This window comes from Balearica regulorum, chromosome 18, assembly GCF_011004875.1.
Source record: "Balearica regulorum gibbericeps isolate bBalReg1 chromosome 18, bBalReg1.pri, whole genome shotgun sequence".
NCBI lineage: Eukaryota > Metazoa > Chordata > Aves > Gruiformes > Gruidae > Balearica > Balearica regulorum.
Window position 1 is genome coordinate 2623126 of NC_046201.1, and position 71897 is coordinate 2695022.

At 43.8% G+C, this 71897-nt stretch overlaps 2 protein-coding genes across 5 annotated transcripts; both read right to left on the reverse strand.

Moving 5' to 3' along the window:
• Positions 1 to 600: 600 nt before the first annotated feature.
• On the reverse strand, positions 601 to 11376 carry KCNJ2 (potassium inwardly rectifying channel subfamily J member 2). Its single transcript, XM_075770491.1, has 2 exons — positions 11231 to 11376; positions 601 to 6218 (listed from the first exon to the last, which is right to left on the reverse strand). Exon 2 carries the CDS (start codon positions 6000 to 6002, stop codon positions 4719 to 4721), a length of 1284 nt encoding a protein of 427 aa, XP_075626606.1. The 5' UTR covers positions 6003 to 6218; positions 11231 to 11376; the 3' UTR covers positions 601 to 4718.
• Positions 11377 to 25701: 14325 nt separating this feature from the next.
• KCNJ16 (potassium inwardly rectifying channel subfamily J member 16) lies at positions 25702 to 60163 on the reverse strand. Of its 4 annotated transcripts, none has more exons than XM_075770585.1 (4): positions 60040 to 60163; positions 59889 to 59958; positions 47896 to 48001; positions 25702 to 30233 (listed from the first exon to the last, which is right to left on the reverse strand). In XM_075770585.1, the coding sequence occupies exon 4, from the start codon at positions 30155 to 30157 to the stop codon at positions 28868 to 28870; it is 1290 nt and encodes a 429-aa protein (XP_075626700.1). In that variant the 5' UTR covers positions 30158 to 30233; positions 47896 to 48001; positions 59889 to 59958; positions 60040 to 60163; the 3' UTR covers positions 25702 to 28867. The 4 variants fall into 4 exon arrangements, with proteins under 4 accessions (XP_075626700.1, XP_075626701.1, XP_075626702.1 ...); XM_075770586.1 differs by lacking the exon at positions 60040 to 60163 and adding an exon at positions 59386 to 59541; XM_075770587.1 differs by lacking the exon at positions 47896 to 48001.
• Positions 60164 to 71897: the final 11734 nt, after the last annotated feature.

Sequence of the window (71897 nt, forward strand, 5' to 3'; positions counted from 1 at the left end):
AAAAACCCAGCTCCGCGCTCGTGACTTCAGGCTCAGGACCCCAGACAAATGAGGGATGTATGGAGCTCACAGCGAGCGTGTTTGGAATTGAGCTGAGGAGCATCACTTCAATAAGGGGATGTTCCAGGCAGCCATGAAACAAGGGGATTTGAAGATGAGTTTCCTGCTTAATTTTTTAATCCCTTTCCAAATCTTTCAATGCGCTTGCTTACGCTCCGTGTTTTGATTCCCCCCAGCCCCCTTCCCCGGCTTTGTAGTTGAGGCAGACTTTGAGCTTTTTTTTCCCATTGCATGCAACTCGTAGTTAATGATCGGCAGCTCTGCGGTTCCAGGTATGACCGTAAAAAAGTCCCTCGGTCTCTCTGGGGCAGATCGTCTTTTGGTGCAAGTTGCCTTATACCGCATGGTGTTTATGTTCTCATCAGGGAAATAACGATGGTATCACCTTTCCTCCTGCCTTTTGTCAAAAAGGAGAGAACGACCTGTCTCTTCCTAAAGTGCTTCAGACAATGACTGTGCTCAGCCAGCCATAAACACAGCTATATAATAACCTCCAGACCCATCTCCCCACTTAATTTACATACATGCTGTACACATCAGTTCATTCTCATTTTTTTTTCTTTATTTAGAAATAATAAAATAAGACATAATATATAAAAATCTGTACAATCCACAATTTGTGCAGTACATTAGGAAGACTTTGATACAAAAAGGCTGCAAACAGGAAAATAGTAATGGACAACTGTCAGATGCCTCGATTGTTCACCTTACAATAGCTGCAGGCCAAAAGTCATTACAAAATCAGTTTTTCGTTGGCTGTGGGATGGCAACTATGCAGCACCCTTCTACTTTACAATGGTCGTGAGCAGCCATAATTTAAAGACATTACAGTACTTCTCAGTTTTACCTTGTAATCCATTAGGAAAAAGAAGACCGAAGAGAACAAATAAAACATCTGGACCCTTTGTCTTTTCCGAGAAGAGCGAGCGCTAAACTAACAACAACACAGAAGTTTGTCATGGCTGGGAGCGAGTATCCCTAGACACAGCTACCAAGTAATGATTTCTACCCTTGCTACTTAACCACGGACAACTCGCACGGAAGAGACAGAGGAAAGAGGAGATCCATCCCCACCTGCCTCGGAAATGCTTTTCGCCACTGTACGCAGTATTGTGTTTTAGACAATGTGTCTCATTCAAGTATTTTCAGGGAAGGGCAGAAATAACATATTCCCCCCCAGACCCTAAGCGAAATACAGTATAAACCTTCTGTGCGAGCCAGTTGAGCCAACTTTATCCTTGATAAAGAGGCCGAACCAACGCCCACGGGAGTCTGCGGGTAGAGCTCAGTCAGTTTAAGGGACCCCTAATTAAGCATCAGCTTGGCCCAGGATCATCGGGAACTGAAGAAACGCTGTCAGTCACTGTGTAGTCCTTAAAAATAACAACTTTTTTTTTTTTTTAAAATGACTAACCCAATTTGCTGCTGTAGAAGTGTGCTACAATAGTCTGTCGTGTACTGGGCTTACCCCGGCATGTTGAGAAATACAGAAATGATGGGCAAGGGGGAAGGGTACCATGGAGTGTACATTGCAGGTCTCTTTCTAGCAGCTTCCCGGAGCCAGAGGCTGAGTGCAATTCTGCAATGTGAGATTCAATCGGCAAAGACAAAGGGTTATTAAAAAAAAAAAAAAAAAAAAAAAAAAAGGAAAGAATGCGGCAGAGAGTGTAATGGATTACCTCAATGCACACCCTCGACAAGACTAGCACTCGGAAAGCTGGTAACTTTTAAAAATGCCAGTAACTAGAACATGTTTGCAAATTAAAAGTCCATGCTTAAAAATAAATAAAGAGAAGTTCATAGCATTAGGAATCCTATAAGGCTTGCAAGTATTTGCTAAAAATCATGCTAACCGGTAGCATCTAGGTACTAGCTAGCCGAGACTGCTGAGCAGAATTTATATTTTTTTGTGGCCTTTTCTTTTTCTTCTTCTCCTTGTCCTCCTTTACAGACTTCTATTTACATTTGGCTTTAAATATGAAAATACTTGATAAACTTTATAAAATGTACATTTTAAAAATATTTCTGAAAAACTGACTTGAAAAACAAAACAAAACAAAACAAAAAAAACCCCAAAACCTCTGCACCAGAAATGTTAAGGGGGAGGGGATTTTATTTTATTTTTTTTCTCCAAATTTCTTTTGCTTTAAAGAAACAAGCTGAATTCTGCATTTCCCCGTCCCCCGTCTCTCATCCCTCCCTCAAACATCTCAAGTATCATTTGGTGGGAGCACTGCGCACCTGGAGGATGCTGACCTGGAGAACAGGTCCCCTTTCTCCCAGTCAGCCTCCCTTTTCCATCCCTTCCCCATCGCATTGTCATGCACCCTCTGTTTCACTGAATACTCTTTGGTTTAGTTATTTTCCTTTTACAAGAACATCACAACAGCAGCACTAGCAGCACTCAGTTGTCTTCACTACTGTTGACCCAGAAACTGCACTCAAACCGCCTTTATATGCTCAGCCTTTCCTTTCTTTTACGTTCCCCCCACCCCAGTAACAGCCTTAGTACTTGCACTTAATCATCTGCCCTCTCTAGTAGTCAAATCCATGTTTACAACGTCGAATTTCCACAGTTTCGAACCCACCCACTGTAGATACCATCTTAGCAGAAACCGTTTCATTGCAGGCATTTCTTTCAGGCAGGGCTGGAAGGGGCCAGAGGCCTTCACAGATATTCATTTGCAGAAGACATTAGACCTAGAACAAGCTGTTTTTTAATGGCATACAGTGATCCAATACTGCAAGAGTTGACTAGGATTATCGTCCCCACCACCCCTCTCCACCTGCTCCTCGGGGAGCAGGCGTGAAGCGCAGCTTCGCCGTCTCCTTGATCTTAGAGGCACAGAGAATTTAAAGCCGCCTGGGTGAAGGAACCAAAATACCGCCAGAGCCAGAGCTTCACAGAAGGTGACAAGGTCTGCTCAGAGCTCGGTGACCTGTGTCTCATCCACTGACCACTCGGTTGGTGTTTGCCAGGGAGAGGAGGCAGGAGATGGACCTTGCTTTGCAGCCTCATCCTCCCCAAATAATCCCTCTCCAAATGAGCTGGGGAAAAAAAAAATACACTTTTTCTGACACCCTTGCCCTGCTGAAAAGAAGCATTTTTACCAAATGCTACAATTCCCTGTGCCGTTCCCAAGTGCTGTGTTACAAAAGTTGTTTTCTCTTTTCCTCTCCATTACCCTCTCCCTTCCTCTTCAAAAACCTCTTCCCGGGGATTTATCTATCGCTCGGCTCATCTGTGCCCCAACGCCCGGCTCCGGCAGCGTTATCTCTAGCACCGATCGGCAGCTTCGCGTGTCTCTGGCATGGTTTAACGGGTAAGACAACGGCGGCCAAGGGGCTCGGGTCAGTCGCCTGCAGCACATGGAGGATGGTGGCTCAGTTTTCCGGAGGCTGGGTCAGCGCCGAGGGCTAGCGCGGGTTTGGGAATGCGTGCACTAATACTTGACCTTCTGCTGCAGCCCGGCTGGGCGAGCGACCGGGGAAGGACAGACGTTTGCTTGTTTGCTTTCCCCCAACTGCGTTTCTCCTTACAAGAAAGGAAGGGAATTTATTTCCCTACAGAAGAGCAGGGGGGAAAGGGGAGGAGTCCTAGCTCGCTTTAGATCTGAGTCTTAAGCGTTTAGAATAAGGTGCAAAATAAAGGTCTTAAAAAGCAAAAAAAAAAAAAACAAAAAAAAAAAAAAAAAACCCAAAAAAAACAAACAAAAAAAAAAAAAGTGTCTGAGGTTTGAAATTTTTTTTGTTTAAAGCAGCCTGTTCCTTTTTTTTTCTTTTTTTTTTTTTTTTTTTTAAATAAACTCCACTGTGCAAAACTGTGCATTTTCTTTGGTATCCATTTAGGTAGTTTTAACTTAGTACTTTTTTCTATGTGTATATATATATTTTATTTCATTTTTCCTTTAGACAGAGAATTAAATTCTCCCCCCAAAAATCATAATTTTGCTGGAGGCTACTGATTGGCCTGATATTACATAATGCCCCTTATGTAATTGGAAAGAGAGAAATTGATTCTAGCTATCAAACTACTGGCCTCAAAAGGAGTTTAGACTTTCTGGCAACATCAGCCTCTCTGAAGTGATCACAAGCTTTTCAACCCAAAAAGTTCAACACTGACTTTTTTTTTTTTTTTTAAATTACACAAGAGAAAATAAAAACTACACTGCAACAAAAATAACCATTTGTGTTCATGTAGTTAGCAGCAGCTTTTTAAAAAATAATTATAATAATAATAATAAGGCAGATTCTTGCCTTTGTTATGCCATTAAAAACATTCTTGTTCCCTAGAGAGAAGCATTCTGGAAAAAGTTGAAAAAAAAATAATAATAACCCAACCAAAGCTTGCCTGCAAGTTCAAGTTTTGTAAAAAAATATATACATAATTTATTCTACAACATATGTGCCTTCTGTTCATACTTAGACATGTTTAGTGCTTTGTGTTTAGAGTTCATTTTCTGTCGTCCCTCCTCTGAGGACAGCCCTAAAACCAGCCCGGGTTTCTCAGGTCTGCTTGCCTTCACACCACTCTTCAACAGTACCGTTGTCTGAAAACTGTTCTGGGCCAACTTCTCAGGTCAACGTGCCTTTGACCGATAGATTTATTTTTATTTTTTTTTTCCTTTCAACCAAAAGAGAGAGGAAGAGTTTGTCAGTCATATTTCCGACTCCCGCCGTAGCGGCCGTGGCTCTAGAGGGACCCCTGCTTGGTTGTGGTGGTCCATGTCCGGGTGGGTGTCTGTGCTCATGCTCTCAGGCACCCCAGTGTCAATCTCGTCCTCCTCTTTGCTGGTGAGGGCCACTTCGTTCTCATAGCAAAAGGAGTTTGCGTTAGAGAGGATGTATTTCTTTTCTGCTAAGTCTCTGGCACTACAGATGGGTGTGTTGGGCACTTCGTATGTTTTGTGGAACCTCGAGTAGTCCACTTTGTAGTAGTTTTTCTCTTCAAATAGCACGGGCTCGTAGCGGTGGCCCCAGAGGATTTCATTTGCCAGATATGAGCTACGGCACTGGGTAGTCATGGCAGTAGCTTCCACCATGCCCTCTAATATTACTACAATTTCAAAGTCAGCATTGTCCATGTCTTGTTTGCTCAAGTCATACAAAGGACTGTCTTCATCTATTTCATGCACTATTGTAATTGGGGAGACCAGGAATATGCGGTCTATCCCGCTGTCAAACCCTACATTGATGTCTATTTGATCCAAAGGGATGTACTCCCCTTCCGATGTGATCCTGGATTTGAGGAGCTGTGCTCGCACGTGTGCCTCCACCAAGTGGCTTTTCCTCAGGTTTCCAACACGCCACATCAGGCACAGTTTTCCGTCTCTCATGGCCACCACGGCATTGTGGCTGAAGACTAGAGTTTCATTTCTCTTTTTTGGCTTAGCCATCTTTGCCATGACAGCACCAATGATGAAAGCATCAATGATGCAGCCTACTATAGACTGGAAAACCACCATGAAAACTGCGATGGGGCACTCGTCTGTGACACACCTGAAGCCGTAGCCGATCGTGGTCTGGGTCTCAATGGAGAACAGAAAGGCTGCGGTGAAGCTGCTCACTTGAGAGACACAAGGTTTGTTATTTTCTTGATTCTCCAGATCCCCATGCAACAGCGCAATCAACCAAAACACGCAGCCAAAAAAAAGCCAGGAGAGGATGAAAGTCAGGCAGAAGATAACTAGCATCCACCTCCAGCGGATGTCCACGCAAGTGGTGAAGATGTCTGCCAGGTATCGCTGTCCCTTCTCACCCACGTTAATAAACTGGACGTTGCAGTGGCCATCTTTTTTGACAAAGCGGCTCCTGCATTGCTGTCTGGTATGTACCTTACTCTTTCCATTCCCAAAGCCGTTGGCAACGGCCATGGTTGCCAGCTTCATGCCGTCCTCTTCCGAAGACACGATGCTGTAGCGGTTGGTTCGCACGCTGCCCATCACTACTGCTGTGGACTGAGGTGCTTCTGCTTTAGAAAACAGTCTAAGTTTCTGCAAAACCCTTTGGAGAAACAGTTTTGAAAGTTCTAGAGGAACACACACACACAGAAAAACTGGGGAGAGGCCGGAGTCCCCAAAAGCCCTTGGATCAACCAAGGACAGTCTTCTGGCATGCAGAGTTAGCTTAACAAGTAACCGTCATAGAGAGGGCATGGTCTGCAAGAGAAAGAGAAATGTCGTATTAGATCTCGGAGGAAAAGGATAAGGGATCAAACCTGAAAGAATCAAGCAAAATGACTCCTGTGGACCTGCAGAAAGTTTCTTTATTCTTAATGACAGCATCTTCTGGAATGCACAACGTGCGCAGCTGTGTATTGACAGAAGTGACATCATTACTACAAAGAGGCATCACTCTTCCCAAGTGAAAGCACTGAAGTGATCATGTCATGCAGTCTCTAAGCAATATCCACTTTAAAGTTGGATATGCAAAGAATCTATCTGCTATTTACAACTGTGCTTTCTGTTTCGTTTGAAACAAACAATTAGCGCTAACATCCATCTGTTCAAAGGGACATACGACGTGTGTCTCCTGGACTGTTTTACCTATGACAAACAAGGGAGCATACAAAAGGGAAGATGACGCATACTGAGAAAAGCAATAAACTTGGAAAATGCAAGTGTCGGTGATTTCCATGAAATTACATCGCATATAGCTCTTTTATTTAATTAAGCTAAAAAAAAAAGGAGTTGTGTATTCTCTGCAAATGGCAGGAATAAAGGCTGCATTAGTTCCTCTTTAACTCCATCAACTCGTTAGGATCTGTGCAGTTTTTACACTCACATTAGGCTTAAGTCATACAAAGTAAACTAAACCCTGTAACAACCTCCACCTGCTCCTGCTAATGCAAGTAGCACGAGGCTAAGATGGAGTAGGACCGGCTGAGTGTCTTCGTAACACCTTCGGTGGCAAGTACAGCACCTTCCCCTCGGGAGCCCGAGGCAGCCAGTTCCATCTCCAACGGGGTAACGGTTCTGAGCATCCCATGGGTCTTAAATGTCAGCAATTAAGACTCAGCAGAGAGGCTACAAAACCTTCTTCCTGAGGACAGAAGCCACCAAACTTGTTTCAGGGAGGTCTGGCTTAGACCCAGGTTTAGCTTTTAACAAATGCGTCATCCATTAAGTCATGTACTGTATATCAGGAAATGTAATTGAAGTACTGCAGAGGAGAAGAGATGCATTAATGCAACTGCTCCGTCTACACATGCACCCCATGGAGGAAATAAAACTAAAACCGAGTGATGAGCAATGTCTGCTGTCCATTTGTCATAGGACAGGAGACTTCAGTACCGTTTGCAGTAGTGGGAGGTTAAACCACGATGCTCTTCGTAAATCAGTATTATCAAAACTCATCTGAGTTTGTCCGAAACCCAACAAAACTGTAGCCACCGAGGAGCATGACCTCTGCCCACGAAGCGGCTTCAGTACTCTGTGGCTCTTCCTCTGATTCGTATCTGACAACAGCTGTAGATAAGAGTTTATCTCCCTTCCCAAAAGCAGCCCCTAAAGCCCTGCAGAGGTGTTCCAAAAACTTGAGGGATTTCAAACAGTTTCTCAGCCCTCCCACATCCTTCAACCACGTTACAAGGGCTTTAGGTCAGCACACACTTGTTAGGAAAAGAGCAGGTGACAAACAGCGAACAGCACTGTGCTTGCAGTTGCATGCAGGATGGTTTTCCCCCTAGAATCTCTTCAGGGTTTACTTTTACCTTCTCTTTTCCCCTCACTTCTGTTTGTTGTGCAAGAATGCGTCCCAACGCCCACTTGCCAAGAGCAGTCATCTGTGACTTCAGCTTGGCAGCTTTTGGTAGGTTCGGTAATACCTGGTTTTGAGTACGGCTCTCAGCAATGTAGGCTTATGGGATGTATAGCTGCCCTCTTATCTGACTATCTTGCCTGCGCTGTGTATGGATTCACACCTTTTTAATCATGGGCTTTCTGATTCCCATCAGGATATGATTCTCAAAAATACAAAGGAATTCTTTTAATGTTCACTTAAATTATTTTTTTTGGCTGAAAAATACCTTTACTAGAAACCTGAACACAGAGGGAAAGTGAAATTACTGTTAATACATTCCACACAAAATACTTCTTGAAAAACCGTTGCATTGGTCTGCAAATCACTCACTTCTATAAACCACATCCTATAATCACAGACATGTTTGACTTCCACATTCAAAATCTGTTTTGTTCCAAGCTGATGGAAAGACACAGCCTAGGAAACCCTTTATTTCGAAGAAGAGAAAAAAGAAAAGAGACTTTTCTTTTTCCTGCATTGTCTCTTGGATTTTAGAGGAAAACTTGTGGTGGAGGGAAAGATAAGCTGTAAAGTCTCAAGTATCTGAATATTCAGCTCCCCCCACAAAAGTCTTGACCCAAGGACATTTGTTTGAATTCCACAAATCACTGAAATCATCACTTCAGCTTCCTGCGGCAAGCTGGCTGCATCTAGAACTTTGGGACCCAAATTAGGTATCTTCCTACTCTGAATGGCTGAGCACCTTCTACCTACTGTACCCTGCACAGCATTTCTCCTCCATAGCTGCACGCTGTCGATGCTGTCAGCACTCTGCCCTTGGGAGCAAACCCGCACCAGTTTGGCTCTAAGGATCCTTAAACTCGGGGTGTGCCTGGGGGCACCCTGTGCTGCCTTTACGGACCGCTTGAAGTTTATACAGCAAAGGTCTGGCATGCTCCAGCGCAACATAGTTTTCTTTCTTTTACAGCACAAATTGCCTTTCTTCCTTCCGAGTGCTTGGAGTGGGGAGAATGCAGGATGGGAGCACGACCAGCACCGCGCGCAGGGACCGGCCAGGGCAGTGCGGCGGGGCTGATCTTGCTCCTGCTCGTGGCAGCACGAGCCCTGTAAGATGCCCGCTAGATCCACTGGCTGCCTGATCGGTGTTCACCCTGACTTTCACAATGAGTTTCAGTAGAGGTTCCCCCCCAAAAATCCCACAAATAACCAAACTGACATGAAAATCTAATGGTACTTATTTGGCTAATCCACCTGCTGTTCAAAGGTAAAACAAGTTTGGTCCCCCCATACACACTGCATTATCAATTGTTGGTGGCACCAAAGATGCCAAGCTAGTGCGGGACCAGCCCTGCAATCCTCCCCAGACAAAGAAGCCAACCCAGAACCCACAAACCAACCCAAATCTTTGTATAATGGGGCCCAACGCACTGCAGCCAGACACACGCACACACAGCTGTAAATTCAATCATCACTAGGTGTGTTATTATAATTAATTCAGGCTACCTTTCCTCCTGGAAGAGAATAAAAGACTAGGGCAACGCAGCTTGTAATTACCAGCACTGGCACGGACGCAGCATTACCGGGAAGAGATGAGTTGGGATGGGAGAGCCCCGGGCTTGCTCTGCTGCGAGGGGATGCTTGGAGGAGCAGAGAAAAACAGGGTTGTGCTGCATCCGCAGCATCTCTGAACTAACGTTTGTGCAAACGCCACGATGAGGAGCCCAAACCCCCACTTTCCCCTTAGCAAGCGTCCCCCTCAGGATCTCCCCCCTAGGAAAGACGTTCACATCGCACGTCTGAACTCCGCAACGAACAGCTCGAAGGGAATTTGTGCAGGAGGTTTGATACTGAGCAAGAACTCTGAAGTGCAAAAAGAGCCGGGCGGGGGGGTAGAGAGAGGAGCACTAATGAGCGCTTGGAGCAGTTATTCCCAGGCTGACGCCACACAGCCCTGCGGAGTGAGCCGGGCACATGTTGCTAAGAGAGCACCAGCACTACCTTCGCCAAGCGCCTTCCCCTGCTGCCCTCGGTAAACAGAACAAAGGAGCTGCTCGCACCAGCGAAGCCTGTTCCCACAGTCCCCGCTCCCTCGCTGCGGGGTACGGGTTATCCCCAGAACCTTTCTCCAGACCCCCGCGTTACTTAAAAGTCATTCCCCAGGGCTTCTCCACCGCTTTGGGTAGGACTCAAGTTACGCAAAGTGGTGAGCTGCCTTCGGGAGAAGGATCTGTCCTTCACCACCAGGCAGTGGAGGGGGGGAAATAAATAGTAAAAAAATAAAAGAACAGTTATGATGATGTGAAGAAATAGGAGAAAGGAAAGGACAAGTGGCGTTTGCATCTGCTGTCCTGCAAAGGAGACGGGTTCAGGATATTTCTAGCTGATGACAAAATAACTACAAGTGAAATAGTCATCACCAGGGGGTGTACTTGATGCACCGGCTGTGAGGATGGAAAAGCAAACAAGTGTAAAGGTAAGGCTGAAACCCAGAAACAAGTGCCGACTGCCTGCGGGCTGGAAAGGTGGCAGCGGGCTGGGGGAGGACGGAGATGCGGGTCCCGGCTCAGCCCAGCCACCGGCGCGGCCCCGGCCCCGCACCTGCGGGTCCCCGGCTGCCCCGGCCCCGGGAAGATGACAAAGCACTCGCTGAACCGCGCAAATAAATCTGCCATTTCTTATCAGTATTTTTTCCTCTGTCAGGAACTAAGTTGAAACAATACAGTCTCTTCACAGGCTTCCCAGATGCAATGCTTTTTTTTTTTTTCTTTCTTCCTTTTTTTTTTTTTTTTTTTTTTTTTTGGGTCAGGATGATTGAAAAATAAAGAAAATCCCCCGTTTCCATAATGCCAATGAATGAAGTTACAGGTTCATTTCACACCCCTCCAAAACATTTCGGACACTCCTTTCAAAAAACACCCATCTGATCTCTAAGACTTGATACTTTTGACCTCTCTCTTGTACAGGAAACAACAGGCGAGAAGAATGGAGAGGGATGGAGCGGTGCTACTTCTGCGACACGGGGTTGTCATGCAAACTTCCAGCCCTTCCCCGGAATAAAATATCTCGGGAGGGTGGGGGGTGAGCAGCTGGTGCATGGAAAGTTATGAACATAAACAGATGCTGCAAGCAGATGCTCGAGTGTTCCCAGCATACCTATCTAATTATTTTAGGCACTGAGAATAGCTCGTGGACGGTGCATGAGAAATGCAGGAGTTCCCCCTCCAAACGGCTACGCCGAAGCGTGCAACACGTTCACCGACCAGGAAAGCTTTATCTGGGGAATTTCGCGGCCCGGTGCGTGCACCGAGACAGCTACCGGCGCATCGCCCCTACCCCTGGCACCCGGGGCGGCACTCGGGGGCGGCGGGGCGGGCGTCTCGAATAGATGTAGAAAGAAGGCGCTCCTTACCTGCCGGTGGCCTTAAAGGAGGTGCTTAGAGAGTTAAAAGGGTGTAAGATCCAGCAGCTGGGGGGGAGGCAGCAAGCCAATCCCAGGGTGCCCGCCGGCCGCCGCCGCACCGCTTGCAACTGAGCCACTCAATGAGCCGCTGCCCCTTTTTTGCGGGCTGCCATGTGATGTTTAATAGCGGCTCCGCCGTCCCCGCCCTCGGCGCTGCCCCGCACCAATGGGAGGCGGGAGGCCGGGCCGAGCCGAGCCGAGCCGAGCCGGGCCGCCGGCGGGGCCGGGGCAGAGCGGCGGAGCGGCCGGGGCCGGGGCCGGGGGTCCCGGTGAAGCTGCGGGGCCGGGGCCGGCCGCGGCCCCTCGGTTCTGCGGGGAGGCAGAGCCGCTATTAAACCGCCCAAAGCGGCGTTCCCCGGGCCCCGCTTGCAGCCGCTCCGGCCGGTGCCCTCCGGTTGTGGCCGCGGGCACCCAGCACCTGCCAGGGGTGTCCGTCCCCCGCCGCCCCCCGCCCACAAAGGCTTTTGCACCACTTTAGTGGGACCTGGGGAAGGGGCCGTGTGGGATGTGTATGCCTACTCGGTCCGGCTTTCTTGGCTCTGGGTAGTGTCCGAGGCCCCGCGTAGTAAGGAAAAATACCGGAGAGGGAATAGTTTTGTTCCTTTTCTTCCTTTCTTTATTTCACTGAAGAGAAATGCTACGACGCAGGGTATCCCATCACAAACGCCCGACCCTAACGCACACTAGGAGCAGCAGTCAAGCCTACCGCAGCACAGCTATTAACTTAGCATCCTTCTCTTTGACTGAAATCGAACGTCACTTCCAAAACAAGAGCTTTGATCCCTGACCTGAGATCTTTTGGAGCAAGGCTGGAAGCAAGAGAAGTATTTGCCTGGCTGCAGCGTGTAGGATCCTTTTCTTTGTTTCATAGATCACCTGTGGCAGCTCGATCCGCAGGCTGGCTGGCCATTGTTGGAATACGCACAAATCAAAATGATTTTTAATAGCTTGTCCTCCCTACAGTGGACGTGGCCTAAGACAAAGAACACAAGGATGAAATGTCTGGCTGGGAGCCTTGCAGGAACAAAACCAGCCTTGTAAGCACACTCTGAAGTTTGCCAAACTCCAGCTCTGATGGACAGTGCAGGGGTGTTAGTTTCCGAGGCAGGTGTCCGCTGCGGCAGCGCTCTCCTGCTGCCCTCGGAAAGGCGAGTTCCCGAGTGCTAACAGCTGAAATGCATCAGGGAGCCCTGTGGGGAGGGCTGGGACAAGCAGAGCGAAGGTGACTGCCGAATCGGACCACACGAGGCTTTAGAAATTGGAGTGAATACCTTGAATTGCAACCCAGGACTGCAACGGTAACCTCTGCGACACCCAGAGAACGGGTGCTGGGGGTGCTTCTGGGACAAGACGGCGTTAATCAGCAGCCAGGTCTTCTGCCTGGAGCCACCGAGGGAGGGACTGGTCCAAGTGGGTCGGCCACTCTCCTCCGACGAGCTTCCATACAACGTCCAGAACAGGCTCTAAACATGATTCCCTGCTTTCCACAGCAATGCCAGTGCCTGCAGTCACTCGAAGTTGCTTAGGCTCTCCTCCTCCTCCTCCTCCTCATTTGTTTCCTAAGTTTACAACTCTGACATTAGCTGTCTTTAAATACTCAGTGCAAATGCTTTGCCCAAATGCTTTCTCATGGAGTAGAGGCTTTAAGAACACACTGCTCACACAGTTGCTGAACAGTTTCCACTGACTGCCATTACTGTCACTTACAGCGTTTGCCGAGTTCCCAATACTCCGAATGAGGAAGCACCGCATTATTGCAGCAACAAATACAATGGCCAAATGCAGCTGGTTTTAAAAGTTCCGGGTGTTATGCGTGCAGGATACGCAAAATTTACAGAGGAGAGGGAAAGAAAAGACAAGTGCTTGTGTATATTGAGCAATCTGTCATGTTGGGCAATCATATTGTTTATGAGTTATTCTTGAGTGATTCTGTTCATTTTGAAGTGGAAGAAAAGTCCCATAACACAGGTAGGTTTCTTATGAATGTCGAATCTGGAAAAAACCTCTCTAAGAGGGAATGACTGCAATTATTTTATTCATTCAGTAAGACAAAGATCATCAAATCCATACGATTTGAAAGCCATGGGTGGAAATACTACACAGTTCATATACCTATATCAGAGAAAAAAAAATCCCTTGTTCTTCTCAGAGTATGTGGGCTTCCTATGAACAGCTGAGACAGCAATAACTTGACCCACCTTGAAGAAGTATGTGCTCATCTATATGTAAGTGAAATAAAGCAGAACTGTGATCCGCTCTTGCTAAGGGATGCTCTGCTGAGAATACACACAGTTCGCTGCACAATAACCACAAGATATTACAGATTACAGCCTGACCTTGTAGACTCTTACTCACCCTTTACTCATGCAAACTGGCTGATAAACACAACAGACCTACTAGACCCAGAGATCCCAGATCCGCCGATGTGAGTAAGACTTACTCACAGCAGTAGAGATTTGCAGATCAAGCCATCTAGCATTTCATGCTGAGGAAGGGTGCAGCGTATACATCACGACTGTTTTACAGCTTTCTTAAAGTCGGAGCAGCTCTGCCCAGAAAGCTTCTTCTTAGAATGAAATATCGATTCTAATCTATTATACAGATAATGAGAACGGTAACAAAGCCGTCTCTGGTCTGCGTGGACTTCAGCAAGAGGAGTACTTCCAAACCCCCCAAACAGGGAAGTTGAAGTTACAAGAAAAGTTTCTAAAAAACCCTTTCCTGTTGCAACAAGCCAGGACAAAGAGAGTGAGAAACAGCCGAAAATTTAACCCTCAAGAGAGAGTGAGGGTTTGTTTTTCTTCTCTCAATGAATGGTTTTCTAATTTGAGGTAGTCTAGCTACAGAAGTCTCTTAGTGCCTCACTGCAGAGCCTCCTTACTGAAATATTAAAGAGCTATGTGAAATGGCCATAGTCTGAGGAGTTTTCAAGACAAGATCCACTATCTGCAGAAGAAATGGTATCAAGGGATAAGGAGGGCTCTGGGAAGGCAGAACATTTGTATTTCATACCGGTGTAGGAGGTGTAAGAAAAGGAGCCAGCAACAAAGCAGGATGCTTTTTCTCAGACAAATGTCAGTCGGGCCGTATCAGTGAAAGAAGGGGCTTTTTCTCCCCACATTTTCTGTTTTCCGGCATCGTTCTCACCTCTGCCCATCACAGCCACCCTGTCCCTCAGCCTTGCAGAGATCTGCAGATGCCCTGTGGAAGCAAATTTGAGAGTTATATTGCAGACATAGTCCTTGGCAGCTGGGACCAGAGGCTTTAGCCCCTGTCTTACTGCACGGGAGATGTTATTAAATTGCTTTTTCTGTCTTGGCGGTGAAATGACCTAATTATCAGATTGCATTAGTCTTCATCTCTTAAAGTGGCCAAATCTGCTTTGGTTCTCAAGGATTTTATTGCCAGCTGAAAATAGCTTAATTGTATTGTACTTGCAAAGAAAACACGGTCTGGTAGAATCAAAGCAGTCGGTTTCCACAAGATGAGAAGAAATGCCATAAATAACGCGTTGGGCTTTTTTTTTTTGTTTGTTTTGTCTCACCATTTCCATGCATGTAAACTGGCATAAGTTAGTCTTTCTTCTCTAACCATTAAGTCAACTGGAAAAAATTCATCAGGAAAAGGTGGTTTCCCCATTCACAGTAAACCCCTGGGGTTTAGACATTAACTGGTTCTTTATGGGTCTAATGCTGGGATCTCCAAGGAAAAATGAAGCCACATTTGTCATAGAAGGAATGGGGAAATCCAATGAAAATTCCATAGGGAGACAGTTACATGTTTGATAAGACTTGAGAGAGCAAATAAATATATTTTGTGCTTTGCAAGCAAATAGGATATACAGATGTGCAGCCGGTGACACAGTTATATTGGATAATAATGTGTTTGTTCATAGAAAGGGTGAAATACGACATAGGAAATATTGAATTGGTTTATATATCTGAGAATAGTGGAACTCACACACCATTCACGTTTTTTTCTGTCTTTCTTTCCCAGATACTTTGTGTTCAAACTCTTCGCTTAAGATTTCAGGCTGTCTTATTCAGTCTTATTCTAAAGTCAAATCACCAACCAGCGACTATACTTCGAAAAAAATTAAGCATATACTTTCAGTGTTTGCTACTGCAGATGGTGGGTGTGGGAAGCAAGGTGCAGAAATCGTGAAATAATGAATTACAAACCGTAATCCATAGCGAACAGTAACTGTATACAACTAGCAATCCAACAGCAGCCCAAGAAGTTCTGCCAAAGAAAACTTACTTCCAACACTGTATTCCATGTGGTTCAATTCTTAATAAATTAAGACACCTACTTTAAAGGATCTTTAATTTCCAGCTGAACTTTCAGACCCAACAAAATATGATAAATACCTGTTGGTAAAAAGTGAGGTCTCAACAGATGCTTACCTCTGTAGAGTTAAAGGCCTTAGAATGATTGGGAAATGTTAATCTGTTATTTAATGTACATCTTGCACATTCTTTCTTTTCTAGAAGCTTTACTGTAGCAAGATATTTGTATTACCATTTAGTGATCGATTTTCACAATTTAGGATTGTGGATAATCTTTTGGAAATCCGGTAAACATAAGGGGCATCTGGCATCCTTTACGACATGGCAATATTCTATATTTTTCCCTGTCCAACCATCAGTTAGCTGTGGCAATTTGTCCTCAAAGGCAGCAGTGGGGAATGTATGTTTGCATTAATGAGAAGAACCTTAGTACAAGTGATACAACTGACCAAGCAATTACATCTTAATAAGGCTAATATTTTCCTATTAATCTCAAAGTTATCTAATGATCTTCCATAGTTCCCATTCTTTGGGTATCTCAAGGGAAAGGGAGTTAATGGTTAATAAAACTTGCCAGAGTGGTGAGAACATGCCCGTGGAGCTGACATAGGGAACTTGACAATTCCTGGAAGGAAAAGGGTTAAGAGCCAGCAACTTACACATACAAAACTGTGTGACTACACTTTCATTCTCTTCCTTACAGCTTCAGTTGCTAGCGTTACTGGCCTGCCAGATTTTCTAAAATCAGGATAGGCTCACGCTCAGCTGAACAGGACAGGGTAAGAATATCTTTGTATTTCTCTGGCTTGCAAACTTTGGGTTATGTAAATATTGTATGTAAGCAGGAGGGCTCTCAAGGGAGGAGATACTCAAAGGTTTTCCAATGAGTACCCTACTCTGGGCTGTCACCAAAGTCACCTACTTGCTCAAAAGCCCACGTGGTGCTCAGCCAACTTTCAAATTTCCATCTGCAGAGTCCACTGTGCTCACGGAGCGTGGCTGGGTCCCTCCGCTGTGGGCAGCAATGAAACCTCAACCTCCTTCCTTGGGGGGCATCGGAGTTTGAGGAGCTGATCCTTAGAACCGGTGGTTAGCCACGGCGTGAGGGTGGGGAGAGCTGCAGGGGGTAAAGGTGTGTTTCTGGTCGCCGCTCTGCCCCCGCAGCACCGTACCACCAGCCTTTCTGGCACAACAGCATTCTGGTTAGCAAAAAAAAAAAAAAAATAAAACAAAAAGTGATAACCTACCTTCTGGTGTTCAGTGCAGGATGAGGAAGGGGCAATGATTACAGACTCGTGCTTCCTCTAATTTCACCGTGGCTGTAAGAGGAGGGATGAAGCAGAGATCTGCTTCGGCCTTTGTCACCACGTCTGTGCCACCATAGGCAGAAATGTGGAAAAGTTCCAGTGGGAAAGGGAGTGGCGAGAAAGAATAAAAAGTCAATTGCAATGGAAAGAGCGAGAAACCTTTTGTCTTTTCTAAGCAAAATTAATGCAAAGTACATGTCTTTTCTGCAACTCTCCTCCTGACCGACCCACTTGTATTATACAACTTGTTTCACCAAAGTGATTCAAGTCGGGCAGCTTCACTTTCTCAGGTGATGTTTGGCAGTTCCTGAGAGAAAGATGATGTGAAATATGTGGGTACATGATGAAATCTGCTTCCACCAGCAGAACACTACACCCAGAAGTGACTCAGAGAACTTCTGTTAAAACCCCACATGCTTTTCCTGCATTGCAATGTGCATGTTGCATTTCTGATGATGATCATTTATTATCACTGTATTTTATTACCTATCAGTGTATCCACTCTAGTGAAAACTGCATTTATAAACTCAGAAGCATCTGATTTATGTTAACATTGCATAAACTACTGCTCTCCTTACTTTCTCACACTTTTTATTTTAGTATATTAGCTTAGATGCAAATGTCCCCCGTGTTTTCTATCAGTTTGTACCAGAACCTAAGAATTTGCCTGGAGTCCACGGCCACAACGTAAATGACAATATCAGAGTTTATTTTCTCTCCTGGAAAGCAAATAAACTTTGCTAAAAACAGAGAGTTAGAACACTGGCCATTGTGGAAGGAAAAACACAGTAGAAAACAAGCTTAAGTTTCCTGAGGAGCCAGCACTGTGCCTATTTACATCAAATGCGAACTTCATCTTGATGGCGGTGGTGCAGACCACTCCCTGATAGGAGACTGGGTGACTCTCCGTGTGTTTGTGCTGGTTCTTTCGAAGCACTGCCAACTCTGATTGAACGCAGCAATTCCCGTTGTGGGTCTGCAGGTGCACCGCAGAGGGTCCGTGAGGTGCTGGAGCTGGTGTGGAGCAGTCCCACCTTGACTGGGAGAGCCTCGAGACCTTTCAGAGCCATCACGGCATCTCTTCTCCCCCGTTCCTGTACTTCCCCTGTCAGGAAGCCCAGCTGGGCATGGAGAGCCTGGCCAGGAGACACACCGCCCGGGCAATCAGAGGAGTAGATCGCTGGCACAAAATGGCAGTCCAGCCCCGCTCGTAACTCCTGCGTGGCTGGGAAGGAGGTAGACAAATTAAATTAGCTGGCACCTTTCTAAATTTCCCTCAAAACTAAAATTGAACAGATGAGTAAAACCAAACCAAGCTCAAATTGTTGGTTAAACTTCCTGATATTGTTTTTGACTGATTATTTGGACCAGCCCTCCAAGGCCCACCCACTAAAACACTTGGTATGATTTGAAAAATCTTTCGTCAGAGAGGAAATAATCTTCAGTAAGTCAATGCCACAGCTTCCTTTCTTCTGCTATCGTGATCTTGTGCTGCTTATTTGCTTTTCTGATGCCATTTTGTGTCTCCAGGCTAAATTCTGCTCTTTAGTTATATGCAGACGCATAGGGGAAGAAGGATTCCTCACCCACCCTTGGGCATCCTGCATTAAAATTTGGCCTAACCTGCACGTCCTGTGCACTCTTTTGGCCTGATCAGGATGCAGAGACAGAGGGAAAGGATGTTTTGCACTAGGAAATGTTGCTCCTCAGAAGGCATGAGCCATGTGTTCCTTTGTAATCTCCCTAATACTTCCAAAGTTGGCTTTGATCCTCTGATATTATTTGAGCTGATGCCCAAACCCTATTAAGCAACCTTGTGACAGAGACTGGAGGGGAAAGGACTGTGCCATTTCCCATCAAGTATTAAAAAATCAGTATGGAAAGTCGTGAAATGTCGAAGTTGCTGCAGCCCACGGTGACTGTGAGTTCTGGTGACATCATGGCCCGCCGATGACATCACAAGTCCCGGGACCCTGGAGGTTTCCCGGGGCTCTGCTCGCTCTTCAGGCAGGTGAATGGTGCTGCAGAGAGCAGGTTGCCTGGGAGGGGGCAGGGCTGGCTGCCGATCCCTTCACCGCCTGCGGACTGGGCTGGCACCAGTTAGCGCTTTCTGCAGTTTGTTGTTGGCGTGAAGCGATTTGCAGAACCACGCTGCCGGGCTGTAGCTCACGAAGAGGACGGGCTGATTACAAGAAGTCCACGTTCCTCCTCAGCAGCCTCAGACCAGAAACCTTTATTCAGAGCCGCACTTCGATACATATTTCACTTTAATCTAAGCACACACTTAACTCGGGAGCCAAACGCCTAGCGAGGCCATCGGTGGCGGGCACGGGCAGAGGGAACATTCAGCACCCAGGTTCTGACTATCTTGATTTGACAAAGGCCAGAGATCACATGTAGAGGCAATCAGTGGCAAAGAGTAAAGAGTGAGAGAGCAAGCGAGAGAGACAAAGAGCTAAAGAGAATGAACAGAGGCTCGTCATGTCGCTTGTTACAGTACTGGAAGGTGCTTGTGCTCTCTGACAGCAAAGGTGACATAAAAACCTTTGCAGAACAGACGAGACCAGAGCACAACGGGCCGGCTTTGTTCATCTTCCTGATGGGGTGGCTCCAGTGCTTAGGATCGAGTGCCAGCAATGTCAATCATTTCTAGGTGTTCTGTTAAAAAAAAGTTTACAGAAGTTCGAAATCACCAACCAGCTCATCCTTCCTTAATCGCCATCCGTGACGCTGTCACCAGAACCACCAGTGAAGTCAGGATGGGTGCACAATTAAGGCGAGCGTATTTTGAAAGCACAAGTGAATGCTGGAGAGAGCTGTTTGCTTTGCATTATTCACACTCTTCAAGCTCTGGCAAATTGCTTTTCCTCTGACCATACTTCACTATAATTTTTTCAAGCTGAACTGGTTTGGATGGAATAAATGTCTGTTCTGAATCTTCATTAGAAATGTCAATTGACTTTGAATCTTTTTGGAATGTCCAGAAAGAAATAGAAGTCTTTCAGGCATCTTTGTGCTTTTGGTGTCTGGAAGTGGCTTCCCTCACAGGAGAGAAAAGAAAAGAAGCAGATCTATTTGAGTAATTTAATCTGTATAAGGTAATTTACTACAAGGCAACACTTCAGTACTCAGTGCTTTCATTTTCCAACACACAAGTATCCTTGACCTCGCTGTTCTCTAGCCTCAATCGTGTTTCGGCTAACCCTTGCAAGACGAAGCCTCCCTAAGGAGCAAATCTACAAGTCAAAGCCATGACTTCCTTTGCTCAAAAAAGGACCCAGAAGACTGGATCAGCTGTATGTATCTCCTCCCTTTATATGGTTTGGCTGTTCCAGTGCTTTCATCATCTCAGGTAAAATTAGCACTATAGTAATTACCCTGGGCCAAATATACGGCTGGTGAAAGTGCACATATTTCAGAGGGATGAAACTGGAGATGGAATTGGCAGGCACCGTCCCCGTTTATTAAGGCTAACGTAAGAAAAGTGATGGGAGCTATTTCAGTCCCACATCCACACGTGCGGACATACACTCACATGCGACACATCCACTCTGCTGTGATTTTTCCCTGTTAGAACTTCGCACCCAACTTCCTCAGGATTGCTAATGCCAGCGCAAGGTTTTCCAACTCATCCCTCCACATCTTTGGGACAGACCAAGTGAAGGGCAGTCTGTGGTTTTGGTCTTCTGTACTGTCAGCCACAGTTTTGCTGGAGGGTGCTGGGAAACGGCTTGTGGCTGGTGGTGTGGAGAGTTGTGCAAGGTTGATGGTTTGTGGGGTATTCTGGGAACTACACTGTGATTGTGAAGGACTTGTCCATGAAGAAAGATAAAATGGGAGGAAAGAGGAAGAGGACCCAGTGAGGCAAAGCGTTATGGGCCCTGTAACAGAGTGGCTCCAACTGAGGAGTGGCACTCTGCTGTGCCCTCGCAGATGAAACCGGTGACAAAAGACAGATGGTTTTTTTGCCTATGGAAAAGTCATCACTGAAGAGAAGGGGTTTTAATCAGTATATATACAGTGAGTAATTCCAACAACTATCATAAAGTACTTACCAAATTTTGTTTCCCGACTCACATCCTACCATAGGTCAGTCTGGAAACTGTCCCATTGAAATTGGTGGGGTCACATTTACTTAACATGAGTAAGGCCCTTGACCTGGGCGGGCAAGGAAGGTTTCCCCTTGGGTACACTCACCAGGGTCTTTTTTCACTTCTACTTGGAGATCTGAAATGAGACCTACCCATTTATGTGTAATTCCTCTTTTTATGCCCTACTGAGGGCACGCCTGTTGCAATTAAACATTTATCAGTCAAAATTTGAAAATTTATGACACACCCAAAAGGCAACTCTACTTACTGCTAGAGACACCCGGCTCGGTCGTTCCACCGAGCCGCAGCACAGAGCAGGGGTATCGGGGAGGCTTTGGGACTGTCTCCTCTCTACTGCTGTTTTGTACAATGGTCACGTATAGGCCGTCAGCTCATTTTGGCACCTGGACTAAGCAGGAATCGTGCCGACCGAACATCAGACCAAAAATAGTCCCTCCCCTGTCAGGCAAGTTTGAGAGACACCCTGTGATCAAAGGTGGGGAAACGCGAGGAACAAATACAATGCCCAGTAGTCGCAGCAGACCAGCTGCCTGACAGTTGTGGAGCTTCCTACACATGCCGCTGCGAAGGAGAGTCTGAAGAAAGGATGTGAAGAAGGATGATGATATAGATGGTTCAGCAGATGTTTAATTGGAGCTACTCCCATGCGTGAGAGAACGCACGAAGCTGTTCAATGGAAAATGTGCGTTCAGAAGTGGACATGGCACTGAATATGAGATAATTATTAAGGCATTTCTATTTTGGAGCCCTTCTGTGTGTAGTTTTACATAATAAATGTTAGCGTTGCCTTTCTACACGCACACATGTTCCCTGGTCCTAACAAACAAGCAGCTTTTTGCTTCTTGTCACTGATACCTCTTGAAGTAAGAATCTTTGGCCACAAATAGATCATTGCCCTATTTGAAAAGTTCCTAGTGGAGTGTAGCCAGTTTTGACTGGCTATATATACCTAAGCTGGCAAATCAAGCACCCTCTCAGCTTTTGCTTCTATATATAAAGAGGAATGATATAGAATAAATCAGCTGGACGAAGCACATGTCAAATCAATTTTTATACCAAAAACCATTTTCTTTCTGAGTTTGGTTTATTCTACTGAGCCTGAGCTATAGAAAGCCCTAACCTCTGGTCCCAAGTTTGCCTAGGATGGTCAGGCAATACCAGGAATTTGCTGACAACAGGTTCTCTGCTTATGCTGTGCTTATAACACCGCCTTTCTACGTGCCCTTGAAGAACGGCCGGGGAATCCGTCGGCGGGGACAGCACGCCGTGCCTCCCAAGTCGTTATGATTCTCAGATGCTGTGCACCCCTCACTGCCAAGCTGCCCCCGAAGGAGTGCTGGAAACAGGGACACAGAGATGGGGGCTAAGCCTGAGGCGCTCATCTGAGTTTAAGGCGCCTGTCTCCTCACAGACGCTCTCGGGGAGCCACTCAGCACCCACCCAGCGGGAGCAGGACAGGCTCCGCCGGCCCCGCCGGGACAAGCGGGGAAGGAGCCGGGGGGGACCCGGCGCAGCGTGGGGCGATGGGGGGGGCCGGGGTGGGGGGGCGCGGCCGCTCCGCAGGCTGCCACCAGGTGGCGCCCAAGTGCCCGCGGCGGCGCGGCCCCGGCGGCAGGAGCGGGGCTGGGGCTGGGGCTGGGGCTGGGGCAGGGGCTGGGGCTGGGGCAGGGGCTGGGGCTGGGACAGGGGCAGGGGCTGGGGCTGGGGCAGGGGCTGGGGCTGGGGCTGGGGCTGGGGCAGGGGCTGGGGCTGGGGCAGGGGCTGGGGCTGGGGCTGGGGCAGGAGCGGGGCTGGGGCTGGGGCTGGGCTGGGGCTGGGACAGGGGCAGGGGCTGGGGCTGGGGCTGGGCTGGGGCAGGGGCTGGGGCTGGGGCTGGGACAGGGGCTGGGGCTGGGGCAGGGCTGGGGCAGGGGCAGGGGCTGGGGCTGGGGCAGGAGCTGGGGCTGGGGCTGGGACAGGGGCAGGGGCTGGGGCTGGGGCTGGGGCAGGGGCTGGGACAGGGGCAGGGGCTGGGGCTGGGGCTGGGGCAGGGGCAGGGGCTGGGGCTGGGGCAGGAGCGGGGCTAGGGCAGGGGCTGGGGCTGGGGCTGGGGCTGGGGCTGGGGCAGGAGCGGGGCTAGGGCAGGGGCTGGGGCTGGGGCTGGGGCAGGAGCGGGGCTGGGGCTGGGGCTGGGGCTGGGGCAGGAGCGGGGCTGGGGCAGGGGCTGGGGCAGGAGCGGGGCTGGGGCTGGGGCTGGGGCTGGGGCTGGGGCAGGGGCTGGGGCAGGAGCGGGGCTGGGGCAGGGGCTGGGGCAGGAGCGGGGCTGGGGCTGGGGCTGGGGCTGGGGCAGGAGCGGGGCTGGGGCAGGGGCTGGGGCAGGAGCGGGGCTGGGGCAGGGGCTGGGGCTGGGGCTGGGGCAGGAGCGGGGCTGGGGCTGGGGCTGGGGCAGGGGCTGGGGCAGGAGCGGGGCTAGGGCAGGGGCTGGGGCTGGGGCTGGGGCAGGAGCGGGGCTGGGGCAGGGGCTGGGGCTGGGACAGGGGCTGGGGCTGGGGCAGGAGCGGGGCTGGGGCAGGGGCTGGGGCTGGGGCTGGGACAGGGGCTGGGGCAGGGGCAGGAGCGGGGCTGGGACAGGGGCTGGGGCAGGAGCGGGGCTGGGGCAGGGGCAGGGGCAGGGCTGGGGCAGGAGCGGGGCTGGGGCTGGGGCAGGGGCAGGAGCGGAGCAGGGGCTGGGGCTGGGGCTGCGGGGGGGGCTAGGGCGAATGCCTGGGAAACAGGAGGCCCCGATGTGGTCTGTACGTGGCTGGTAGCATCCGAGGTCAGGTTCGGGCAGGGCCAGAAAGATAGGGAATTTTGGGGACGCGTCTGGGTGCAGGGAATTGTTGGGCATTTCTGAGAATCGTAGGTAACTTTGTGTTGTGGGGCACGAAGCAAACACCGACTGGCAGGTGGGAATGTCACAGCTTCACTAAATCTAGCTTTCTAGGGAGCAACGAGAGCCCAAAATGGAATTATCCAGCATCATACCATTTTTTGTCTGACATTTATCAGATTGCCCCATCATCTTCTCAGCTGTGGGGACTAACCCCAAGAAAAGCTTTAAATTCTGGAAGTAGCTGTGTGTTATTGTAACTGCTCCTTGTTTCATTCTAGTTTCATTTCTGTCACGCTTCCTTTTGTCTGCTTGGAAGTGAATTTGTTGTCGGATGCTTCCCAAAATGGGCCTCTTAGGCCCACCACAGACACCAACTCTGTTTGCAGGTTCCCAGCTCAAAACCAGCAAAGATTTAAGAGCTAAAAAAAGCTTACAAGCAATTTTTTCTTCCCACACAAACAGTTTGGATACCCTGAAAGGTACCTGTTGTTTCCTGAAGTGAGTGTAACTGTAACCATAATGCTTCAAGTTAGGTAGGCAGCTGAAGTCAGACCTCCTGTGCAGCGTGTAAGAAACACAGGATAAACAAAGGGATATATATCACATCCCACATCTAAAAATCAACTTCACAGAAAATATGCACTAAATGATACATGATAATGGGGAAAGAAATGCCAGCTGCCTTAATGAACGGTGGTAGGCAAATCTGGAAAAATAAATTCTATAATAATCTCTTCTATTCCCTTTGACATAAACTAATCTTGACCGAGAACAATAGTGCTACTTTCCAAGAGAAAATAACCGAGATGCAGCTATAATCATCATACAGGAGTCCAATGCAAAGTGGTTTGTGTATTTTCTCTTTGTTGTTAAAAGTTTGCTTCATCTGGTAAATTTTGTGGAAAAGATGGGAACAGGGTGAACAATTTCCAGCTGAGGCAGAAAGAAATGCCAGTTGCTGCCTCTGGGTGGCTGGGAAGAAGCTGCTGAACTTCAACCAGATGTATTGGCTTTCTGCTGAAGGCCCGAGGAGCGCGGGAGGTGCTCTAGGAGGGCGGGAGGTACTTGTGTTCTACTTCAGCTCCCAACTCACTGAGCAGCCCAGAATGCAGCCGGACACTTACTTTTGGACTGGTGACCACTTTGATCCATTCATTAGGGATGACTCAAGGGTTAGGTCTGCGATTCTGCTGTGAGGATGCATGTGTCATTACTTTTGTTGGGTTTCGGAGAGGCTTGCTTGCTTTTGCATTGCTCATCTCTGCAATGGGGATGAATAAAAAATAGCCAAATGGAAATCCTTGGGAAACATCCTCACCTAGAAAGAGCAGATGGGTGAGGAAGATTCTCCCTCCTACTTACCCAAAGCTGCTGTACTCCAGTGTACTGCAAGAGTCTTTCCTAGGTCCTCTCCTAGGCAAGGAGGATGTAAGAACCGGTGCAGTCAGGCGCCACCTAAATGATAGTTACGGAAGGAGCCTGCACATTTTGTGTGGCTGTGTATCCCTTCTACACCTCTGTCCACTCCTGTCTGACCCACCTGGTGCTACCAAAGGTCCTTCATCAGGCGAGGAGGCTGCAGGTTAAGTATGCAAGTCCTGGGTGCAACTGCCGTGCAGAAGTGCGTGTGCGTATGTCTGCGAGCGGGGCGTTGTTTGGCTCGTTCCTCCAAACAAATGGAGTTCACGCTAAGAAGTTTCCACAGGATGCATTTATAACTTTGTGGGTTTGCTTGTGATTTGGCACCTTTTAAAGTCAAAAAGATTACTCTGCACCTTTCCATGACCTCTTAGTGCATAAGATATGGAAGCTTAAAACTGTGGCTGAAGGGAAGTAAAGTAAAATGTGCTCTCACAAGGTGTGTGGTAGAGGCATGTTCTTTATTTCTGTGTCTTTATTCATAAAAATGCAATGCATGCTTTACTATACATTATTATACATAGTTTCTATACTGTGATAAATGAAATTAAAATATCAAACAGAGAAACCCAGAAAAAGCCAGACTGGTTGAGACCAGTGCTTCAACCAGTATCCTGTCTCCAGCACTGGCTGGTATCAGATGCTGTAGATAAAAGTAGAAGAAACTGTATAGTAGCCTGTTATGAATTAACATGCCCAGGAGAGAAGTTTCTTCCTGACCCTCATCAGTTAGTGGTTGACTTACATGCCAAAGCATACATTACTATACATGCTCACGTATTTATATCTATCTATACCCAGAAGCATGTGACAAAACACTAAATCAGACTCCTGGTACTTTCACTTACAGGAAAGTCATTCTGAGGAAAGAATTTTCTTCACCGCAAGAGGCTCACACAGTTCATAACTGGGAGAGGAAAAGGCAGGTGGGATTCGCAGCTTAATAGGGGAAACTACTTTTACAAACAGCACCTGAAATATGCACCTTTTGAAGATATTTTGGGGATTTTGATTACATATCTGAGTAGTATCTCATCTCTCTGAGTAGCTTTACCTATGTAATTAAGCAAACACACATGTGTAAGTACTTGTAAAGTGATCAGTTAGGCAGATTTCATGTCAGACATTCCCTTTTTCTGAAAACCATAGGATCACAGAAAAACGGGGTCGGAAAGTTGAAGGCAAGGTTGACCATTCTGTACCACTCCTGACAATTGTTTTCTCCAACAGGTTCCTGAGAGCCACCACCACAGAGGTTACACACCCCGCAGACCTGTTGGTGCTCCCCATTCTTTACAAGTGTTTCCAAATTAACGTCAATCTCTTTGGCTTCAGTTTAACCCCTTGTCTTCCTGTCCTACCCACCAGATATGGGCAACAGGTTACCCCTCTCTCTTGAACTGCAATTTTTGTGTTTGAGAACTGTTTCTTTGTTTCCTAACCCTTTTTTGGACTGAAACACCTTCAGCTATTTCCCTACTTCCTCACTGCCACGTTTTCTAGATCTCCGGATTCTCTTCAAATTGCTCCATGTCTTTCCGAACGTGCGGTGCCCAACATTGAATAGAGTAACCCAGCCAAGATCTTTCAAAGACAGAGGAGTGTGGAAGGATTACTTCGCATGTCTTGAAGGTTTGATTCTATTTTATACAATCCGGATGGTGTTTTTCCCACACCACATAAGTACTGGGACCCTTACACATTTTCCTACATTCCTTTCCATTTTTTTAGACTATTTCCCCAATGCCTGCCAGTGCTCAAATCCAGGACACAATAAGATGTTTTCTACTGCAGTTATAGATAGATGCTGATGATGATTCAACATATAAAATAGGCTCATTAATGAGTTTCAGAATAGCCACCTCCCCCCAGGCTTGTTAATACGCTTGGTTTTACCTAAAGGGATCACACAGATTCAAAGACAAGTGCTAGCAAAATAGAAATGCAAGATACATTAAAATAAATTTCAGGAAAAAATATTCAGCATGCCATTTTTCTTCATTAAACATGATGAGCTCATAAAAACTTTTAATTAATCAGGATGATGTAAATGACTCGTTGGACCTAATTTTAGCAGCTTAAAGTTAGCCAGCATTTCCACAACAGTCATCTCATCTCCTTCAACAATAAATGGAGAGAGATGAACATTTCCAGGATAAACACATCCCATTGCCTTCAGCTCCCTAAAAAGCCAGAATAAGATGGGATGAAGTCCCCTGTGAAGACAGCGAACAGTTCCAGTATGCACAGAGAGCCTCAACCAGTAGGCAAACAATGTCTTGATGGCTAAGGTCAGGCGAGATAAATCCCATTTTAGGCAACCACAAATTCAGAGATAATTATTTTTGCGTTAGCATGATAATTAAGCACAATGCAAATTAACTGTAATCATCAGGGGAAAAAAAACATGATGAGATATTGCTTATTGAATAATTACAGAGATGTGCAGAGCATGGAACTTCCATATCACAGACAACTTCAAAACGTTAACATTTTCCTTTTTTCCAAATTGAGCTGACAGCTGAGTATGTTGAATTTCTCCATGAAGGATCATTTTTACACAGTCATTTCAGATGAATAAAAACATTTCATTTTGACAAAATCACACTATTTGGTCTCCAGATTGATCTTTGTCTTAAAGAAGCATAACATACTAAAAAGAAAAGCAAGGCTGACATTCTGAAATGAAAGACTTTTTGATTGAAAATACTGCACAGCTCACTCTAAAAACATGATCTTCTCTCTGAGGCTCAACCTGATTTTGCTGATTTTGATTTCAAACTTGAGGTCTCATTTTGATTTCTGAACAGTGCAAATGAACCAGTCTGGCCAGCCCTCCTAGCCGTCAGAGCCACGTAACAAAATCTTCACGCAGCCCCGAGCCAGCTGACATACCGCATACCTCAAACTGCCGAGGGAGTGGCAGTTCTGGGAATGGCTCACGACTAGGAAATGAGAAAAGCTCTCCAGGATCCCACTGTGGATCCCACAGGACTAGGCAGGGTGTAAGCAGGTTTCCAAAGCTACCCAGTAATACTGGGTTCAGTTATTCTTGCCAGTTCACTCCCTCCTACAAAGAGCAGCCCCATAGATTCACCAGGTTAACCCTGGGATGAGGGCTTCGTTTCAACTGCTAGAGAGGTGCAATGAAAGAGTAATTGTTTGTTGTGATGGTGGGGGAGTTCCAGAGTTTCCCTCCTAGAGGGACTGGGAACTGGCTTTCCAAATAAATTAGGCAGCTTTAAAAAATCTGACCTAGAGGGCACACTACATTGTTTTTTGTTGCCTGCCTAGATCATTATCTGTCTCTGGGTATGGCCAACATTGGTCCCTGCAGGGTAATAAAGTTTACAATAAGTTTGCTCAAGTACAGTAGCTGTCTAGTCAACCCAAATGTAAGCTGTTTCCTTGTGCCAATGCTAATCTGTTACTGATACCCAAGCTAACCAGTATGAAGCTCCTTCTAGCAGCTCAGCACTGTATTACAATGTAGGCATGCTGTCAGCGAGGTTTATAATATAAATACTTGTGCATATGACTTCATTGTTTATATTCTAAAAGCTATGCTGGGAGAATTTGTTGGAAGTGATTTTAATTGTAGTAAAAAGCTAGATTTGGGACTCTATTGATAGCCTACTTAAGGTCACAGCTGCTTTCTGATAAGAAACTTCTCCAGAAGGCTGATTGACAGCTGTCACTGGGTCTTCTGGATCTTCACAACTGGTGATGAGGGCAACTGCACTAAATGACTTTTGGTTAGTACTGAATGACTTGATCTCCAGTGCTGATGTCTCTGCTTCTTTTTCCCGTGTCTTCTCGGTTCGGTTCCACTCTTGCTCCTTCCGATCCAGTTGCATGGCACTGCAGTGAGGAGCATAAACTTCTGTGGTTTCTTCAAACTGTAAGCAATCCACTTTATAGTATTTTTTCTTTACATGTAAGACATCGTTAAACCTATGGCCCCAAAGAATCTCTCTGGGGACATATGAGCTTCTTGACTGATGTGAAGTTCCTGTTGAATCACCTGTGTAGACAAATGTGACCAGGATTTCGAAGTTATCCTTCGCCAGAGCTTTCCGGTCTAGACCATACAAGGGGCTCTCACTATCAATTTCATGTACGACTGTCACTGGTGTAACAAGTATGATCTGGTCATTTAGCAACTTCAAGTCCTTGTATTCCATCGTCATTCTGCCTTCCTTGTCTTCCTTGTAGCGCAGAAGCTGAGCTCGTACAGAGCCCTCAACCATGTGATTTGGCCGGAAGTCACCAATGCGCCACATGAGGCAAAATTTATCATCCCTTAAGCCTACTACAGCGTAGTAGCTGAAACGAATGGTTTGAGCTCTTTTTCGAGCTGTGGCCATTTTAGCCAAGGCTGCCCCAATTATGAAGGTATCAATAATGCAGCTTAATACTGACTGTAGGATAACCATGAGGATGGCAACAGAGCACTCTTCTGTAACACAGCGGTAACCATAACCGATGGTCGTTTGGGTTTCAAGGGAGAACAGGAATGCTCCTGTGAAGCTATGGACATTTGCAACACAGGGGATTATTTCCTCATCATTGAATAAATCTCCATGTTGGATTGCTATCAGCCAGAAGACTAGTCCGAAGAACAACCACGAAAGGACATAGGACAACGAGAATATCACAAACATATGTCGCCACTTGATGTCCACCAGTGTGGTAAATATGTCCACTACATAGCTCTCCCATTCCCCAAAGATATGTTTGAAATACACATTGCAGCTGCCATCCTTGTGGAGAAATCGCTTCTGCAATCTTTTCATCCTCATTTCAGGGCTTTCTTGACAAGCACCTTGGTAACTGATCTTATTTCCCTGTATGTTTACAGGCCTATAGCAACCACTCTGTTCAGTCATCTTTCTCATATCTGCCTTGTGGCATCAGTTTACAGAACACACTTATGGTCCCAGGGGCTATATGTTTTCTTTGTTCATTGGAAATCTATAAAATAAAAGAAAAAGTTTATTTTTGTTTTAATTTCCTATACTAGAACTCTGTAGCACCAAATCTAAATACATTCACTCTGTGGCCATCATGAGCAATTTTCTGAAGAGTACAGACTCTGACATTCACTACACAACATAGCTCAAAAACTTAGGCCTGGAAATATGAGGCAGCTAGAAATTCAACCAGTTAGAAATGTCCATATCAATCCTAAAATTTGGTATGTATATGAAAACAGAAATCAAAAACCTTTGTGGTGACCCCACTGTGAGTATCTCTTCTAATGTTCTTTTGAAGTAACGTTCAAATCAGGATGGTCTCTACGAACAGTCACAGAAATGGCATGAAACCTCTTAAAGTTAGCCAAATATTTGAGGTAGTTAATTATTTGTTTGTTGCAGGTTTGTTTGTTTTCCTCCATTAGAAGAAATGCCTCGGAAAACACCCTCATTTAGACATAAGACTTCGGTAGCATGGGCAGGCAAGTTCAGTGCTAATGTGTTTTAACCAGAAAATGTATCCGCCACACAATAATTCATCATTATTTGTGTTTCAGTATTGCCCAGAAAAACCTGGTCGTGGAATTGAACTTTACGGGGCTAGTGCTACAGAGACATATTCGTTCAATTTGTAGAAAAGTATTTACATTTCAAATGAAAAAGAAACCTCTCTGAGGTTCTGGAAACCCTCACAAATCATTCCTTAAAACAAACAAACAAACAAAAAAATCTGGCTGCCAAAAAGTATTTAAATTTTTATTAATGAGTTTGAAACAAGCATCCAGTATGTTAATAAAATTTGTGGATAACACAAATTTAGGAAGTGATGTGAATTAGGAGATTCCTCTGTCAGATCACAGAAAAAAACGGATGCCTTCACAGATTGCAACCATATGACCTTCAGCAGTACGAAGTGCTAGGCTATACGTTTAGTGACTAATAACAAGAACTTATGCTAGAAACTGAGACCTCATCAATTGGAATCCAACAAAAAAGGAAAGACTTAGCTGAAGTAATCAGTTATGGGATGCTTATGAATTACCTGTAGGATACAGCACCGAAAAACACAAATGCCTTTTCCTGCAGGTCTCCAGCCCATTCTACCACATCCCAACCGCTAACACACAGCGCACTGACAAGTCAGAAGTGACAGGGTACACAGCTAGAACAACTCAAAATTTTTGCCAAAAGTCATGCTTCTAACCGATATTTCTGAAGGAAAAAAACCTAATATTTTTGAGGAAAAACTGTCATTATTCTTCCAAAAATTGTAAGTTTTCAATGAAAAAATGACAAGTACTTTTTCCCATTTTTAAGTTGGTTTCAGCTGACAAAAGTTCAGATGTAGGTTTTCAATGAAGCCAACGTATTAATGGAAAATGAATTTTAAAAAAAGTTTCCTAGTGGTAGTCTTTTTCCTCAGCTCTTCATTCACTTTGCCTGAGTATAAATGACTGCACACACTTCAAGGCAGAAGAGAGTCAGGCCCATAGAGTGTCATATATATTGGATGGACTAGATTAACAGACCGAGAACTCTTCTCCCATCCAAGGAACAATGACAAGCATGCATAGACACTATTCCAAAAACACTTAAAAGCCAAACATAGTTTCCATTTCTTTTTTCTTTTCTTTTTTTTTTTTTTTTCAGTACAGAAATGAATGTGACATATGGTGTCGTAGCCTCAGAATGTGGCCTTCATTAAAAAACACAACATTAATGTTTCCAAAAATACTTCTTGGAATACAGTCTTTGGAAACATTCATATGACTTGCTTTACTCATAACTTTAAACACACAGTATAGCCTAGTCTATTGAAGACTCTTGACCTAACATTTTATAAGTCATATTTAACAACAAACAAAACCTGGAAACTGTTGAGTTATTTTTTTAAGAACCTCATAATGTGAGGTGTGAAAATGAAGCAAATTGTAATCAGGAGCCAATATAATCTTAAATAAAAAACATACTTAGGCTTATACTGTTTTTCTTATTGACTGATTCAAACTAGAGTTCCTTGAAAATACTCACAAATGTCCTGGGACTCTGAAAGGGACTAAACAGTTCATGAATCAAAGACTACTGAGTTGATTCCACTCTGCTGTTGCCATCAGCAAATCATCATATTTCAAAAATGGTGTTTTGCTGGCACCATCTTTAGATTTTGTTGGTGCTGGCAAGAATCACGGATCGTCACACATGCAGCTATGTGGTAAAGTCCACTCTGATTTCATGGTAGCCTGTCACACGCAGGAGACAACTTCAATTGTGAGGCATCTTGCATTAGGAACTCTGTCTCTACTTAGGGGCTCTCCTAAGTACAGGCTGTAGTAATATATCCATGCTCACGGATGTCTGTGATGGGTTTTTGACTGGTATAAATGAAGCCATGTAGTAAGATGCTAGATTGGATTTTGCAAAACAATCAAAAGTATGTCTGTAATGAGAAAGGGAATGTGATGCAGAGGTTCCTAAACCAGAACCAAATAATCTAGCCCTGAAGGTGGATGGAGTGAAAAAGAATCAGTGCAGAGCAACACTAACAGACATGTATTGCTCTCAGGATCTGAGTTAATCTTTCTCCATCGTGTTGAAAATTGGATTGCTCAGAGCCATTTGGCATTGCGCAGTGGAGACGTGCCCCAGATGACCTAAAATCCCAAATGTGCTTGAAAGTCTTAGGAAATAGCCTCCTCAGCCACTCAAAAACATCTAAAAATGTTGCCCAGTATTTTGGGTGTGCTTAAAGGTAAGCCAAATCCGAACTTTTCCAGGCTACCCCTTAAAGTCTCTCGAGTGCAATAATAATCATGCATCATAATTAATAGCTCTTTTACATTGTCTGATGTTGCTCAGAACATTTAAGTCTAAAAAAACATCTTTCGATGTTTCTGAATTATTTAAGTCTGTATTTCAATCTGTACTTCATTCATGGGGACACTTTTAAACAGGCACGTGATTTTCCTCTTCCAAATGAGAGGCAGCAAGGCTGTGAAGCCAGATGTTCATTGCTTACTCTGCTGAGACACACTGCCTTTTGCAGAACAGTCTGAAGGCTATTATTATTATTATCATCATCATCATCATCATCATCAAATTTTAAAGGGAGAAGACCACAGACTTACCACCAGACTTATGAACTTAAATCTTAAGAGCTGTATCAAAAATCTTATTTTTCAAAATGAAAATATTTTACATAGCCCTAAGAAAGCCATACAAATTATATTAAAGGTCCTACTACCTGGTAAAGATTAACAAAGGGGGTGGGGGAGGATTTAAAAACATTCTCTACTCACTAAAGCTCATGGATCGGTTACTGCAAATGATTCTCAGATGTTGCCAGGAAGCGTTTTCACCTTCCTCTAACACTAACACACAAATCCTTGCCCTTTTTTGTCTTGCTTTTACTTTCCATGGGATTTTTTTCTTTATTTCTGGGCATGTTTGTACACATCATGAACCTCCTCTTGCATACTGTTCTGTTGTTCAGAGGAGGAAGTGTGCAGAAATTTGCAGTACTTTTGCTAACCATTCTTATAAATCTATTTCCACAAAGCTACCACAAAGCAAACACTAGCAGAAGGAAGCCTTTTTATCATATTTATCATTCTCATCTAGTTCCTCTTGAACAGAGCAGCTGTACCAGAAGAACTTGCGCTCTTGATTTTCATCAACTTGCTCAGAACACCAGTAACTTAAGCTCAGAACAACAGATGCCTTAAGTATGGAGTTTAGCCTTTTAAAGACTTCCACTAAATGTAATTGTCAATTTAATCTTGATATTTTGAGTTTAGGGCTCAGTGTTTTATGAGGATAATCCCTATATTGCACCTTAACCTAATACCTAACAAGTTGTGGCTACACCCATTTTATGACTATATTTTCCCATTATGTAAACAAGCAGGGGTGAATTTTTGTTCAGTGACAACTTCAGTCAACAGCCTGTTTGTAAAACATCAGGCAAAACAATGTGAAGGTCTTGGCTCCAGAATAATTCTGTTCTGAGATTAAATCAAAAAGAAAACAACTCAAAACCTCCAAATGAAATTGGGTACTCTCACTCCTACCCCACGCACATGAAAGCGGATCTCTCTCTCTAGCGTCGGTTTAGCAATCACCTCAGTTTCCTGCTTCATTTTGGAAATGGTCAGAAAGGTTTCCAGTTTTAGTAATGGTGTTGCAAGCCTGGAAGACTTTCAGCTCAGAGAACAGACATGTGACAAGAAGAAACCTTTTGAACTGCTTTGGAATTGACTCAAACACTTGTCCCTTTAAAAAAACTCCACCACCCACAAAATCTAAATAAATCTATTAGAGGTCAGCACTGAGACTCTTCCTTCCTTCTTTCTGTCCTTCCTTCCTTCCTTTCACTCTTCTTTGGAAAGAGACCTAACTTCTCCCAATCCTTACAGCCAGTCTTTCTCCTTCTGATACGCCATGCCCGGAGCAGGGTTGGCACACCTCGTGATTCACCATTTGCGTCTCTCGCACCATGCACACCACGCGACTGCCCCACGGAGGTGCTTGCGAGCAGTCTCCAAGAGGTATGCCTCAGGACACGGGAGACTCTGGCTTGTAAACCTGCTGCCTGCTTGGCTTGTGAGTCTCAACGGCCTTAGCCCACAAGATAAACTTATCTTTATGGTGCGAAAGCTTTCACTTGCCTCCCCTGGCAGAACAAAAAAGCTCAATGATGTTCACAGTTGCGGAAAGTGTCCGATATTCTTGGTCTCTAGCAGGTCAGGCTTGAGAGCCTGATAAGCACAACTTTATGTCACAAGTGGGTTTTTTTTGTATTTCATGTTCCACAGCTCAGATCCCCACAAATAACTAAAGGGCATCTCTACAAGGGGAGGGGGAATGCAAAATCCCCTAAACTGAACCCAGAGCTAGACCTCCAGGGAGCAAGGACGTAGGAGAGGGGTTCCCACCACCGGGCCTGACCCAGAGCACTTTCAGATCAGTCAGTGCTTTTGTGCTGACTTTACAGGAGTGGAGCACACCCCGGCCAGCAGCTTCAATCACAGAACTTTCTTATATGCAAAGTAATGCCTTTGAAGCCATTGGAGTGAAGCTTTTAAGTGGTTCAACTTTCCTTTTAAAATAAAAGTTTTGTTGTTCAGATGACTTCATCTTAGCTGACTGAGTGCAGCGGAGGTCGGTAGGGCTGCAGTTCACCAACGGTCAACGGGACTCTGTCAAGTTCGTAACACACAGTTCTGCGAGCATCACCTTACAGGTAGCACCTTTCCTCTCCATCATTTTGTGTATTTAGGTCTTCCAACAGCAGAAGAGAAGATTGCAAATAGAGCAATAAAACTTTGAGTAGGCTAAGCTCAGAGCTGGAGAAAAAGGATACTTCTTAGAATTCCTATTCAATACAAGACCTAAAGTATCAATATAAAGTGTTTGTTTATTAAACATTTTTAGAGATAGACATAAATAGCACACAGCAGCAGACCTTTGCACAGATTTTAAAGACAGGCAATAGTGCTGTAATCTACACTGGAACAACTCACAGTAACAGATATATTGACATTTAATTCATCTAAGTGAAACCAGATCTCCTTAAAACAAAACCAAAAAAGAAAAAAAAAAATAAAGGAAAGAAGCTTGGCCCCTTAAGTTTGAGAAGATGGACTCCGAATGCTGCTCTTTGATGAAGGCTAGTTACCAGTTTCAGAGCCACAGGACAGGTTAAAAGTGAGCCAGCCCCCTGCTTACCACTCAGAGCAATTCCCAAAATCTGTAGAAAGCTGAAAATGTCTATTTTAATTTATTCGCACTGTATGCACTGCATGGTTTTAGCCAGGAACAAGCAGTGGAAATACTGAAATATCATGAGAAATGGAAAGTGCTGGCAACTTGAAACCCTTGATTTCGGGCCTCACTGCCATTCTTTGTCTCAGACAATTTGGCAGGGGTGAAACCTAAAACTGTTGACTCTCAGGACTTTCTTCCTCATTTTAACCCTCAGCTCTCAGCAGCTCCTGTACCAGGGCGACCGGACACAGCATGCACTCGCAGCAGGATACCCCATCAGCCCCACTCAGTGCAGGGGTGGGTAGGTACATGTGGCATCCAGGCTGGGGGCAGCTGCTGAGCAGCCCCAGTGCACCGGCAGCAGCGCTGGGGCTGAGCCGGGATGGCCTGGGGCTGAGCCGGGATGGCCTGGGGCTGAGCCGGGATGGCCCAGGGCTGCCTTCATGAGCCAAGTCCCCGACCACAGTAGGGAAGCAAAGCAGCACTGAGCCAACCCTCAAAGGTGACGCTGCTGTGCGTCCAGTGCAGCCCACACCGGCAATGGAGCAGCTGGATCCACACAGGGCCACTGTCATCTCCTCCTGCCTGAAAATCCCTCCTCCTGGTTCTCCTCCCATCAGCTATGAGTATTTGTATTTTGGTATTGAGCTGACGGGAGCAAAGAGTCTCCATGTCTGGTCAAGCCCCTGCACCCTCAATTCTTAAAAATGGTATAGCTGGTACGTATCCTAGACCTGAAAATCTACCAGATACGGAACAGCTGAAAAGATATACTTTATATCTTCTGCCTTCGGAAATCAGTGGTGAACCTATTTCTTACTTCAGCAGGCAGAATCCCCTGGGCTTTAATGCGTGTTAGCTGTAAGGCAATCGAATACAAGTGTTAGTGCTAATTATGATTTCCTCCTCCCTCCTCCCCTGACACACAGAGTGAAGGTTAATTTCAATAGTTCTGCAGATGTGTGCAGTGGGATTTCTCCGCACATTGAACCTTAAGGATTACATTCAGCCTACAGAGGCACAGAAAAATTCTTCGAGGAACTTTTCCACCCGATCTTGTTGGCAGGGAACAGTAGAACAGTTTGTTGCAGCTCTTAATAGACATGATGTAATATAATAATGTATTCAACAATAGGTATGTGGCAGGTTATGAACAATGATAGAATCAGATTAGATAATGCTGACCACTTTCGTTTAACGGAGCCAACACCCTCGGCTCTGTTATTTGCCACAATTCAGTACTGTTATATCTCTTCTCAAAACACAACAAGTTATTAATAATGTAGGATTTTGGGGGCGGGCAAGAGCTGAAATTCTAAAAGGGTTCTTCCAATCTCAGGGGCCGTTTCCTTTACGTCACATTGTGCAGTTCTGCTTCCTGAGGCAGAAAGCGTACTCCTTTTTTTCCTGTTTTCTGGAGTACATTGTAAACCAAATATCCAGGGAAGGGCACTGTGACATAAGAACGCAGAGTCGCTGTCTTTCCAGTTGTGCCTTCGGTCCAAATATGTCTCTAGGATGAGAAAGGTAAGGAGATGCAGGGCTGTACTTGTGGCACTACAGTCGGCTCCTGCAGTCCTCGGTACTTCGCTGCTCCCCAGTCCTGCAGCTCTCTGTGTGTGCACACATCGCAAAAACAACTGAGAGAAGAAAAGGTTACGTGGCTTTAACCAAAGGGTTATGTGAAGATCACAGAATCCCTTATATTGCCTGTGCAAGTTTTAATCCTGCCAATTCAAAAGGCTGCAGCTTTGACAATGGAAAGCCTTGTGCTGGTGTCAATGGAGTTTGGATCAGATGCCTTGCTATTGTATTTCATATAAGGAACAGAATAAAACAGAATCCCAAGTTAACAGCATGAGTGAGTTCTGTTCAACAGATGAGAGAAGTAAAATGTGAGCAGGATGCTGAGGATCTTTGATTTATTTTTTTTTAATTCTATTTATTTACTTATTTATTTTTAGTTTTTCCAACCTTAGTAGACAGTTCCCTAAGATGTAGCTTGACATCAGTTATTAACTTCTCAGGGCTATCCAGGGCAGACAGGAACACTTGCAAGTTTCTACTGATCTCAACTTCGAGCTACTGACCTCAGCAGGAATTCCACTATAATACCTAGAAGCTGTCTCATCCCAACTAATAAAATATCTCAAATGCCAATTAAATCACCAAAGCTTTTACATTTTCAAAACTAAAGTAAGGTCTAACAGTGAAAATACCATTTTACAGTACTTCTTTAAGAAATGAAAGGGAGAAGGAAAAAAAATCAAAATGAAACATGAAAATAAAATTAATCATATCCACTATCATCTAATCTTTCAGGAAACATCACAAAAACCCCTGCTATCTCAAGCTGTCCAGACTGATTCCCAAATCAAAAAGGTTGAGATAAGTATTAGCTAAGGATCAAGTCAAACAATGTATCAGTGCTTTTTTTTTTGTAGGAAAAGCGCCTATGCAGTCAGGTAAAACCAGGCAATCAAATACTATGCTTCAAGAAGTCAATTTATTTAAGGTCCAGAATGACTATTTGCTTTTCTGAGCAGCCTGTATGACTCTCCTGTCATTTGTGAATATGGATACAGCAGAATCCACCTCTGATATGCCTACATAGGATTTTGTCTCGGGTCTGGTAGGGGATATCACGCGGCTCCTATGACGAGCTGCTCAGCCAAGGCCCATAGTCCTTCCTACATGGCATCCCAAGTTCCTGGTACTTCATCCAAACCAAAACACACTTCCACATTTGTCAGGCTATATATGTCAGCACTTTTTAAAAGCCTGTGAAATATATTAAATGGTTTCAGAAATCAGAGGCCTGATCCAAATCCTACTGAAGTCGGCAAAGGGGTTGCCTTTGATTTCTTGTTTTGGATCTGATCTAGCTGTTGGGTTTCTTAGTATCACCACAGGCAGTATCCATTGTTGCTCTTCAGAATTGGCTTGGCTTGCTGGAATTACAGCAATACTTTCTAAGGAACAAGGGCTTTTTTAAAATCTTCATTTTCTTTGGTTCACAGACTTTGGCAGAATGTTGACTTTCCATATTGTTACTTAACTCCACTGAGGTCTATAGGAAATTTGGGAATGGGATGCTTCTTTCAGAGATGACTTTCAAAACCTTGTAGAGCAGATGGCTGAACTTCTGGGTATATATCCTCATGAGCCTCTGTCTCAGCATGGCTGCATGTCATCTGGAAAGGCAGGTTACTCTGAAACTCAGTAGTTGTTTTTTCAGAGCTTACACTCAGCATGGTGTTGGCCACTCTTGTTTTCAACTGTCATTCTCTTTCCCAGTTCAGCAGTCTAATTTACAGTATGTTAGTGTTTTGCAAGTCAGATAATTAAAATAATGTTGAAGTGGAAAATCACGTGTGTGTGTGTGTGTTTGGACCATATATTTAAGAATTTTTACCTCAGTGTGTGGGCTGCCTAACTTCCTTTTCAGTGTCTTGAAGCTGTTCAACAGCTTATTCCTGATCATCTGAGTGAGTTTCTGGACACAGCGATTAGTATTTTAAGAAATATGAAGATAGGCAGAATCTCCTCTTAAATCTTGCCTCTCCTTCCCCACCTTTAAAACATCATTAGAGAAGTTACTCATTCCTCTAAAGGTGGGAACATTCATCCCAAATCAGAATTGAGTTTCATTTATGACAATGCCCGCTCTTTAGTGGTGATCCAAATCAAATATTTAATGGGGCAAAATGTATTCATCATTTATCACTCCATACAGAAATTTCTCCTCTCCACGCCATCCAAACCCATGTGTAGCTGACAGATTTAGTGCTTAATTCTTAAGATCCTTTTCAATACTTGCACCAATACTAACTGTGACACCCTGATGAGTCATTACCCACATCAATATTCCATTCTTTTGGATTAATCTATCACCTCTGTATCACTGTTTCTCAGATCTTTTTCATGTCTTCTCACTGTTCTGCTTCTTAGAGTTGTTTTTTGGGCACATTCTGAGTTCTCAAGTTCTGAGTTCTCAAAGCTTGTTGGGTGAATGTAGCTTTTTTTCTTGCTGTGCTCTCGCTTTCCACACTCTGCACGTGGCATTCATTGCAACAGACACTGGAAATGGCTTTCACAATCTGCCTCACACAGTTTAAAAAGATACTTCACATGATGTTGAAAACCTTAAATCTTGACCTTGTTTTATCCTTTCATTTGTGTCGACTACTACTACTATTTTTCATGTAATTTCCTAAATGTTTTCCTCTTTATTTTTTTACCCACGTTTCAACCACTAAATGTCAAACCTGCCCTTGCCAAACTGGGTTGTTAGTAAATCCCAATGACTTCTTCCATGGGCTCCCCAGGGAATGGACCCTTCCATCGTAGGCAATCATTTTCTTCAGCTCCTGAAGGAATCCCAGGCCAGGCATGTGGGAAAAGGACAGTCTAAGAGCTAAGGCATTGGGTTTAACTCTAAGAAAAACATTCATGCATATGTTTAACTATAAGCACACAATAAGAATGAAAATAAGCCTGCTTCAAATCTTCCTGAGATTGGAGCCAGAGAGGTAAAATACTTGTTGAAGGCTTTACAATGAACCACTGGAGGAATGTCACAAACTGGTTTCTCAGTCCCATCATAATGAATTTAATAAAACAGCAAATCTCTCAGCTGTCTCAGGGAAAGTTAATACATTATTTTTTGTTCAAAACATCAAAATGTTTCAAAAAATGGCAGTGATTATTAAAAAAAAAAAAAAAAGAAGTTGCCTTTAATAAAAAAAGTTAATTTAGTTTTTTTTTTTTTAAATAGGATTTTTGTCTTCCAGTGATTTCCATAGGGGCTGACAATGCCTCCCTGACTGCCCAAGATCTGTGCCTCCACGGTTGCACTTTGTGTGGAAAATTTTCACTCAGCAACACTACTGACTGACTGAGCTACTTATGGGAGGTTCAGCTCATTTCAAGATGTTTGTCATGAACCTGTTCAGTCAGCCATGTTTTTCCTGTTTTACTTCTCAAAGGCAAACACTGTGAACAAGCGAGCAGATCTTATCAAGATGCTGTTAACAAAAATACATCAAATAAAAATCTGTTACATTACAAATGTCAACACTCACAAAAAAAGATATCTAAATCACAGTAGAGTTGATTTTATTGCCAAAGCAATTCCCAAAGGTTGTTTTGAGAAACAACTTTTCTGGTTTTCCTCATAGGTGCTATGGACCTCTGAAACAAATGTCTCTCTTGTTTATTACACATTAACTTTACAGGGGTGCTGGCATCAGACACAGCAGCACACCTAAATAGAATTTCACTCTCTGGTTTGAAATTTACTTTCACTGTCCCCCAATCCACTCCAAATTAGTTGGGAGTTAGAAAAATGATTGGTCAACAAAATTAAGTCCAGAAGTGATATACCCAGCCTAAGTGGGAAATATTTTATCCTCTATTTTCCCTGCATCATTTTAACTCCTGTTTTCACTGAGTAAAAGCATCACTTTCTCCTGCCACAAAGCCAGAGTCATTGAAAACTCACACAAATCCGTAGGTGATTAATTAAACCTCAAATCACTCTCAAGGCCTGACAAGCTCCAAATCACATGAGCTCGGATTGGTGGCATTCTTCCTCAGGAACATTTTGTATAGTGCTAAGCTGTATTCACTTCATACCAAAAAGGTCTTCAGGGAATGAAGTCTGTGAAAAACATGAAGTGGTGTTTCCCACAGAAAAAGCATGCCACACCACTTGGGTGTCTTACTGCAGTGCTGATTATGCTCAGCAGAGAAAGTACAGATTAAGGAGACTAAAAAGTAGCCTAAAAGGTTCTGGAAGGAAGCCAGAAGTACTGCAACAAAGGGAAAGCAATCTGAAAACAATAATGTCACAAAACATCCCGCGGAAAGAAGCAAGGATGAATCTCCAGTCCATATGAATGCTAGATAGATGAAGTTATCTCCCAGCTACTGCCAGCACAAACATCATTTACAAAGCTTGACAGCTGCATAGCAATCAGGAGAGGAGCTTGTGTTTACTTGTGTTTAAAGGCAGAAGCGGCGAGTGGGTTCCAACAACATTATGACGCGTGTTGATAATTATTATGTTATGCCATTGATTTGGTCTTCGAGTGTTTTTCAAATCAGGACTTGAGATCTCTTTGTTCTCCTGTGTAAAACTCAGCTTTGAGGTCATTCTTCGCCTTACACACCCTTGGCTGTTTATGAACATCCTCACAAAACTCAAAGCCCATTTCCCATGGAGGAAGACAAGAAACAGGTTGTGTCATTGTCTGGCTCAATTGTTCTTCATAACTACAGAATAATTGCAAAGAGAGGAATACTTACTAGCTTCAGGTTTTATTGTTGTAAAAGCCTCATATCAACAATGAAAGGATATGCATAGTACCAGGCATATGATTGAGGGGAATCTGCTTATCATATTAAAGAAAAATGAATGAGAATGACATCCATCTATTTGAAAGGAAAATTGGTAGAAGGTTCAATGGGGTACCCACCTACAATGAATGTTAAGGGCCATTTCTGCTATCTTGTCAGTAAGATAGATGGCTCGAGACACCTACGTGTGACAGAGGTCCCCTACTGACATCCCGAAGGATGCCAAGCCAAGCCTTTTAAGTTTTTGGCTTCAGGGTAGAGGGGCAGACTTTGGGACCCTAACCTGACATTTCCTTAAAGCTGCAGACAACATATTTTCCTGTCCTGATCTCATGCATTGTTGCTCCTAACTGTGGCTGCATTTTATTAGTTTAGACAGCACTCTGGGACCTTTCAGAATAAAAGGATTGTTATAGCAGAAGTTGGAAAAATGTCAGCAGGAGGGATGAAATATTGCCCCATGCCCTTGCCATACTGAACAGGGAATCTTTTCTTCCAGTGTTGGTTTAGGACTTAATCCTGCAAGGTCTTGTCTGTCAGCAAATACAATCAGGTTTAAGAGCATGAATAACCATCCTAGAAATCACTGGGAACTATTTTGTTAGTGTAAAATTAAGCAAGTGCGGAAGTTCTCCAATAGACTTGGACCAGAGTACTCAGCACCCTGCAGAAATGAGCCTTTAGTTCTTAGAACCATTTCTTGTGTCCAGAACAGCCATTCATTAGGGCTCTGTGCAGAGAGGTTGAATTTCACTCACTTGGAAGATATTCTTTCTAACCCCCTGAGACACACAGACTCTTTGGTTGATTTAGAAAACAAAATGATTAATGGCATTTTACAAGTTTTTCCACTAAACAGATTTCATTTGAAGTCTGTCATAAGCTAAAGAATTTGCAGGAATGGTGTCAATCTGATGACATAGTGGCAATAAATCCTATTGTACTGGATTACGTTTTTACCCATTAAAATGCTTTGACCTATTGTCATCCAAGTAGAACCACATTCCACTGGCTGTTCAAAAGGTTCTGATTTCACTCTCGATTGTTACCAGGGCAACTGCACCTCAATCCAAAACTCTGCTGCACCAATCATTTAACTCAATTCGAACAGACTCATGTAGATAAAGCGAAGCACAAATTATTTATTCCCATTGAAAAAGTCTAAATCAAATCTTTCTGAGATCTGACTAACAGAAACTTATAGAAGTTGTTTGAGGGTTACTTGGGTTTTTTTTGCATGAGGCACCAATTGCCTCATTTCTTTGGGGAACAGCTAGCTGTGGCAACAAAATGCCATGAAAACATTAATATTCTTAGTTTATCCAAAGCAAGAGTGCACTAGCAATCTCACCACAGGCCACTCCTGGAAAGAGTTCTCACTCAGTTTTGGAAAACTAAAAGGATTTTCATTAATAGTCAAACAGCTGGTTAAGGCTTGTGAGTGAAAATAGAAATGTTTGAATTTCCCCATTGAGATTTCTGGTGGAAAGCAGGCTGTGTTTCATGGCATCTACTTTTATATGTATTAAGTGAATATCATCTCAGTTCAGATTTGTCTTAATCTGAGCTATCTTTGAGTGGGATAATGCCAATTAGAAAATGTGAATGTTCTCCCATAGCTGCTAAGGATCAGCATTTCTTGGACAGCAAAACAGGCCATCTGGCCATGTCAGAAATCAGGTCAGTAGAGTTTCTTCAGGTCTGATCACTGCCAGGATGCAAGCTTGCAAAGAAACAATGAGATGATGCTGGTACTGCAACACAGAATCAATGTCCTGACATTGATGTACACAAAATTAGGTGCCAATCTGAAAACGGTTTGAGAGAGAAGATTTTAAGAAGAACTGGAGATCCTTTGTGTTCAAAGTTGCCTCAAGAATGGAGATGCCTTTAGTTCATTTACATGGAAAACTTCCAGCTAGTTTTACTCTTTTATCCAGATGACTCTTCATTTCACACCGCCTTGAGAATCCCTGTCTTGGTTTTCCTTTGGGGTGCAGGAAACCTCTGAAAAATGGTTATTCACTTAAATTGCCTCTATTCGGTTTGTTTCACAGACTGTTGATTTTTATCAAATGTCAGTTCTTAGAACTTCTCAGGCTACTATTGACCTACTATCCTCTACCATGTTGACAGCAAAGAGAAACCAAAAATTCAATGCTTCCTCAGCTGAATCTTTCCACAGGAAATTAAGGGCTGAAACACTCTCTACTCTTCCAATTCTCCAATCCAGCGTGTCACCACAAATAACATTTGAGTAGTTGAAGCATATTCTCCCCTGTCTGCACTCTCAAAACACAAATTTAACTGCTTTAAAAAGAGGAACCAGTGCTACTATCATGACTGCAAACTACAAAAAATGAACAGTTCCTTGTGAAAAGCAGCACAGTGGCTTCTTTGGTTACAGCATTGCTTCCTGCCAGACAGGATGGACAACTAGTCTGCTTTTACAATAGGAGATGAAAAGATGAAAAATCAAATCAAGCTCTTATCCCAATTGAAAAAGCAAACAGAAAAGAAATCTGAGGTTGGTTTTGTTTGTTCGGCTTGTTTGTATTCATCATCTGGCATTTTAATTGCACAATAGGTTACTGAAAACGGATGTTCTGTTACCAAACATTCTCACCAAAAGCTCACGGTGAGAATATTGGGCGAGAAAGGTACTCATAAAAGAAAGAAGGGCATGGCATCAGCCAATCTAGAGAATCTTAGTCATGCTGGAGAATACTGAGCGAGGTCAATTAGCAGTGTCCTATGGAAAGGCAGAAACTTTCTCACTATGAAGAGTTTTCCAACTGATCTTTCCAAGAACTATTCAGAACCCCTTCTGGCAGAAGGATTTCTCAGATTTCAACCTTTTTGTCTGGTAACACTTCCTTTAGAAAAGTTTATTTCTTTAGAAACAGTTTCCTGAACAAATGACCGATACATCAGTCCCTGCACTTTCTGCCTCCAGAACAACAGATATAGAAATCTTGGGAAGAACCTGACTTGTATTTCTAACATTTCTTTGCTTCTGTTGCAGTGCTGAGTTGTTACAGCCGCACTAACCAAGCCCATCAACAATATGGATTGCCTGGAAGTTGCCTGAATTTAGCGAGTTTGCAGCTGGTTAACTCTGATTGATCAACTGACATTTGCTAAGCAGCGCTAAATCATTTATCAACATGTACTATAATCTTGTGTTTGACAGTACATAGATCAATTGTCTGATCTCTAGGGAGCTGGGCTGACTTAGTAGCACCAATCTTGTTACATCAATACATTCACACCCTTTCAAAAGCAGTAATGAAACAAGTCCTCTAGAATGTTTGCCCCCATTTCAAAAATGCATGTCAGCATTCCAGAATGTGTCATGTAGATGCCCCAAGACTTCTTTGCATTGCTTTAAATCACGTAAACAAAAGGAAACAAGAGAAGAGAAGGGAAGGGAAGGGAAGGGAAGGGAAGGGAAGGGAAGGGAAGGGAAGGGAAGAGAAGAGAAGAGAAGAGAAGAGAAGAGAAGAGAAGAGAAGAGAAGAGAAGAGAAGAGAAGAGAAGAGAAGAGAAGAGAAGAGAAGAGAGAAGAGAAGAGAAGAGAAGAGAAGAGAAGAGAAGAGAAGAGAAGAGAAGAGAAGAGAAGAGAAGAGAAGAGAAGAGAAAGCAAAAAGATGCAAAAGTGCTCTAAGGCTAGTTAGTGAAGTCTTTGCAGATTATGAAAGCTAAAGAATTTTCTTCCTTTCCTTCTTTCAGTGACTAATTTATATTACTGTAACAAGCAGTAGGAATGTTTATCCCCACCAAAACTGAAGCATTCGCTTCCTCTTCTCCATCTCATATGGTGTCTTGAAAAGGCACTTCCCCCTCCATTCTGGTTCTGGCAGGAAAGCTTATAACAATACTATAAAAAACACCATCTATAAAAGAATTTCTTTTGTGTATTAAAAGCTTATAGTCTCACTCTGTATCACCATCCCCACAGGGAATGAGTCAAGGGTAATAAGAAACACCAGCTCAAAGTTCCCAGGAGACCATACTACCAGAAGAAAGGAAAGTGATGTAACGCAAGGACATTGCAAGTTTTTTTATAGTAATGGTCATATGGACAGAACACCTCACAGACCACCTCCCTCTAATCTAGATCACCTTTGTCTTCTTCCCATAACTCTGTTGTGGCCACTGCCATGGGAGGAGATTTTCAATCCAAAAATATGGCGCAGGCGCAAGTATTTGAGGATGTTTAATAGCAAGGAAGATGCAGTAGCCAGTATAGTGTAATCAAACCCCTGGCAAGGGCACTGCAACCCATGCAGTGAGCAACATGACAATTGTATTGTCTTTCTCTGCCATCTTTCAACTTGTTCTGTCTCTTGGGTTAGTATGACTAGACAGGTTACCTTCAGTAGGCACACCTTGGCAGCAGGATTGAAAACCCTAAATATACAGCAAGGAAAGGAAATCCTGTCCACCAGTTTGCCTCCTATGTGATCTCCCCAGAGCCCCAACCTGCTTAGAAAGATATTACAGAATTTTCCGTACAGTTTAAAATGTTTGTTCAGGATTTAGAAATATAGAAATAGGGGTAACTCTAAGGTGGATGAACATAATTCTTCCTTTCTTATCTTTTTTGCAGATTTTCATGGCATACTAGGGGCCAGAATCTCTCAGCAGACTCCTTGCGCGTATACATTTGTGCACAAGCACACATTCACGCAAGTCCTCACGCACAGACACTCAGATCTAACAAAATTGTGTCCATTCTTGTATTTCAGGCCTTCACTACTAGGCCCCCTCTACTACAATCTGTCCAACAAGCTAGTTGCCCAGACCAGACTCATAAGGCAAGCTCTGGGGCAGAATGATTCTTCTGACTCACACTCATTTCAGCCAACATTTCTCACAGTCTGTAACCTTCAATTTCCTCTGGTATGAGCTGAAAGTGCCTCTGCTGGTCTGCCCTCCTAACTCAAGAATTCATGCGGGCAGTTTTGCTGCACCTTAGCTTTGTTCCTCCTCTGGTAATGACAAGTTGGATAAACCCCACCAGAAATGGACAGACAGGAATGGAGGAATGGAGGAACTGCCAAACTGGATCAGACCCACAGTCTGTCTGGTCTCGTATCCTGTCTCCACCAGTGGCTAACACCAAATGCTCCAGGAGAAGGTATAAGAGCCCTGCGACAGGCAGCTTTGGAAGCATTTCCCTCCTCTAACAAGTTCTTATCCTGATCTTCAGTAATTAGAGGCTGGCTTCAGCCCTGAAATTACACAGCTTAATATCTTTCCCAAACATGTATTCATACAGGCACTAAAGCTCTGCCTCTTTTTAATATTCAAATGAACACAAACTCTCCTGAATTTCAGAGTGAGAAACTGTGTTTCCAAACAACAACTAACAAACTGCCAGGTTACAATGCAAAACACACTTCCAGTTGAACAAGATTTATTCCCATACAGGTTGTTTAGTTAGTTTAAAACTCTCTAAGGTAACAGAATTTGTGTTTACATGTACAGACACAGAGACAAGCGTAATTAAGGAAATGAGAAATGGGCTTTACCTTAATGTCTGCTGAGATCTGAAAGAATCTCTGCTTCACTCCCTCCTTTCTTTTTCTCTGTCTCTCTCCCTCTCTCTTGCATGGCTGGACTGACAGGTTGGCAGAGCTGAGAACGACAGGTTGGGTTTGTTTTTTTAGGCACAACTCCTCCCCCTCTCAAAGAGAGAAAAAAAATGCAAGACTGTTTGGGAAAAGTTCACAGAAAATCCCATCCTTTCAGCACACTAGAAGTGATGAGAAATATGCTACATTTGGGAGCCCAGCAGTTTTCTGGGTTTTTTTCCTCAAAAAGGCTCAAGGTCTACTTTGCAGTAAGTATGAAGCAACCAGAGGATTTGCACCAGGAACAAATTTGACCCCAAACTTTTCCCATTTCTCTGATAACTGATTCAACAGATAATTATAGCCCCTTTAAGGCAGCCTTGACAAGAAGATTTTTGTAAAAGTGGAAAGGGCTTTTTGCATGCAGCACAAATATCCTTGGGCCTTGGATTTTATCCTTGCACCCCACCACCACTATGTATAATAAAAGCCACCAGTGGATGTCTGAAGTCCTCATTTTTCCCCCAGAACCCTCTGCTGCTGCTAACCTGCCTGCATGCACAGCAGAAAGCAGGTTCTACTCCATCCTCTGACTTGGTTGCATAGAGACCAGCTGACCTTTTGTCACTGTCACCTGAAATGTGATAGCAATCCCAGAAAGCTGGGAGAGATCTTTAGCAGGCCACACTTACCACAAAAATGTAAAAAAAAGCATAAGCAGTACAGAGCAATGCTGTCAACTGTGTGCTTCCACAGCCCCGTCCAGGCGTTCGGGCTCACCTAGACAAAATACGTTCCTGGAAACTCCTGCTACTACAAAGTTTTTGAACTCAGCCCATTAGAGAGTATTACACAGAAGATGCAGACAGCGATCTTACCCTGAGCCCATCAATAGGGCCTTCAGCTTAGGGCTGCGTCAAATGAGCTCAGCCTGCCCCTACTCCTGTGCACCGCTGCTGCTTGCGTCTGTGCCCACGGGCTTTGCTACGGGGACCCACGGGCAGAAATTTTTGTTAATGAATGCTAAGAAAGAGGAGCCAAGAGGTTGGTGGCTGGTGATGAAACAACCATTACACTTCCTTCCGCTTTCCTGCAATCTGTCAAAAGAATTGAGAGGCAAGTTTCTTTTGTCCTCTGATACTTTTCCTAAGACGGCAGTTTGGGCATAAATCTGCAATTTCTATGGCCTGTTCTCTGCAGAGTAGCTGTCTCTTCCTTACCACTGTTTCAAGCAAACGTAGTAGACAAATGACAGTCATCTGCATAAATTTGCATGACGGACTCCTTGAATAGAATCCTTATCTCCTCTGGGTCAGATTTGCAGCTGGTTTATAACAATGAAGTTTCACAGACTTCATTTACCTGCGTCACTACGGCTGGCATTACAGTATTCAGTATGCTGATTAAGCAACAGCTCCGCAAAGCCATAAGTATTCCAAAACTTTTGGAAAAAAAACCAGCCTGTTTAGTTTAACATTATAGTCAACTAGATTAGAGGTGAATTCAAGGGGTATCAAATAAAGCAAGTGTGACATCAGATACAACAATGCCCAGTTCCACCTCTCGCTAGCTAAGCTTCTTCAGTTTCCCCCATACCGCAGGGAGGACCATGTCCGTCGGTTCCAAGACCAACTTCCATTCCTCCCCAGCCTCCTGCATTTTCTGTCTCTGCTATCAGGCAACTGTTCTCAATCGTGTTCAGCTCCCTACTGTGGATTTTCAGGGACATAACACAAATGATCAGAAATCTTTCCTGCCAGTGGAACAAGTTAGCTGAATCCAGACAAAACTGGCTAAGGCCAGCACCAAAGTTCAGTGATAATGAATCATGGCTGAATGCACCAGTGCCTGCTGAGTGCCTCTATGAAGTGAGAAACTGTTCTTAAGGTTACAGCATGGTAACGGTCTTCATGTTTCTGCCTTAATTTCTAATACAGGTGGGATGGGGATAAGAATGTATTAGCATTAAGTGCATGCCAGTCTCAGCATTACAGTACCACAGGTAGATTAGCTAGCAGAGAGATGCAGCTGTAGCTTGCTTTGGCACTGATATATAACAGTCTTCTCTGTCCTCCCTCCTCAGCATTATGAGGCTGGACACCCAGATCCTTCTAAAGATCTGCAACTTGCAGAATCCTTATGAGGCAGGGTAGATCCGAAGGGGTTTATTCTCTCTACTGACCCCTGTTACCTGCCGCAACACCAAAGAACCAGGAGCTAAAACATGCCCAGTACAGCACTCCTGCTTTACCCCTGGCATATTGAGCCCCCATGGGCTCCCAGAGGAGGAGAGCAGCTGAGCAGCATTGCAACAAGGGAGAATGTGCCAATCTCCAGCTATAGCTTCCTGCTCCGTCCCAGTCCAGCCCTGTGATGCAAGCCTGGAGCCTGCCATGTGTGTGTGTGGCTAGGCTCTGTCCACCCCAGGAGCTAAGGGTCCATACAAGCCAAGAGCTGGCCCATAGTTCTTAGCAAACAGAGTTGCTATAAGAGCTTAAAATCAGTCAATAAATGATGCACTTCAATTAAGTACTTCAGTGAGGTCAGATTTCTTGTTTTTCCTGTTTAACTAGCAAGTTTCAAGACAGTCTAATAATGAACCCTCAGAGCACAGCTTATTACAGCATCAGAAAGGTTGCAAAATTGCATACAACTTGGCTTTATTATATTCAATTAGTTACACTCCCTTTAAAAAAAAAAAAAAAAAAAAGAAGAAGCATGTGTCATAAGGTAGGAACTTAATCCAAAATGTCTTAATGCCAATGACAAGATTCCCATGGCATTCAATCGACTACAGATCAATACAACTAATGTAATAAATCTGGGATTTTCACATATTGCTACTGATGTTAGGCTACTGTTTCCCACTGATTTGCAATTGGATTCTATATGCCCTGCTCCCCTCTCCTGCTTTGAAAACATCTGCCTCAGTGCATATAAACAGTCTTTTGCCTTTGCAAGTTTCTTGGGCAGGTATAGCTCAGCAGACACCAATACCACAGGAGCCATCGATGTACTGCAAAGCGAGAAAGGGGAAAAAAAAAACCCCTTGCATTTCAGTTCCCACCTTTTAGCCTTTGGCAGTGTGGATCACTCAAGCAACCTTGCAGTGGTCGCTGATCCGCATCGATCACCCCAAACCCCAGCAACAATGTGCATAATCCAGGCTGTCTTTTTTGAACTGGCTGAGTCTGTTGCTCTCAATTTCCACCCATTCAAAATTCAAACTCTCTTTTTACTACCTATAAACTGCAGGTGCTTAAAGTTTAATAGGGAGGTGAGAAGCCCCCCGCAGAGAAGAGCAGCAAATGGGACAAGGTATGCTATCTGCAGTGCTTACAGATTGGTGGTCCCATGAAAATCAACACAAAAGTTCATGTTAACTCAGAGGGCAGAGATAAGCCATGTGGATGTCACAGACCCTCTGGCACCTCTGAGAGGACATTCTGGCTGTTGGGAGCTACAGAAGGGCTCTAGCCCTTTTACATGTGCTGTTGCACAGGGAGAATATTTCAGTCTGGGGACTGAATAATTCACCAAGAAATCAGCTGGCCAGTGTGGAAATAATTTTAAATGAACTGAGCCCTAAGGTATTACATTAACTGGATCTCTAGGGAAGGATGTGGATTATTGCAGCTGAATAGAGCCCTTATTTATCAGATGGAAAAGGTTAATGTCATTTCCTTTCCTTTCCTCCATGGTTTTTCTTACCACATCACCATTTATGGATAGCATGAGGTGCAGACAGTGTAAGAACATGTGCTTGATTGTTTAAATGACCAGAGCTGTTACTTTAATGGGGGGAGGGGGGTAAGAAATTAAGATTTCTTCTGGTTTCCTGGGGGGAATTACAGGGCTTGGAAACATAAAACACTGAAGAAAGGAAATGGGCTTGTGGAGCACCTGGTCTTTGATTTGACATCCAAGAGTACCTAACTGAATGAGGGAATTTTTGCATTCTCATCTACTGCGTGTGCATAATAAGAACCAGGATCAAACTAATCTAATATCCTTATTTCATACTTTATAAAGAAAGAGTGCATTAAGAAAGGTCATTTTTTTTTACTCCTTAATGAAGTTTGAATACAGTTAAATTAAGTTCTACTAATAAAGAGTCTATGCTTTTTCTAATTTGCCTCTGGAGTCTCAATAGCTGTTCACCTAAAGATAAATATCAGAGGAGTTCAGCTATCTATTATATGCTTTACTAATGATGTCAACAAGGCAATTCTAATACCAGCTATGGAGACAATTTCCATGGTAATAAGACTGAGAGCAGTGAAAGCCTAGATTAAGAGAAGAAAACTCTTTTTGTGGTAGAAGACTCGAGAGACCTAAGTTTATTTTCCTGTCTCTAGTGCAGTATATCCTGAGGTAAGCCACTTAGGGATATCCTCCTAGTTAGTGACCAAGATGGACCTAAATCTCACTGTCTATTGTCAAAGTTCAGGAGAAAAATGATCATTTCTGACCACTTAGGAATTCAAAGATGCCAGACTCTGGCTCCCTGTATGAGTCAATGGAGAAAGACAAGTATGGCATTTGTGTTAGACTCCTGATCAGGTACAGCCCGCTCTTCTTCTCCGTGTCTAGAGCCATTCAGATCACTCAACACAGGTGTCATGCATGTGTCTCCTTGCCATGCCACAGATAACAGATGGCATGAATTCCTCACCAACCTCTTGCTTCCAGAGCCTTCAGTAGAACTTAACTCCATGCTATGCCCCACAAGAAGACATTTGAATACAGCTGTCGGTCTCTCTTGACCACACAGAACTACAAGATGTGAAATGACCTCCTAGCTTTGAGGTTCAGCTGCTTCCCTCACCCTGAATCCAACTCCATGTTGGAGCAAAACTCAGGCATGCACCTTCCCTCTCTCCACATCCCACTATCCGTGGAAAGAAATCCAGACTGAAGGGATGATGAGGTTCAGGACCTCTGTGTATTTGCTGGATGATTCTGAGGTAACCTTTCTGCCCCAGCTTCCCAGTAGCATTACCTTACCCTGCAGAGGTGTCTTGAGGACAAAAAATGAATATTTGAGGGCACTGCAACGGGGATAGCTAATTCCAGCTCTGAATGAAATGAGGAGAAAGATGCCCATTGACTTATATGGGATTTAGAATGAGCTCTTATTCACTTTACATTAGCCACCAAACAGCCATTTGAGGATAGCAGTGAATAACTATTAATACTTGTGCAGCTAAACAATCAGCATCTAAGTTAAAATGGAGTAAATTAATGTATGTATCTAAGGCAACCACAATGTGACTACTGAGTTGGCTTCATGAAGTGAGTATTTGCAGAATATGAAAAGAAGCACATGTAAAAGCTGAGTGCATCTGTTCTGATTTTTTTCTTGCCCATAAAGGATCAGCTTTCCTGGACAACCAAGCAGCAAGATATTACAGCAAATAGTCTTTCACATAAAGCCAACCTTGACTTTGCTATAATTGCTATGTAAATATAATCCCACTCATCAATTAAATGCTACTTTCCTGAGCTGGAACATTATACATGTTCATTGAGATGGAATCCCTGTCAATTCAGTTTGCTAACTCAGTATTCATGTGCATTAACCTTGGAAAAGAGAATGTGATTGCTTGAATAAATTCAGCCACTACCTCCTGCATCCCTGTATCAGTTGACACGCGTCAGTCTGACTGTAATATGGGTTCAGAAATATGTTACCATGGAAATCCTAAATATTCAGTTCTTGGCAGGGGAATTCAAATGGGATACCTGATAAATAGAAATAGCCCAGTCCTTGCCAACTGTATAGCTAACCTCTTGGTCTTAAGATGTTACTGAGAATCAGGAAGTCATTTTTTTTTCCAAAGTACCTGAAGAAGAAAAAGTCTTAATTTTCACTAACATTTGTACTTGAGTGAGGAAATCTCTCCCAGAACTTCCCATTTCATAAGTACAGTCTCTCCAGTGGGGTTACATTATGTTTGAGCTGTCTGGATCCAGCCTGTTCCACAGGCCAGAGGGTAATTGTTAATGGTCTCTGACCGCTTAGGTATTGCTACTCAGCAGTAGCCCTTGCACTCAGGATGACCTATGCTTTCCGTCCCTGTACAACACCCACATGGGGCCAGCCAGTGTCTGACCCCTTGTTTTATGGTTATTGTTCTGTGTGACTGAACATCCTTAATAATTCAGCACGGTTCTATAGCTTTGCTGTTTCCTAAGTATAGTTGCAAACTTTACAACCCAAAATACAACCCATAAATAGATTTCCCTCTCGGGCAGAATCCAGCAGCTGTTTAACAACATACAACATCCCCCTGCAGCAGTTTAGCACAAGAAATAATGTGTGTCATACCTAATTAAGCTGTAGGCAATTCAGGCTGGAGACCAATTCTTTGCTCTGTGTTGGTAAAGCAGCACAACAGACCATTACTGGGGGCATTAAGTACTACTGTAATATTTAAAATCTCAGTAATTGTTACCGGGGAGGAGAAATTAAGTTCCACAGAGCATAATAGACATTGTCCATAGACACTGAGGTGCTGGAGCCTGTCCAAAGAAGAGCAACGAAGCTGGTAAAGGGTCTGGAGTACAAGTCTTATGAGGAGTGGCTGAGCGAACTGAGGTTGTTTAGTCTGGAGAAAAGGAGGCTGAGGGGAGACCTTATTGCTCTCTACAACTGCCTCAAAGGATGTTGTAGCCAGGTGGGAGTTGGTCTCTTTTCCCAAGTAACAAGTGATGGGACGAGAGGAAATGGCCTCAAGTTGTGCCAGAGGAGGCATCAATTGGGTATTAGGAAAAAATCCTTCGCTGAAAGCATTGTCAAGCATTGGAACAGGCTGCCCAGGGAAGTGGTTGAGTCACCATCCCTGGAGGTATTTAAAAGGCATGTAGATGTGGCACTTAGGGACATGGTTTAGCAGTGGACTTGGCAGTGTTAGGTTTACATCTGGACTCCATGATCTTAAAGGTCTTTTCCAACCTAAATGATTCTATGAGTCTATGATTCTATAGCAAAGCAAGCATTGGGGCAGGAACACTGTTTGGAACAACTTTTCTTCCAGAAAGCGGGGCAGGAACACTCTTTTGAACAACTTTTCTTCCAGAAAGTGCTGCAGAAGCGCTTTGACACCGCCTCCCTTTTTCTTCCCATTTGCAAAACGACTCGAAAACATTAGGAGCGGTCCCGAGAGCGAAGGGAGCGTCCCGGCCGGCGAGCGAGCGGGGCGGCGGCGCAGAGGGCGGCGGGCGGGGGCCGGGGCCGGGCCGGGGGTGGGCGCTATCCCTTCAGCACCACGGCCGGCGGCGGAACCGAGCCCCGGCACCTCGCGGGGGTGGGTCTCCCTCCAGCCGGGAACAGAGCAGCCTTGAGTGGGATGGATGAGAAACTACCGGCAAGGACACTCAGCAAGCTTCCCGGTCTCCTTGACGGTATTAGTTACCGGCTTTAAAACTCTGCCCGTTCCAGCCGTGATCTCAAACCTTCAACCTGAGAGCACTTCCTGAAGCTGGGATCTGCCATACGCTGCCTGCTGATACTGAGTGGGATTATCTCATGCTTCTGCGGTGGAGAGGAAAGAAGAGAAGAAAATGCCTTTCTCTCGTTTTAGGTTTCATATGATTTTTGTACTGGAAAACAAATTAACCTAAGAGGATTTTCTGAATTTGAGCTAGGAACAAAAGACAAGGTGAAAGTGTCTGAATTTTGAAAATGTGCCAAAGTCCCAAACTAGCAAATTCTTTTTCTGAATGTTGTCTAACCTTTCATCAGCACTGAAAGAATATAGAGAAAATGTGCTTTATTTTTCTTTTGAGTTCACAAAAAAGATTACCCAAAACCTATTTTCAGTAAAATATTGATTGTCTTCTCAAAAAATGTTTCTGTACATAGAATTATGCCAGAAGAAAACTAAGCAACCGTGCAATCTGTGGACCTGATCTGGCAATTTAGATAAAACTATCATTTGGGTTAATGAAGGCTAGAACTTCATTTGCCTAAGACATACATCTCTGCCATTCTCCTGAACATTAGTAATTTCATTTTTGGCTGAGACTGTTTCATACTCCACTATTGCAAAATATTCTTCCTACCAACTAAATAAACTTAGTTCATTGCATGCTTGTTCATTGCTTCAAGCTGGATCTGGAGGGAGGAAACAGTTGTCTTTAGAATTGAGCAAATACCTGGGAATCTAATAGTCTCCTATGACTCAAAAAATATTTGGTACGCTTATTTTCAGGCCAGAATTTTTCCATCAAAGACAGAGAATTTTAAGTTTCTGTTCAAAATCAGGACCTCCATAGTATCCCAGTTTTCTGTGTTATGTATTTGAAACATATTCATAGCTGGCCAGAAGAAACATTGAAAAGAAATGCTTCTGCTTCTGTTGAGAGAGGAAATTTCTAAACACTGGTGGAAAAGTTTACTTAAAGGACTGGATTTCTCTTCCTCCAATAGAGTTTGTCATTTACATTTGGCAACTTTCATGCCTTTGTGCTGAACAAACCAAAGAATTGTGCAGAGCAGATTAAGAATAATAATAATAATAATAATAAAATCTGCATCAAGAAGGGCTCTGAAACAGGAGTAGAAAAATATTCTTGTCAGACAAACGGGTCTCACACCATGTACACATACAAGCTAAACATTTCAGATACAACCATCCAATCTTCCTGTACATTACAAAGTATAATTTTGAAGCTCTACAATTACAATACTGCAGAGCACGGACTGCACCAGTATTGTACATTCTGTAAATTGCAGCGGCTTTCAAAAGTGTGTGAAATAATCTTATCTGCAGTCACTGGTTTGTATGTTATTTATTTTGTGTTTTGAAATAGAAGAATAATGTAATGCTTTGTTGGCTTAGTGGTGGAAATTTATTTGGGTTATCAAATGAAGTATCATAAAAGTCTAAGGTGCCCTCACTGAAAGCTTGCTCCTTGTGTGAACCAGCAACACACTATCTTCTTGAGCAAGTGTTATCAATCACAGTCTGTGTGCTTGGTTCCAATGCCTATAAAAAGTAAACAGATACAGTTCAGATTGCAGAATCTACCTGTCCTTTCCCAGCATTTATTACTTTTCCTGCTTTCCACTGCCCCAGAGTTTTCTTAGGTGCTTCATCCTTTGACTCAAATGAGGAAAGCTACTGTATGACTTCTTAAAAAATATTTTTTGCAAAGCTCAGAGATGCTATGCAGCTCTGACAGCACAGCAAGAACTGAATTGCCAGCAGAGGGGGAGAGTTAGAGAGAGATTGTGATTTGATCTAATATCCACTGAAGTCAGTGGAAGTATTCTCACTGACTGTGTCAATAAAAAGAAGGAAAAAGCTTCCACCAGAGATGTTTGTGTGGTATTTTCTCCAATTCATGTTTTCTAGGTTCTATCCATAACACCAGTGTTTTTTGCTGTTTATAGTAAAGAGTGCTCATCACTTTTTCTGTGCAATAAAAAAAGCTCTGGAAAATGCAAGGCCACATATGGTCTCACAAATAATGATTAAGATGAAAAAAAAATCCTCCTTGACCAGAATGAAAAGGCACTGAGCAGCTTTAAGCAGAAAATGCCGTATGCCAACCCCTCATGCCCCTAATAAATCTGCATTTGATCGTGCGCTGTAAGTCCTTAAGCACATTGTAGAAATGGGGCAAATCCTCTTTTGGAATTTACTGACTTAAAAAAATGAAAAGCAACATAATTCCATTTATTTTAACATCATTAGATTCTGGAAAAAAAAAACAAACCCTGATCATTTCATGGGATAGTGTTATTGTTATTTCTACGATTACTGGTGCATTTTAACACTTGAGTTTGCATGTTGCTGCTAGCCAATTGAGTCTTTTGCTGTGGAGTTCTACAGGAGATGAGAAGTATGTCAAGAGCTGGAGTGAGGCACAAAAAGTAGTTACTGCTTTGTGCTTTTTTCCCAAGAAAATCTAATCTATTTTTGTCAGAATAATGTCACTGAGCGTGGATGGGGCAATGGTGCTGGAGAAGGCTGCTTTTCTGCTTTCTGTTTGCCTCTGAAGCACGATACGGTGGTATCCTATCCTTTAGTATCTCCAGAAAGTTTTTGAAACTGGTTCCTAGCATTGCACTAAAAAAAAACAACCAATGAAAAAACCAAACAATACAAAACCCCAAACTAAAAACCAATTGACCAATGAACCAAAACCCCCACATGGCTCAAAGTCTGGGCTGAGATCCTTGCTGCTGGCTCTGTCACACCAGCACAGCCAAAAGTTAACTCAGGCACAAGGAGCTTATCCGGTTTTAATACAGGCAATATAGAATTTAGCCACTTCTCATTTCCTACCCTCTCCTCTGGAACAGCCCTCAAGTAAGTCGCTTATCCACTTTTTTCTTTAACCAATTCAGTTCTGAACCTGAGCCGAGGCAGCTCTATTGGCCTAAGCAATTAGCTGGGAGAAAGCAATGAAGATCTCTCCCGGTTCCTTCTGATACATGTTTGCTTTCACCAGCACGCATAGCATCCTTTAAGTCCCATGAGAATTCCAGTTCTCACCGGTCCATTGGGTCCTTGGCTCTTTGTCAAGCCCTTCATCTTCAAAGCACTCCAACCCCTTTTGATGCCAAGCGTCTTTATTTGCATTTCGTAGCACCCAGAAAGCTAGGCAAATACGTTTAAAGTCCAACATATGCTTTGTAGAATTGCCAGATTGGAAAAAAAAAAAATTGCTCAGGAAATGGAGAAATCCATGGACCCTTAACAAACTTTAAACTCCTGACAAAAAAAGAAGGCAAATTCATCCTCTGCTGACCTAGGTCACCTTTGAACAGACACAAGGTTCTTTATCAACTTGCCAATTCTCCCATGCTTTTAGAGAACAGGTTTGTGTTTTGTTGTGTTTTCTTTGCTTGTTTATCTCTTAATCTTTGAGTAAATTGCAAAATCTGAATTCAGCCATTGTAGGAAGAGGTTCAAAGTTTCACAACTGACTTCCCATTTACTTCATAACCAAGGTGCCAGTCTATTGAAATTCATGCAACTCATTTACTTTTTCCGTCTTATGATTCAGATTTTTGTAGTCACTTGGGTCTGTATTCTGAAATGTGTAATATTTATTTAATATGTAATTATACAACACAATGGGAGGCTACTTTTTGAATGTCTTTAAGTACTTGTTTTAACTTCCACTCTTATCTTCACCAAGATTTCCTTTGATGCACTGCTTTGGCTAAATTTCAATGATATCATTTTCCATGTAAATTTATGTCACATCATATAAAAAAAAGATTTGAGCAAGTGAATCTGTTTCTCTGCAAACCAGTTTTGAGCCACCACACAGCATATAGATATATTTAACATTATTTTAAAACACTTATTCACACCATATTGACTTAGCAACCAGATCAATTGTGGAACAAGTGTCCTGCTCATTTTTGTCCTGTGCTGATAGATGCCCGCCCCACCAAGCAGCTTTCTCCTAGAATTCACAGCTTACCCAAGAGAAGAAAAAAATCAAGTGTGCAGGATGAATGCAAAACAAACGGTACAGCTGGTTTGTGTGAGCTTAGTGGAAGGACTGATGTAAATTCAGATCTTCATAGTGCAGTCATGCCTCTCCACAGGCACAGAAGAAGAGGCAGACCTTTTCAGACTTCAGCAGTACATAAAACAATTAGGAGGAAAACAATAGTTACAAAGATAAGGCTAATGGTGTGAAGAAAAAAGCAGTGGAAAGCGGTACGTGTGTACCAGAGAGTACGTGAATGTCTGAACAAATTCACCGTGCATACTCTTGTACTCTGTAAATAGATACTTTTTCAGTTTGTGCCAAATTAGGATGAAATTAGCTGGATGCATCTAGTGACTTAGTTAAAAAAGACACAATTAAACAATGCTTGCTATTGACAGGTTGTTCTGCCCTAACAGAAATGCAGAACACAGATATGTGCAACTGCTTTCCCATGTATAGGTATGGAAACAATATGAAAAGTACTTTACCTTTGCTCATGCCTCCATGAGGAAGTTATTTCAAGGGTCCTTTGTTTCTTGTGTGCCAGCAGCTGTGCAACTGTAAAGAAAAACAAGGGTTGGGTTAATAATAAAGAAAGGTACAAGCCATAGACTCCAAAGACTCAAGTTAAACATTTACCCCAGCTTGTTCCTGTGAGCAAACTCAGAGGGTCTGCTTTGCTAACTGCTGGCATCTTGAGAAAGAGGTGACAGCAATCTGCTGCTTGCCCTGCTGCCTCCCTGTCCGCAGCTCAGACACACACAGCAGAAAGCTGAAGTCACCTCTGCACATCTAGGCTAGGATTTAAAAAGCAAGAAGCAGGAAATTCTCCCATGTAAGAAAAGCCCTTCACAATTCAAATGGTACTTCAAATATTTACACATGGGATTAGATTTGGAATTATCCACTGATATACAACTTTAGAATAAACAGCTTCAAGTATTTATTCAGATTTTTTTCTACAGAAAGTCTTTTGTTTCTATGTTAGCATGAGGCTAAGGTAAAGACTTCCAGTGTACACAAGAAGTGCAATTTCCTTTTCTACTGGAGTCACAGAGCAGGCAGCATTATGTGTCAGCTCCTGCTAGGCAGACACCTGGAAAAAGGCGAGGGTGGAGCGCAGCCTTCATCCCTACTCAGAAGCTCTGCTGCTTCAGGACCTTTCTGAAAGCATACTAGCTACTGCTTTTCATTTCTCACATTACATTCAGGCTGTTCAGTTAGGCACTTGAAGATGTATTTAGGCCATCTGAGTATCTAGGTATGGTTCTGACATGCAAGGTCAGGACCAGACCTGAATGCAATCCCCACACAGAGACCCTGTCCATTTCTGAACGTTATATATGAAATGAACTTGTAACAAATCCAAACCATCAGCAAACCTTAAGGACTAAACAGAGGAACGAGTTGGTGCAAGGTGGTATGAGGTTTCTCCATCTCACACAGCCAGCCATCAACGGGAGTCATTTACGCTAACTCACATTAATCTTGGTTTTGCTGAATCAATCTCACCCTATCTTGTGTTTGGATACAAGAAGGCAGACTCATTTCTTCTAATGACAGCTCTGTTCTCCAGAACTGTACTCCAGTAGCTGAGGTACTAGGCTATGACCCAGGAGAGATGCATATAATTCCTAGCTCAACTGCTAAGCAGTTACAACTTAGGGCAAAATGCCTTTTGTCTGTCTGGTCTATTTAGACTACGGGCTCTTTGAGGTAAGACCAGTCTCTGACTGGGTATTTGTACAGCACCTAATACAATGGAAATCCAGTCTCAGTTTGGTAGTTCTGTAATACAAATTAATAACAATAACTAGACTTGACTGCTTGACAAAAAGCAAATAGTTTGGAAAAAGCTGTCTTAAATCTTTCTATCCCACTTCCCCAGACCAAAAAAATCTACAAATGTTATTTCTTTTGGCAGCTGAAACCTAATCCTACCTTGGTTAGCATAACAGAGAGAACAGGAAGCGCTGTGAAGGAATTTTTCATTCCCTGGGACGTCTTTGATCCCCCTCCCCTCCCTTTTCCTATCAGGTAATTTTCAAATCTTGATGTTTCCAGTTAGTCTACGTATCTTCTTGTTTTGTCTACTTCGGTCAAGCGTTATTTAACTTCCATTTCATGGATGAAAAACTGGTCTGCATTTAGACTTTGCTGTTGTGTAAGCCAGAACCTGAGAACTTCAGAATCCCAAAAGGGAATACAGCTAAAATTCACAGCCCTTGCTGGTGGAAAACCAATCATTACTTTGCTTTAACGCAGAGAAGGTGCATTCATACATTACATAAACGCTAAACAAATCATTTAATCATTTTCTGTTGCAGCCACTACTTTTTGTCGCTTAGTGTCTCAGTTCAACTTTCCAACATATGGAGGAAATTTTTTCACCATTATACATCTTGATTTATGCTCATCTAAAATGTGCAAAGCTCAAAACAAATTAATGTCTGTTTAATATTTGGGGTTCTGAAGGAATGTGTTGACCCTTATTTCAGTCCCACATGGAATGCAAGACTGCATCTCATGTGGGCAAGCTTTTGACAATAAAACAAGTAATAATTAAAATATGCATGACCCTCAAAGGGCTTAATTACCACACACTGCTGAGTGCAGCCTCATGCTTGTAGCAAAGACAAGCCTGTAGCACTACAAAGCAGGAGATGACAACACACGCAAGATAAAAATGAAAACAAGAGTATCTTGGAGTAGATAACACAACATCCCCTTTGCCTGCAGATGACTGTTCCATCACACAAGCTGGAGCTTCAGTAGCGTGTGCGAAGCACACCACTTGGAACTGAAGTGGCTGCATATGTTCTGTCTGTTTTGCCTCAGGTCTTCCTGCTTTGAACCAATTGCCACTTGCCCTGCCTGATGAATGTAGCATGCTGCATTTCTTTTTAGCCTTCATCTGTTCAGATGGTCCTTCTTTTTCTACTATCTTCTTTACTTCAGTTGCCACTGGCATCATCTGCACCTTCAAGTTACCACTCGAACGCTCCTCAGATGTCAATAGGAGTGATGGCAAGAGCCTGCTGTAGGAATTACTCTACCTGTTCAAATTGTTCCATGACCATCTTACAGCTACTCCTGGTCAAATACACTTGTCAGTGGCAGTGATGGGGTTAGCTGCAGCAATGACAGAGCATCTGTCATCTATCAGATGGAAGATGTTATCTGCCATCTACTTCAAGGTATGCTCAAAAATATCTCTTCCCTAGGAGAGATTTAGCTCTTGATTAACAAAATATCTTACAGTCCCAAACTCTATGTATTCCATCCTGTAGTAAGAATACTTAGTCCTATTTTATGGCTAGCAAATTGGGGTGCAGAGACAACAAATTACTTCAATCAGTTTAATGCTACTCCATTCAATAAAAAAAATCAAAAAATCAAGCAAACTACAATCCAGCAGGGAAATTTCAATTAGCTGATTTTTTTTTTTTAATTCACGTATACACAAATCTTGGTTTCAGGAGACTGCAACTGCAATAGTCCTCAATGGAATAGCAGGAGATGTATCCATGAATCCTTGTGCCCAGTCCCATACTACATAAGGCCTCATTACATCTTTTTTTTCCCCTAGACAATAATACACCTAACATTTACTACTAACTATTGTGCATGCTTCCAGTTTTCTGATAGAATGACTAACAGTAATTCTCCTTGGTAATAATGAAGAAACATTGCTTGCACTGGCAAATAATGCATGATAATCAACAGTGGTTTTGTCACTGATTCCTTTATTTGCAAAGCTGTCTATAATTGGAAGCCACTGGAACAGATACCAACTTGCTTACATGATGAGTACTACTGACTGCAGCACTGTTAAGCCTGAACGATGCCAACAGAACTGATGTTAGACTCTAGTCTTTCGTGTCTCTCTTTTCCCCCTCTCCTTTTTCTTCTTTACCCAGAGATGGCCAATGTTGCCCCTTCCTTCTCTTCTCTGAGAAAAGTTACAATAAAAGCTACAAAAAGTGACTGGAAGGCAGAGTAAATATATAATTTCCCTCCTCTTTATGGCTTGAACTTGTGAAAATCCAGGAACACTTTTATTATTATTCCGTGTTATAATAACCTGCACATGGAGGTAGACTCTAGGCCATTACTGACTTCACTGGTCCTGAAACAAGGACATTGCTCAGAGCTCCATTTACAAAATGTATATACCACTGTTCTGCACTCTTGCTTCCAGCTATTTATAACTCCCCAGTGCCTTGGAGCAAACAGCTGGGGAATGAGTTAGGGACTCAATGGCACTCTTAGGACTCAATGGCACTATGCTTTTCTTTTCCATTTTTTCCCTTTTAAAATTGAATTCTTTTCGGCATTAGCAGAATAGAACAGGCAAACAAAGTGTGCACAGAATGAGACAGTACAAAGGCAGTCGATACCGCCAACCTGATGGTGCTTGTTTGTCACCGCCTGCAAGTACAGATGCTGTGGAGATGCATGGCCTAAATAGCAGCTTGTGCCTCAGGGATCAATGTGCACCGACTATGCATCAACCTTTAAGTGTGTGTAATGGGCTGTGCCTGGTAATGACCCACCTTTTTTTCAAGCCCTTCTGGGGTGGTGGTTGCTAAAGAGACTTACACAGGCTGGAACTGCTCTTAACTTTATGTGGGTGACTCTGCCTCATCAACCTGTGCAAGAGCCAAGGACACGTTGGTTCATTCCTACTTATATAGCAGGAGGACAGAAGAAGAAATTATAGACTGTGACTTCCATTGTTGCAGGATGTAACAAGGAAAGGATGGACTTATCTTGCTGCAAACAGAGAAAACTGGAGATGTGTGTCTTTTTTTTCTTCATATTAATGAGTTCATTTGCAACCATTTTAGAAACATTTTTGCCCATTCTCAAACATATACCTCTCCTTGGACTTTCCAGGCTGTGAGGGAAAGGAAGGAGATCAGAAAGAAGATGTAGCAGGTTTTTTATTTTTTTAAAGTGTATTAATAAGCCTGAAAAACATAATCACTTCCTTTGCTTTGCAACATTTCTAGGATAAAACGGCAGATCCTTCTGATGCACAGTACCACTGTCCTGCAGGTCCCAGTGTTTCATGGGAGCTATACATACCCTTCCGTGTTTCTGGGCCAGTATTCCTCTCCCCTCAACGGGCAGGTATCTGAACTGGAAACCCGGCTGCTCTTGAAGGGGCAACACCAGAACCTGCTGTGACGGGAACCCTGGCAGACCAGCAAAAAAATACGACCAATAAAACACCTGAAGAAGAAATGTAATTGTTCCCAGTGAATGCTCTCTGACAGGCACCCAGACCCCTTGAGGCCGGGTAAGCCCTGGAACAGCTTCCCGTGGGCACAGCGGGCGCTTTTCCACAATACCGCAGCGTCCCTCAGACCGCCTCGGACCCCGCCGATCCCCCTCCGGGGCCACAGGAGGGATTCAGTTATGTCATATTCACACCCTTATTGTTCTCTGCCTTCACAAGGCACGGCCGTAGCACCCCGTTCCTCACCAAGACGCTCCCTCCCCTCCCCTCCCCTCCGGCCCCTCCGGCCTCCCCGCCGCGGCCTCTCCGCCCCACAGGCCCGCCCGCCCCGGCGCCGCGCGTCTCCATGGCAACGCCGCCCGGGGCCGCGCGCCGCGCCGCGCCGCTATCACGTGACGGGCGGCTATAAATGGCGGGGCCGGCGGAGTTCCCTCAGAGCGAGCTGGGGGGGGGCGGCCCGGGGGGCTTGTGGCAGCGCTGAGGGGAAGGGCAGGGAAGAGTTCACTGAGACACCGAAGGGTGTGTGAGAGACAGAGCAGCCCTCAGGCAGCCTCTAAAGCGAGGCCTGAGGTAGCAGCTGGGAGCCAGCTGGGCGCCATCGTGGCCTCCAGCCCGCGTTCGGGGCGATGCAGAGTTCAAGCAGGGGCCAAAAGCAGGAGGCTTTGAGTTATTCAAAGTTTAAGTTTTCTTGTGGCAGGACGTACTCGTTAGAGAAATAAAAAATGCAAGAAGGTGACAGGCTCACCCTGGCAGGTGCCCAGGCAGGGGCCGCCCGTCTGTGTGTGAAGATTTAGGGCACTGAGTCTCTTCAGAAACCGCTTTGCTTCTGTAAGCAGAGATAGGAGACTTTGTGGGAAGCTCCGGCATCTTAAGGCAAAGCAAAGTCTAGTGGAGGGTGTCCCTGCCCATGGCAGGGGGTTTGGAACTAGATGATCTTTGAGGTCCCTTCCAACCCAAACCATTATATGAAATTCCTGCCTAGGATCTGAGAGATTTTCTTTAGGTTTTTTGGAATCTAAGCAGCGCAGAGGCATGGTGCAGACAGCATACCATCGGTGACAGGGTGGAGTGTGCAGGGCCTGAACCTGTGTAGGAATTACTGGCAACTTGGAATACAGTCAGCTTGTCCTTATGGTAAAGCCAGAGAACATGGTGGTTTCACCACTTCCCCTCATCCTTTCCTCTCCTTTCCAGCTGGATTTGAGAGCACAACTGACAGAAAGAAGAATTTGGGAAGGTCATTGGAAAAAAAAAAAAAAAGAAAAATTGGCATGACTGTACAGATAATAAGACTTAATGATTTTTATTTCCAATTTCATCTTTGTGCTTTCTTATGAGAACAGTCTATTTTGGGGTGATAGTTCTTCATTTTAAAAAAAAAAAACAATTAGTGGAATGAAACTGGAATGACAAACTGTGCTGCATTGTCAGATCCTTTCATGCAACTATTCTAGTAGCCTTAATGAGTTGTAGGCATGTTTCTACTTGCCTGTGTGCCTTCCTGGCTTTTGAAGTGCCAGTATAGGAATTGTTATTTTGAAAAGCAACGCAATAAAATTTTATTAGACAGAACAGGCTGGTTCTGCCCTGGTATGGACCAATTGCAGTGTAGGAGGGAGGAAGTGACATGCCAAGCACAATAAGGAGTGAAGTGCTGGAATGTGACATTGGTATTTGTCTCCGATTGATTCTTCACCTTGGAGGAAAGATTTTTACTCCGCAGGATACTCCTTCCTCGTATTCATTGACAACTGGGAAATAATAGAGTTGTTCATCAAACAGTTGTCGTAAAAGACAAAAATAGCTCTGAACCCCTACAACAGCCCCTCGGCAGCCCTCGGAAAGACCTCTTTGCTAATCCTGCCGGCTCCCCTGCCAAGGACCGTTCTCTGTGCTGCAGTTTCTGGTGCTTTGGTTAAGCTAGTTACAAATGTTCCGAGAGATGGGGCCTCTATCGTTTCTCTTTGCAGACTGTTGCAGCCTAAGAAATTGCAGTTTCAGAAGGTTTTCGCTGCTGTCTGGGGTGTTAGTTCCCTTGACTCCATCCCATTAGCTATCGCTGTGTTCCATACACCACACTGAGCTATCCCTTTCCAATGCTGATGTTACATTTGGTAAAACAAGATGTGCTGCAAACTAATAAAGCTATTTTATGAATCAGTGTCTCCAGCTCAAAATCATTATTGTTGATCACTTCTGAATGCTGTCCAATCTGATTATACTATTTTTGTATGATATTACCAAGAACTAAGTACTCTGATCTCTTTACAAATAGCTGCTGAGATATTGCCTTTTTCTTTACCTGCATTCTTTTAACTTGTTTTTCTAATTCTTTGGCATATATAGTAGGTGGAAGATGATATATATTAGTAAATTCCTTTTCTGTGCAGAGTAATGTTAAACTGAAAAAGCAGGCCTGAAGCCTGGGGTCAGTTCCAGTTTTCACATGACTCTGGCCAGCTGTAGTGTTCACCTACATATAAAAAATGCAAATTATATTTACCTGCTTTGAAGAGGTAACATTTAGTAGCTAAATTCATTTTTGTAAGTTTTCATAAACACTCTTTATGTAATACATCATGATAATCAGATTTTTAGCTGTGACTAATAACGATCTTGTAAATTGACTATTATCTAAAGGTTGTTTTTTTTTTTTTTTAAACAAGTATATAGCAGAGCCCAGTAACTTTCCTCTGGCAGGCAGCTGGAGGAGAGCACAGCACTGAGCAGTGCCGCCACCTCTTCACAGCTGCCTTTCTGCAGCACTCTCCTTTTGGTGCCATCACGGTGGATTCCTGGCTCTCTCTGCAGGGAGTTCAGGCACCTTTCCCCAGCCAGAAAATTTCAGTAGGTGAGAACACGGGGAGTCATGTTTGTCAGGGATACCATGTGAAAGTATTTCTGTAGACCAAGCTTGATGATACCCACCTGTTTCACAGAAAGGGTATATGGGGATGTTTCCAGACCTGTAAGTGGAGGATACTGACCCCAAAACCTGTGTCACTGAACGAGTGTGTGAGAATTTCTTGCAGAGACTTAAAGAAGCTGTTTTCTAAATTTAACATCACTTTAGTCATTGTGTTTCTAATGAAAGTAATTAAAACCAACCCAAACCAAAATATTGTCTAAATATATATGTTATATATTTATAACATACCATTTATAGTAACCACCACTTTAGTAGAAGTCGTGGCTGACAAACTAGAAAAGTCCTCATTTAAATTTCTCTTTGGAACTGAATGGGTTTGACTTGACAATCATAAACTGTTTTTCTTATCAAAACAGAACACACCCACAAGGCTGTAAAAGTCAGAGGCAAAAAATGAAATGTGGGTGGGGAAAACAGTTTTCTTGTGAACTGGAGGAGATTATTCAACACTATTATGGGAGTAAGCATGACCTGAGTTTCCTCATTGAGATGGAAATAGCTTCTGTACGTCTTGAATGCGTTGTATTTCCGAGAGGTACGAGAGAGCTGAAGACTGTTGCCCAGGGATGTCATTTTTGATTAAAGAGTGGGTTAGGCCAAAACCACAGATCCCAAAACCTCTTAAACTTTCCCAAAATGTAACTCCTAATCTGAATTTAACATCTGTCTCTGTAATGAGCTGAACTAAAGCTTGACCTCCAACACCAATGAACTTTGGAAAAGTTCAGTTTCCTGTCTGAAGCTGGCTTTCCTCCCTCCACATGAGCTATCCCAGGAAATCAAGAATTTGGTACATTGATAAATCCACAAATAGTACTTCTAGGTGTTCTATATACAGGCTATTTGATGCCAAAATGTTATATTCAGCTACCTCCAGATGCTATCTATTTAGTGAATAGACATGTGTGAGGCCTCACACACCTAAAAGAATTAATAGCAGTGGAAACTATTTGAAGAATTGCAGGTGAGGCATTTCATTGTGCCCAGGGGTATTTATGACCTGGTTTTAATAATGAAGACGGTGTTTTCACAAGGTCACTAGCAACATTCAAATCTGTCCCAAGAAATGCAGCTAGCAAATAATTGGGATGAAGGAAAAAAATCAATAGAAACGCTATTACTGTATACTTCTCACCGTGAATAAAGTAATCTGGCTCTCCGAATGCAAAAATCCAAGTGATGATGAAGGGCCCCAGGGACGCTCCATCCCCAGTAGACACAAAACCTTTCTCTCAGGATGATGAGGTGTTACGCAGTCACGGTGGGAAGGTTCTCCAGAAAAATTCAAATCTGTCATGCAGTAATGTCTCTGTGACATGAGAAGCATTTGAGATGTCACTCAGGGTGCTGACATCTGGAGCTGGTATTTGGGATGGACACAGGCAGAAGCACCAGGCTGCTCAGCATCCTTCGTGTACCTCCAGCAACACATGGAGAGCTATGCTCTGCAGCCAAGGAAAATGTTTGTTTTAGAAGCCAAATATAAGTTAATAAATAAAATAAGTAATATGAAACAAGCCAGTATGTTCCTATGTTGGCAAACCATTTAATAAGTACAAAGATTTAAGTCTACCATATGTCACAGACACCACTGAACAGAAAAACAATGCACAGTGTAGCCTCTTTGAGCCCTGAAATAGCAATTTTTTGTGCCACTAATTGAGTGTATAAATATCCTGAGGTGGACTAAGTGACTAACTCATTATCCACGAATCAGGGAATAAGCTTTATCAGCTACGTTATTTGCTGCTCTACAGTCAAAATCTTGTTAAAGTGAGTAAGTGGTGCTGCATGCCCACGGAGCAGGGAGAACAGGAGTGGAGATGGTTCTGTAGGTAGCTCCAGATGCAGCTGGTACTGCCCAGCTGCCTAATAATCATGTCATACCTGTGTTAATGATACACAGTGAATAATCCACAGGTCAGAAACGCACTACAATTTCCATCCCATAATTGCACAGTAAGACACACCAGGCTGTGCATTTCTAGGGGATTATTACACTCCACTGAAATCTGAAGTCACTCGGCCTTTGGCCTCCCAGAACCACCCAAAGCTCTCAATAATCTCCAGGGCTCTGCTCCCCGTTGTGTCTTTCTCAGACAAATGGAAAACACATTTTCATTTCAAACTAATCCCCATTAAACATCACTGAAACCATGCAAACCCTTGAGCTGATTCTAATAAAAAAAGAACGTATTTAGAAGCAAATTAGTCTTGTAACACAGGCACTGTAATACCATTCTGTGAAAACCACTGCTGGACAGCTGTGATTAGCAGCTTTCTAAATTCTTTCCTGGGCCTGAGTGACGACTAGCGCATTTCACTCAAACGCAGAGATGATCCAAGCACTCTGCAAGCAGTTTAAGCCTTAACCTATGTTGGTGTGGGCTTCTCAGCCCTGGGAAATTACGTAGCATTATGGGTTTTAGGGAAAGAGCCAGTTCTGTACAGGCAGGCTAATCCAGAGACGGGAATTCTTCCTTGCTCCCCCATGCGCTGCTGGCTTTTAATTAAGTACCCTAAATGCAAAGTGTGGCTGTGATTTACTTAGGACAGTGAGGAAAATGGTGCGAGTAAGAATCTCAGCTTTGGGTTACTTGTTAGTGAAGTAAGCTATTTCTACAGGATGACATATAAATCCCTTTCAACTAAATAACATTTTTCCTGGGCCACCTTCAATATTGCATTGATACTGCCTCAACAGTTGATAGCTCATCGTCTGTCAAGTCTGCTATCCAGCCACCAGCAACACTCGCTGGTTCAAAAAGGTGAACCGTTTCTGTGGTACACCTTGCCAATATGTTATTGTTCTTCAGGGAAATAAATTTCTTCCCGATCCCTGCAGTGATCGGTTCATGCAGTGAACATTTTCAGATTAGTGTCTCCAGCTGTGGAGTTTGCTCACATGTGGAACATGGGGTAAAGCTCATCTTTCTAGCCAAGCATTGTTTTGAACATCACTTGTGAGGGCTTGGTTTTGTTTTGGACTGGTCTTTTTTTGTTGTTGTTTTTGTGACTTAAGGGCTTTGCATGGAAAATTGCTTTGTGAGATCTCTGTTATGCTCCCATTTGAGCTAATGTGTTGCTTATTTTTAATTCTCCATTCTGTACTCCAGTCTCAGTGCACTGGTTATATCCAGTGACCATTTAAGATGTGCAAATGTCTTAACAGCCTATTCCAAAGCCCACTGAGGCTTTCTGTTTTCTTCAGTAGACTTTGATGGGGCCATAAGTAAATAACCAGGAAATTTTAATTATTTTAACCTTTGTCCTACCTTTCTCCTTTCTTGCACTATTTTACTGGCATTTGTTACCTCACATCTCTGTTTAAATATACAAATTCTTCAGATTAAGATTCATGCCTTTAACCATTCTCTCTTTGGCTTTTACAGATTTTGATTTATTAGTTCTAACCACCTGAAATGGCTTAGAATCAGATTTGTTGTGTAAGTGAAAATGCTGTCGGTATTAATTTTTGTCCCCAGGTCTTTGCAGAAAACCCGTTAGGAACGTAGAGGATAAATCTCCCAAGGGGTTGTGTTATGTGTTCCCTTGATTTGTGACGCAGTGCTTTCACTGGGACCCTGGCTCAGGAGATGGACAATGTGTGGGGGACGCATCCTGTCCCAGCCTCAGGTCAGAGCAGGACAAGGCTGCGACTGAAGAGGGTCCATGCTCTCCTTACTGGGGAGGTCAGAGACAGTATCCATCTCCTTTGACCCACGGAGATGTTCTGGAGGCCTTTTGCTGGTGTGTTCTTTGACATGACACAGTCAGGGCTTCCTCTGGCCATGGCTAACCACTTCCATTCCCATCACTTCTGTCAGTTCCTCTCCCCAGTCCCTGCTCTTTCACTGGGCGGCGATTACCAGAAGGATGCTTTATGTGCCATGAGGGCTCTCTGGTGCGGGGAGAGTAGCAATCAGAGGAAGAGGAGGAAAGAACGCAGAGTTCAGTCTGACTCGCCTGCCTTCGTCGTCCAGGAGCGCTGGCAGTTCCCCTGCTTGCACTGGGGCAATGCTTTGTGTTTTCTGTCCTTCCACACAGTGCACTTTTCCACTGATTCAAACACCCCGTTGCATTGTCCCCTATATTTTAGCAAATCGGTGCCAGATATTTTACAGTGTCTTCATTCATCCTGTAAATAGGAAAATGGATTGCCATGTGTCATGTTACCTTCAGACTATGCTTGGCCTTCCCTGGGGCAAAGAAGAGTATTTTTATTCTTCTAGGCAATGCTCTCTGGAAAAAAATAAAATAGTTTCCATCTCCAAAAAGTCTGAGGGTCAAAGACTTCGCTTTGCAGTGGATAAATTCAGATCA

Coding starts and splice junctions, on each gene's coding strand:
- KCNJ2 (XM_075770491.1), bottom strand. CDS start 6,002: ATGGGCAGCGTGCGAACCAACCGCTACAGCATCGTGTCTTCGGAAGAG.
- KCNJ16 (XM_075770587.1), bottom strand. CDS start 30,157: ATGAGAAAGATGACTGAACAGAGTGGTTGCTATAGGCCTGTAAACATA.